This window comes from Crinia signifera, unplaced genomic scaffold, assembly GCF_055691185.1.
Source record: "Crinia signifera unplaced genomic scaffold, ASM5569118v1 HAP2_SCAFFOLD_74, whole genome shotgun sequence".
NCBI lineage: Eukaryota > Metazoa > Chordata > Amphibia > Anura > Myobatrachidae > Crinia > Crinia signifera.
Genome location: NW_028142643.1, coordinates 865,917 through 938,005, shown reverse-complemented (window position 1 = coordinate 938,005; position 72,089 = coordinate 865,917).

Below are 72,089 nucleotides of genomic sequence, written 5' to 3'. Positions count from 1 at the left end.
TAACCCATTGAAATAGCATGGGGGGTTTAAATTAGTTAGGCCCCACCCCTTTGGGTCCAGAAGCCCAGAATACCATTCATAGTATAGAACTGGACATGGCTGAGGGTTGAGATACTTTTGGCCACGCCCCTTTTTCCTAGAAGCCCCTAAACCCATTGAAATAGCATTGGTGGTTTAAATTCGTTAGGCCCCGCCCCTTTGGGTCCAGAAGCCCAGAATACAATTCATAGTATAGACCTCGACATGGCTGAGGGTTGAGATACTTTTGACCACGCCCCCTTTTGCCTAAAAGCCCCTAAACCCATTGAAATAGCATTGGTGGTTTAAATTCGTTAGGCCCCGCCCCTTTGGGTCCAGAAGCCCAGAATACCATTCATAGTATAGACCTCGACATGGCTGAGGGTTGAGATACTTTTGGCCACGCCCCTTTTGCCTAGAAGCCCCTAAACCCATTTAAATAGCATTGGGGGTTTAAATTCGTTAGGCCCCGCCCCTTTGGGTCCAGAAGCCCAGAATACCATTCATAGTATAGACCTCGACATGGCTGATGGTTGAGCTACTTTTGGCCACGCCCCTTTTGCCTAGATATCCCTAAACCTATTGAAATAGCATTGGGGGTTTAAATTCGTTAGGCCCCGCCCCTTTGGGTCCAGAAGCCCAGAATACCATTCATAGTATAGACCTCGACATGGCTGAGGGTTGACATACTTTTGGCCACGCCCCTTTTGCCAAGAAGCCCCTAAACCCATTGAAATAGCATTGGGGGTTTAAAATCGTTAGGCCCCACCCCTTTGGGTCCAGAAGCCCAGAATACCATTCATAGTATAGACCTCGACATGGCTGAGGGTTGACATACTTTTGACCACGCCCCTTTTGCCAAGAAGCCCCTAAACCCATTGAATTAGCATTGGAGGTTTAAGATCGTTAGGCCCCGCCCCTTTGGGTCCAGAAGCCCAGAATACCATTCATAGTATAGAACTCGATATGGCTGAGGGTTGAGATACTTTTGGCCACGCCCCTTTGTCCTAGAAGCCCCTAAACCCATTGAAATAGCATTGGTGGTTTAAATTCGTTAGGCCCCGCCCCTTTGGGTCCAGAAGCCCAGAATACCATTCATAGTATAGACCTCGACATGGCTGAGGGTTGAGATTTTTTTGGCCACGCCCCTTTTGCCTAAAAGCCCCTAAACCCATTGAAATAGCATTGGGGGTTTAAATTCGTTAGGCCCCGCCCCTTTGGGTCCAGAAGCCCAGAATTCCATTCATAGTATAGAGCTCGACATGGCTGAGGGTTGAGATTATTTTGGCCACGCCCCTTTTTGCATAAAAGCCCCTAAACCCATTGAAATAGCATTGGGGGTTTAAATTCGTTAGGCCCCGCCCCTTTGGGTCCAGAAGCCCAGAATACCATTCATAGTATAGAGCTCGACATGGCTGAGGGTTGACATACTTTTGGCCACGCCCCTTTTGCCTAAAAGCCCCTAAACCCATTGAAATAGCATTGGGGGTTTAAAATCGTTAGGCCCCGCCCCTTTGTTTCCAGAAGCCCAGAATACCATTCATAGTATAGACCTCGACATGGCTGAGGGTTGACCTACTTTTGGCCACGCCCCTTTTGCCTAGAAGCCCCTTAACCCATTGAAATAGCATTGGGGGTTTAAATTAGTTAGGCCCCGCCCCTTTGGGTCCAGAAGCCCAGAATACCATTCATAGTATAGAACTGGACATGGCTGAGGGTTGAGATACTTTTGGCCACGCCCCTTTTTCCTAGAAGCCCCTAAACCCATTGAAATAGCATTGGTGGTTTAAATTCGTTAGGCCCCGCCCCTTTGGGTCCAGAAGCCCAGAATACCATTCATAGTATAGACCTCGACATGGCTGAGGGTTGAGATACTTTTGGCCACGCCCCTTTTGCCTAGAAGCCCCTAAACCCATTGAAATAGCATTGGGGGTTTAAATTCGTTAGGCCCCGCCCCTTTGGGTCCAGAAGCCCAGAATACCATTCATAGTATAGACCTCGACATGGCTGACGGTTGAGCTACTTTTGGCCACGCCCCTTTTGCCTAGATATCCCTAAACCTATTGAAATAGCATTGGGGGTTTAAATTCGTTAGGCCCCGCCCCTTTGGGTCCAGAAGCCCAGAATACCATTCATAGTATAGACCTCGACATGGCTGAGGGTTGACATACTTTTGGCCACGCCCCTTTTGCCAAGAAGCCCCTAAACCCATTGAAATAGCATTGGGGGTTTAAAATCGTTAGGCCCCACCCCTTTGGGTCCAGAAGCCCAGAATACCATTCATAGTATAGACCTCGACATGGCTGAGGGTTGACATACTTTTGACCACGCCCCTTTTGCCAAGAAGCCCCTAAACCCATTGAATTAGCATTGGAGGTTTAAGATCGTTAGGCCCCGCCCCTTTGGGTCCAGAAGCCCAGAATACCATTCATAGTATAGAACTCGATATGGCTGAGGGTTGAGATACTTTTGGCCACGCCCCTTTGTCCTAGAAGCCCCTAAACCCATTGAAATAGCATTGGTGGTTTAAATTCGTTAGGCCCCGCCCCTTTGGGTCCAGAAGCCCAGAATACCATTCATAGTATAGACCTCGACATGGCTGAGGGTTGAGATTCTTTTGGCCACGCCCCTTTTGCCTAAAAGCCCCTAAACCCATTGAAATAGCATTGGGGGTTTAAATTCGTTAGGCCCCGCCCCTTTGGGTCCAGAAGCCCAGAATTCCATTCATAGTATAGAGCTCGACATGGCTGAGGGTTGAGATTATTTTGGTCACGCCCCTTTTTGCCTAAAAGCCCCTAAACCCATTGAAATAGCATTGGGGGTTTAAATTCGTTAGGCCCCGCCCCTTTGGGTCCAGAAGCCCAGAATACCATTCATAGTATAGAGCTCGACATGGCTGAGGGTTGACATACTTTTGGCCACGCCCCTTTTGCCTAAAAGCCCCTAAACCCATTGAAATAGCATTGGGGGTTTAAAATCGTTAGGCCCCGCCCCTTTGTTTCCAGAAGCCCAGAATACCATTCATAGTATAGACCTCGACATGGCTGAGGGTTGACCTACTTTTGGCCACGCCCCTTTTGCCTAGAAGCCCCATAACCCATTGAAATAGCATTGGGGGTTTAAATTAGTTAGGCCCCGCCCCTTTGGGTCCAGAAGCCCAGAATACCATTCATAGTATAGAACTGGACATGGCTGAGGGTTGAGATACTTTTGGCCACGCCCCTTTTTCCTAGAAGCCCCTAAACCCATTGAAATAGCATTGGTGGTTTAAATTCGTTAGGCCCCGCCCCTTTGGGTCCAGAAGCCCAGAATACCATTCATAGTATAGACCTCGACATGGCTGAGGGTTGAGATACTTTTGGCCACGCCCCTTTTGCCTAGAAGCCCCTAAACCCATTGAAATAGCATTGGGGGTTTAAATTCGTTAGGCCCCGCCCCTTTGGGTCCAGAAGCCCATAATATCATTCATAGTATAGACTTCGACATGGCTAAGGGTTGAACTACTTTTGGCCACGCCCCTTTTACCTAGAAGCCCCTAAACCTATTGAAATAGCATTGGGGGTTTAAATTCGTTAGGCCCCGCCCCTTTGGGTCCAGAAGCCCAGAATACCATTCATAGTATAGACCTCGACATGGCTGAGGGTTGAGCTACTTTTGGCCACGCCCCTTTTGCCTAGATATCCCTAAACCTATTGAAATAGCATTGGGGGTTTAAATTCGTTAGGCCCCGCCCCTTTGGGTCCAGAAGCCCAGAATACCATTCATAGTATAGAGCTCGACATGGCTGAGGTTTGACATACTTTTGGCCACGCCCCTTTTGCCAAGAAGCCCCTAAACCCATTGAAATAGCATTGGGGGTTTAAATTCGTTAGGCCCCACCCCTTTGGGTCCAGAAGCCCAGAATACCATTCATAGTATAGACCTCGACATGGCTGAGGGTTGACATACTTTTGGCCACGCCCCTTTTGCCTAAAAGCCCCTAAACCCATTGAAATAGCATTGGGGGTTTAAAATCGTTAGGCCCCACCCCTTTGGGTCCAGAAGCCCAGAATACCATTCATAGTATAGACCTCGACATGGCTGAGGGTTGACATACTTTTGACCACGCCCCTTTTGCCAAGAAGCCCCTAAACCCATTGAATTAGCATTGGAGGTTTAAGATCGTTAGGCCCCGCCCCTTTGGGTCCAGAAGCCCAGAATACCATTCATAGTATAGAACTCGATATGGCTGAGGGTTGAGATACTTTTGGCCACGCCCCTTTGTCCTAGAAGCCCCTAAACCCATTGAAATAGCATTGGTGGTTTAAATTCGTTAGGCCCCGCCCCTTTGGGTCCAGAAGCCCAGAATACCATTCATAGTATAGACCTCGACATGGCTGAGGGTTGAGATTCTTTTGGCCACGCCCCTTTTGCCTAAAAGCCCCTAAACCCATTGAAATAGCATTGGGGGTTTAAATTCGTTAGGCCCCGCCCCTTTGGGTCCAGAAGCCCAGAATTCCATTCATAGTATAGAGCTCGACATGGCTGAGGGTTGAGATTATTTTGGTCACGCCCCTTTTTGCCTAAAAGCCCCTAAACCCATTGAAATAGCATTGGGGGTTTAAATTCGTTAGGCCCCGCCCCTTTGGGTCCAGAAGCCCAGAATACCATTCATAGTATAGAGCTCGACATGGCTGAGGGTTGACATACTTTTGGCCACGCCCCTTTTGCCTAAAAGCCCCTAAACCCATTGAAATAGCATTGGGGGTTTAAAATCGTTAGGCCCCGCCCCTTTGTTTCCAGAAGCCCAGAATACCATTCATAGTATAGACCTCGACATGGCTGAGGGTTGACCTACTTTTGGCCACGCCCCTTTTGCCTAGAAGCCCCATAACCCATTGAAATAGCATTGGGGGTTTAAATTAGTTAGGCCCCGCCCCTTTGGGTCCAGAAGCCCAGAATACCATTCATAGTATAGAACTGGACATGGCTGAGGGTTGAGATACTTTTGGCCACGCCCCTTTTTCCTAGAAGCCCCTAAACCCATTGAAATAGCATTGGTGGTTTAAATTCGTTAGGCCCCGCCCCTTTGGGTCCAGAAGCCCAGAATACCATTCATAGTATAGACCTCGACATGGCTGAGGGTTGAGATACTTTTGGCCACGCCCCTTTTGCCTAGAAGCCCCTAAACCCATTGAAATAGCATTGGGGGTTTAAATTCGTTAGGCCCCGCCCCTTTGGGTCCAGAAGCCCATAATATCATTCATAGTATAGACTTCGACATGGCTAAGGGTTGAACTACTTTTGGCCACGCCCCTTTTACCTAGAAGCCCCTAAACCTATTGAAATAGCATTGGGGGTTTAAATTCGTTAGGCCCCGCCCCTTTGGGTCCAGAAGCCCAGAATACCATTCATAGTATAGACCTCGACATGGCTGAGGGTTGAGCTACTTTTGGCCACGCCCCTTTTGCCTAGATATCCCTAAACCTATTGAAATAGCATTGGGGGTTTAAATTCGTTAGGCCCCGCCCCTTTGGGTCCAGAAGCCCAGAATACCATTCATAGTATAGAGCTCGACATGGCTGAGGTTTGACATACTTTTGGCCACGCCCCTTTTGCCAAGAAGCCCCTAAACCCATTGAAATAGCATTGGGGGTTTAAATTCGTTAGGCCCCACCCCTTTGGGTCCAGAAGCCCAGAATACCATTCATAGTATAGACCTCGACATGGCTGAGGGTTGACATACTTTTGGCCACGCCCCTTTTGCCTAAAAGCCCCTAAACCCATTGAAATAGCATTGGTGGTTTAAATTTGTTGGGCCCCGCCCCTTTGTTTCCAGAAGCCCAGAATACCATTCATAGTATAGACCTTGACATGGCTGAGGGTTTAGCTACTTTTGGCCACGCCCCTTTTTCCTAGAAGCCCCTAAACCTATTGAAATAGCATTGGGGGTTTAAATTCGTTAGGCCCCGCTACTTTGGGTCCAGAAGCCCAGAATACCATTCATAGTATAGACCTCGACATGGCTGAGGGTTGAGATTCTTTTGGCCACGCCCCTTTTGCGTAAAAGCCCCTAAACCCATTGAAATAGCATTGGGGGTTTAAATTCGTTAGGCCCCGCCCCTTTGGGTCCAGAAGCCCAGAATACCATTCATAGTATAGACCTCGACATGGCTGAGGGTTAACCTACTTTTGGCCACGCCCCTTTTGCCTAGAAGCCCCTAAACCCATTGAAATAGCATTGGGGGTTTAAATTCGTTAGGCCCCGCCCCTTTGGGTCCAGAAGCCCAGAATACCATTCATAGTATAGAACTGGACATGGCTGAGGGTTTAGATACTTTTGGCCACGCCCCTTTTGCCTAAAAGCCCCTAAACCCATTGAAATAGCATTGGGGGTTTAAATTCGTTAGGCCCCGCCCCTTTGGGTCCAGAAGCCCAGAATACCATTCATAGTATAGACCTCGACATGGCTGAGGGTTGACCTACTTTTGGCCACGCCCCTTTTGCCTAGAAGCCCCTAAACCCATTGACATAGCATTGGGGGTTTAAATTTGTTAGGCCCCGCCCCTTTGGGTCCAGAAGCCCAGAATACCATTCATAGTATAGAACTGGACATGGCTGAGGGTTTAGATACTTTTGGCCACGCCCCTTTTGCCTAAAAGCCCCTAAACCCATTGAAATAGCATTGGGGGTTTAAATTCGTTAGGCCCCGCCCCTTTGGGTCCAGAAGCCCAGAATACCATTCATAGTATAGACCTCGACATGGCTGAGGGTTGACATACTTTTGGCCACGCCCCTTTTGCCTAAAAGCCCCTAAACCCATTGAAATAGCATTGGGGGTTTAATTCGTTAGGCCCCGCCCCTTTGTTTCCAGAAGCCCAGAATACCATTCATAGTATAGACCTCGACATGGCTGAGGGTTGACCTACTTTTGGCCACGCCCCTTTTGCCTAGAAGCCCCTAAACCCATTGAAATAGCATTGGGGGTTTAAATTCGTTAGGCCCCGCCCCTTTGGGTCCAGAAGCCCAGAATACCATTCATAGTATAGAACTGGACATGGCTGAGGGTTGAGATACTTTTGGCCACGCCCCTTTTTCCTAGAAGCCCCTAAACCCTTTGAAATAGCATTGGTGGTTTAAATTCGTTAGGCCCCGCCCCTTTGGGTCCAGAAGCCCAGAATACCATTCATAGTATAGACCTCGACATGGCTGAGGGGTGAGATACTTTTGACCACGCCCCTTTTTGCCTAAAAGCCCCTAAACCCATTGAAATAGCATTGGTGGTTTAAATTCGTTAGACCCCGCCCCTTTGGGTCCAGAAGCCCAGAATACCATTCATAGTATAGACCTCGACATGGCTGAGGGTTGACCTACTTTTGGCCACGCTCCTTTTGCCTAGAAGCCCCTAAACCCATTGAAATAGCATTGGGGGTTTAAATTCGTTAGGCCCCGCCCCTTTGGGTCCAGAAGCCCAGAATACCATTCATAGTATAGAACTGGACATGGCTGAGGGTTGAGATACTTTTGGCCACGCCCCTTTTTCCTAGAAGCCCCTAAACCCATTGAAATAGCATTGGTGGTTTAAATTCGTTAGGCCCCGCCCCTTTGGGTCCAGAAGCCCAGAATACCATTCATAGTATAGACCTCGACATGGCTGAGGGTTGACATACTTTTGGCCACGCCCCTTTTGCCTAGAAGCCCCTAAACCCATTGAAATAGCTTTGGGGGTTTAAAATCGTTAGGCCCCGCCCCTTTGGGTCCAGAAGCCCAGAATACCATTCATAGTATAGACCTCGACATGGCTGAGGGTTTAGCTACTTTTGGCCACGCCCCTTTTGCCTAGAAGCCCCTAAACCTATTGAAATAGCATTGGGGGTTTAATTTTGTTAGGCCCCGCCACTTTGGGTCCAGAAGCCCAGAATACCATTCATAGTATAGACCTCGACATGGCTGAGGGTTGAGATTCTTTTGGCCACGCCCCTTTTGCCTAAAAGCCCCTAAACCCATTGAAATAGCATTGGGGGTTTACATTCGTTAGACCCCGCCCCTTTGGGTCCAGAAGCCCAGAATACCATTCATAGTATAGACCTCGACATGGCTGAGGGTTGACCTACTTTTGGCCACGCCCCTTTTGCCTAGAAGCCCCTAAACCCATTGAAATAGCATTGGAGGTTTAAATTCGTTAGGCCCCGCCCCTTTGGGTCCAGAAGCCCAGAATACCATTCATAGTATAGACCTCGACATGGCTGAGGGTTGACCTACTTTTGGCCACGCCCCTTTTGCCTAGAAGCCCCTAAACCCATTGAAATAGCATTGGGGGTTTAAATTCGTTAGGCCCCGCCCCTTTGGGTCCAGAAGCCCAGAATACCATTCATAGTATAGAACTGGACATGGCTGAGGGTTGATATACTTTTGGCCACGCCCCTTTTTCCTAGAAGCCCCTAAACCCATTGAAATAGCATTGGTGGTTTAAATTCGTTAGGCCCCGCCCCTTTGGGTCCAGAAGCCCAGAATACCATTCATAGTATAGACCTCGACATGGCTGAGGGTTGAGATACTTTTGACCACGCCCCTTTTTGCCTAAAAGCCCCTAAACCCATTGAAATAGCATTGGTGGTTTAAATTCGTTAGGCCCCGCCCCTTTGGGTCCAGAAGCCCAGAATACCATTCATAGTATAGACCTCGACATGGCTGAGGGTTGAGATACTTTTGGCCACGCCCCTTTTGCCTAGAAGCCCCTAAACCCATTGAAATAGCATTGGGGGTTTAAATTCGTTAGGCCCCGCCCCTTTGGGTCCAGAAGCCCATAATACCATTCATAGTATAGACCTCGACATGGCTGAGGGTTGACATACTTTTGGCCACGCCCCTTTTGGCAAGAAGCCCCTAAACCCATTGAAATAGCATTGGGGGTTTAAATTCGTTAGGCCCCGCCCCTTTGGGTCCAGAAGCCCAGATTACCATTCATAGTATAGACCTCGACATGGCTGAGGGTTGACCTACTTTTGGCCACGCCCCTTTTGCCTAGAAGCCCCTTAACCCATTGAAATAGCATTGGGGGTTTAAATTCGTTAGGCCCCGCCCCTTTGGGTCCAGAAGCCCAGAATACCATTCATAGTATAGAACTGGACATGGCTGAGGGTTGAGATACTTTTGGCCACGCCCCTTTTTCCTAGAAGCCCCTAAACCCATTGAAATAGCATTGGTGGTTTAAATTCGTTAGGCCCCGCCTCTTTGGGTCCAGAAGCCCAGAATACCATTCATAGTATAGACCTCGACATGGCTGAGGGTTGAGATACTTTTGGCCACGCCCCTTTTGCCTAGATATCCCTAAACCTATTGAAATAGCATTGGGGGTTTAAATTCGTTAGGCCCCGCCCCTTTGGGTCCAGAAGCCCAGAATACCATTCATAGTATAGACCTCGACATGGCTGAGGGTTGAGATACTTTTGGCCACGCCCCTTTTGCCTAGAAGCCCCTAAACCCTTTGAAATAGCATTGGGGGTTTAAATTCGTTAGGCCCCGCCCCTTTGGGTCCAGAAGCCCAGAATACCATTCATCGTATAGACCTCGACATGGCTGAGGGTTGAGCTACTTTTGGCCACGCCCCTTTTGCCTAGATATCCCTAAACCTATTGAAATAGCATTGGGGGTTTAAATTCGTTAGGCCCCGCCCCTTTGGGTCCAGAAGCCCAGAATACCATTCATAGTATAGACCTCGACATGGCTGAGGGTTGACATACTTTTGGCCACGCCCCTTTTGCCAAGAAGCCCCTAAACCCATTGAAATAGCATTGGTGGTTTAAATTCGTTAGGCCCCGCCCCTTTGGGTCCAGAAGCCCAGAATACCATTCATAGTATAGAGCTCGACATGGCTGAGGGTTGAGATTCTTTTGGCCACGCCCCTTTTGCCTAAAAGCCCCTAAACCCATTGAAATAGCATTGGGGGTTTAAATTCGTTAACCCCGCCCCTTTGGGTCCAGAAGCCCATAATACCATTCATAGTATAGAGCTCGACATGGCTGAGGGTTGACCTACTTTTGGCCACGCCCCTTTTGCCTAGAAGCCCCTTAACCCATTGAAATAGCATGGGGGGTTTAAATTAGTTAGGCCCCACCCCTTTGGGTCCAGAAGCCCAGAATACCATTCATAGTATAGAACTGGACATGGCTGAGGGTTGAGATACTTTTGGCCACGCCCCTTTTTCCTAGAAGCCCCTAAACCCATTGAAATAGCATTGGTGGTTTAAATTCGTTAGGCCCCGCCCCTTTGGGTCCAGAAGCCCAGAATACAATTCATAGTATAGACCTCGACATGGCTGAGGGTTGAGATACTTTTGACCACGCCCCCTTTTGCCTAAAAGCCCCTAAACCCATTGAAATAGCATTGGTGGTTTAAATTCGTTAGGCCCCGCCCCTTTGGGTCCAGAAGCCCAGAATACCATTCATAGTATAGACCTCGACATGGCTGAGGGTTGAGATACTTTTGGCCACGCCCCTTTTGCCTAGAAGCCCCTAAACCCATTGAAATAGCATTGGGGGTTTAAATTCGTTAGGCCCCGCCCCTTTGGGTCCAGAAGCCCAGAATACCATTCATAGTATAGACCTCGACATGGCTGACGGTTGAGCTACTTTTGGCCACGCCCCTTTTGCCTAGATATCCCTAAACCTATTGAAATAGCATTGGGGGTTTAAATTCGTTAGGCCCCGCCCCTTTGGGTCCAGAAGCCCAGAATACCATTCATAGTATAGACCTCGACATGGCTGAGGGTTGACATACTTTTGGCCACGCCCCTTTTGCTAAGAAGCCCCTAAACCCATTGAAATAGCATTGGGGGTTTAAAATCGTTAGGCCCCACCCCTTTGGGTCCAGAAGCCCAGAATACCATTCATAGTATAGACCTCGACATGGCTGAGGGTTGACATACTTTTGACCACGCCCCTTTTGCCAAGAAGCCCCTAAACCCATTGAATTAGCATTGGAGGTTTAAGATCGTTAGGCCCCGCCCCTTTGGGTCCAGAAGCCCAGAATACCATTCATAGTATAGAACTCGATATGGCTGAGGGTTGAGATACTTTTGGCCACGCCCCTTTGTCCTAGAAGCCCCTAAACCCATTGAAATAGCATTGGTGGTTTAAATTCGTTAGGCCCCGCCCCTTTGGGTCCAGAAGCCCAGAATACCATTCATAGTATAGACCTCGACATGGCTGAGGGTTGAGATTCTTTTGGCCACGCCCCTTTTGCCTAAAAGCCCCTAAACCCATTGAAATAGCATTGGGGGTTTAAATTCGTTAGGCCCCGCCCCTTTGGGTCCAGAAGCCCAGAATTCCATTCATAGTATAGAGCTCGACATGGCTGAGGGTTGACATACTTTTGGCCACGCCCCTTTTGCCTAAAAGCCCCTAAACCCATTGAAATAGCATTGGGGGTTTAAATTCGTTAGGCCCCGCCCCTTTGGGTCCAGAAGCCCAGAATTCCATTCATAGTATAGAGCTCGACATGGCTGAGGGTTGACCTTCTTTTGGCCACGCCCCTTTTGCCTAGAAGCCCCTTAACCCATTGAAATAGCATTGGGGGTTTAAATTCGTTAGGCCCCGCCCCTTTGGGTCCAGAAGCCCAGAATACCATTCATAGTATAGAACTGGACATGGCTGAGGGTTGAGATACTTTTGGCCACGCCCCTTTTTCCTAGAAGCCCCTAAACCCATTGAAATAGCATTGGTGGTTTAAATTCGTTAGGCCCCGCCCCTTTGGGTCCAGAAGCCCAGAATACCATTCATAGTATAGACCTCGACATGGCTGAGGGTTGAGATACTTTTGACCACGCCCCTTTTTGCCTAAAAGCCCCTAAACCCATTGAAATAGCATTGGTGGTTTAAATTCGTTAGGCCCCGCCCCTTTGGGTCCAGAAGCCCAGAATACCATTCATAGTATAGAACTCGACATGGCTGAGGGTTGAGATACTTTTGGCCACGCCCCTTTTGGCAAGAAGCCCCTAAACCCATTGAAATAGCATTGGGGGTTTAAATTCGTTAGGCCCCGCCCCTTTGTTTCCAGGAGCCCAGAATACCATTCATAGTATAGATCTCGACATGGCTGAGGGTTGACATACTTTTGGCCACGCCCCTTTTGCCTAGAAGCCCTAAACCCATTGAAATAGCATTGGGGGTTTAAAATCGTTAGGCCCCGCCCCTTTGGGTCCAGAAGCCCAGAATACCATTCATAGTATAGATCTCGACATGGCTGAGGGTTGACATACTTTTGGCCACGCCCCTTTTGCCTAGAAGCCCCTAAACCCATTGAAATAGCATTGGTGGTTTAAATTCGTTAGGCCCCGCCCCTTTGGGTCCAGAAGCCCAGAATACCATTCATAGTATAGACCTCGACATGGCTGAGGGTTGAGATACTTTTGACCACGCCCCTTTTTGCCTAAAAGCCCCTAAACCCATTGAAATAGCATTGGTGGTTTAAATTCGTTAGGCCCCGCCCCTTTGGGTCCAGAAGCCCAGAATACCATTCATAGTATAGAACTCGACATGGCTGAGGGTTGAGATACTTTTGGCCACGCCCCTTTTGGCAAGAAGCCCCTAAACCCATTGAAATAGCATTGGGGGTTTAAATTCGTTAGGCCCCGCCCCTTTGTTTCCAGGAGCCCAGAATACCATTCATAGTATAGATCTCGACATGGCTGAGGGTTGACATACTTTTGGCCACGCCCCTTTTGCCTAGAAGCCCTAAACCCATTGAAATAGCATTGGGGGTTTAAAATCGTTAGGCCCCGCCCCTTTGGGTCCAGAAGCCCAGAATACCATTCATAGTATAGATCTCGACATGGCTGAGGGTTGACATACTTTTGGCCACGCCCCTTTTGCCTAGAAGCCCCTAAACCCATTGAAATAGCATTGGGGGTTTAAAATCGTTAGGCCCCGCCCCTTTGGGTCCAGAAGCCCAGAATACCATTCATAGTATAGAACTCGACATGGCTGAGGGTTGAGATACTTTTGGCCACGCCCCTTTTTCCTAGAAGCCCCTAAACCCATTGAAATAGCATTGGAGGTTTAAGATCGTTAGGCCCCGCCCCTTTGGGTCCAGAAGCCCAGAATACCATTCATAGTATAGAGCTCGACATGGCTGAGGGTTGACATACTTTTGGCCACGCCCCTTTTGCCTAAAAGCCCCTAAACCCATTGAAATAGCATTGGGGGTTTAAATTCGTTAGGCCCCGCCCCTTTGTTTCCAGAAGCCCAGAATACCATTCATAGTATAGACCTCGACATGGCTGAGGGTTGACCTTCTTTTGGCCACGCCCCTTTTGCCTAGAAGCCCCTTAACCCATTGAAATAGCATTGGGGGTTTAAATTCGTTAGGCCCCGCCCCTTTGGGTCCAGAAGCCCAGAATACCATTCATAGTATAGAACTCGACATGGCTGAGGGTTGAGATACTTTTGGCCACGCCCCTTTTTCCTAGAAGCCCCTAAACCCATTGAAATAGCATTGGTGGTTTAAATTCGTTAGGCCCCGCCCCTTTGGGTCCAGAAGCCCAGAATACCATTCATAGTATAGACCTCGACATGGCTGAGGGTTGAGATACTTTTGACCACGCCCCTTTTTGCCTAAAAGCCCCTAAACCCATTGAAATAGCATTGGTGGTTTAAATTCGTTAGGCCCCGCCCCTTTGGGTCCAGAAGCCCAGAATACCATTCATAGTATAGAACTCGACATGGCTGAGGGTTGAGATACTTTTGGCCACGCCCCTTTTGGCAAGAAGCCCCTAAACCCATTGAAATAGCATTGGGGGTTTAAATTCGTTAGGCCCCGCCCCTTTGTTTCCAGAAGCCCAGAATACCATTCATAGTATAGATCTCGACATGGCTGAGGGTTGACATACTTTTGGCCACGCCCCTTTTGCCTAGAAGCCCCTAAACCCATTGAAATAGCATTGGGGGTTTAAAATCGTTAGGCCCCGCCCCTTTGGGTCCAGAAGCCCAGAATACCATTCATAGTATAGATCTCGACATGGCTGAGGGTTGAGATACTTTTGACCACGCCCCTTTTTGCCTAAAAGCCCCTAAACCCATTGAAATAGCATTGGTGGTTTAAATTCGTTAGGACCCGCCCCTTTGGGTCCAGAAGCCCAGAATACCATTCATAGTATAGAACTCGACATGGCTGAGGGTTGAGATACGTTTGGCCATGCCCCTTTTTCCTAGAAGCCCCTAAACCCATTGAAATAGCATTGGTGGTTTAAATTCGTTAGGCCCCGCCCCTTTGGGTCCAGAAGCCCAGAATACCATTCATAGTATAGACCTCGACATGGCTGACGGTTGAGCTACTTTTGGCCACGCCCCTTTTGCCTAGATATCCCTAAACCTATTGAAATAGCATTGGGGGTTTAAATTCGTTAGGCCCCGCCCCTTTGGGTCCAGAAGCCCAGAATACCATTCATAGTATAGACCTCGACATGGCTGAGGGTTGACATACTTTTGGCCACGCCCCTTTTGCCAAGAAGCCCCTAAACCCATTGAAATAGCATTGGGGGTTTAAAATCGTTAGGCCCCACCCCTTTGGGTCCAGAAGCCCAGAATACCATTCATAGTATAGACCTCGACATGGCTGAGGGTTGACATACTTTTGACCACGCCCCTTTTGCCAAGAAGCCCCTAAACCCATTGAATTAGCATTGGAGGTTTAAGATCGTTAGGCCCCGCCCCTTTGGGTCCAGAAGCCCAGAATACCATTCATAGTATAGAACTCTATATGGCTGAGGGTTGAGATACTTTTGGCCACGCCCCTTTGTCCTAGAAGCCCCTAAACCCATTGAAATAGCATTGGTGGTTTAAATTCGTTAGGCCCCGCCCCTTTGGGTCCAGAAGCCCAGAATACCATTCATAGTATAGACCTCGACATGGCTGAGGGTTGAGATTCTTTTGGCCACGCCCCTTTTGCCTAAAAGCCCCTAAACCCATTGAAATAGCATTGGGGGTTTAAATTCGTTAGGCCCCGCCCCTTTGGGTCCAGAAGCCCAGAATTCCATTCATAGTATAGAGCTCGACATGGCTGAGGGTTGAGATTATTTTGGCCACGCCCCTTTTTGCCTAAAAGCCCCTAAACCCATTGAAATAGCATTGGGGGTTTAAATTCGTTAGGCCCCGCCCCTTTGGGTCCAGAAGCCCAGAATACCATTCATAGTATAGAGCTCGACATGGCTGAGGGTTGACATACTTTTGGCCACGCCCCTTTTGCCTAAAAGCCCCTAAACCCATTGAAATAGCATTGGGGGTTTAAAATCGTTAGGCCCCGCCCCTTTGTTTCCAGAAGCCCAGAATACCATTCATAGTATAGACCTCGACATGGCTGAGGGTTGACCTACTTTTGGCCACGCCCCTTTTGCCTAGAAGCCCCTTAACCCATTGAAATAGCATTGGGGGTTTAAATTAGTTAGGCCCCGCCCCTTTGGGTCCAGAAGCCCAGAATACCATTCATAGTATAGAACTGGACATGGCTGAGGGTTGAGATACTTTTGGCCACGCCCCTTTTTTCCTAGAAGCCCCTAAACCCATTGAAATAGCATTGGTGGTTTAAATTCGTTAGGCCCCGCCCCTTTGGGTCCAGAAGCCCAGAATACCATTCATAGTATAGACCTCGACATGGCTGAGGGTTGAGATACTTTTGGCCACGCCCCTTTTGCCTAGAAGCCCCTAAACCCATTGAAATAGCATTGGGGGTTTAAATTCGTTAGGCCCCGCCCCTTTGGGTCCAGAAGCCAATAATATCATTCATAGTATAGACTTCGACATGGCTAAGGGTTGAACTACTTTTGACCACGCCCCTTTTGCCTAGAAGCCCCTAAACCTATTGAAATAGCATTGGGGGTTTAAATTCGTTAGGCCCCGCCCCTTTGGGTCCAGAAGCCCAGAATACCATTCATAGTATAGACCTCGACATGGCTGAGGGTTGAGCTACTTTTGGCCACGCCCCTTTTGCCTAGATATCCCTAAACCTATTGAAATAGCATTGGGGGTTTAAATTCGTTAGGCCCCGCCCCTTTGGGTCCAGAAGCCCAGAATACCATTCATAGTATAGACCTCGACATGGCTGAGGTTTGACATACTTTTGGCCACGCCCCTTTTGCCAAGAAGCCCCTAAACCCATTGAAATAGCATTGGGGGTTTAAATTCGTTAGGCCCCACCCCTTTGGGTCCAGAAGCCCAGAATACCATTCATAGTATAGACCTCGACATGGCTGAGGGTTGACATACTTTTGGCCACGCCCCTTTTGCCTAAAAGCCCCTAAACCCATTGAAATAGCATTGGAGGTTTAAGATCGTTAGGCCCCGCCCCTTTGGGTCCAGAAGCCCAGAATACCATTCATAGTATAGAGCTCGACATGGCTGAGGGTTGACATACTTTTGGCCACGCCCCTTTTGCCTAAAAGCCCCTAAACCCATTAAAATAGCATTGGGGGTTTAAATTCGTTAGGCCCCGCCCCTTTGGGTCCAGAAGCACAAAATACCATTCATAGTTTAGATCTCGACATGGCTGAGGGTTGACCTACTTTTGGCCACGCCCCTTTTGCCTAGAAGCCCCTAAACCCATTGAAATAGCATTGGGGGTTTAAATTCGTTAGGCCCCGCCCCTTTGGGTCCAGAAGCCCAGGATACCATTCATAGTATAGAACTCGACATGGCTGAGGGTTGAGATACTTTTGGCCACGCCCCTTTTTCCTAGAAGCCCCTAAACCCATTGAAATAGCATTGGTGGTTTAAATTCGTTAGGCCCCGCCCCTTTGGGTCCGGAAGCCCAGAATACCATTCATAGTATAGACCTCGACATGGCTGAGGGTTGAGATACTTTTGACCACGCCCCTTTTTGCCTAAAAGCCCCTAAACCCATTGAAATAGCATTGGTGGTTTAAATTCGTTAGGCCCCGCCCCTTTGGGTCCAGAAGCCCAGAATACCATTCATAGTATAGAACTCGACATGGCTGAGGGTTGAGATACTTTTGGCCACGCCCCTTTTGGCAAGAAGCCCCTAAACCCATTGAAATAGCATTGGGGGTTTAAATTCGTTAGGCCCCGCCCCTTTGTTTCCAGGAGCCCAGAATACCATTCATAGTATAGATCTCGACATGGCTGAGGGTTGACATACTTTTGGCCACGCCCCTTTTGCCTAGAAGCCCCTAAACCCATTGAAATAGCATTGGGGGTTTAAAATCGTTAGGCCCCGCCCCTTTGGGTCCAGAAGCCCAGAATACCATTCATAGTATAGAACTCGACATGGCTGAGGGTTGAGATACTTTTGGCCACGCCCCTTTTTCCTAGAAGCCCCTAAACCCATTGAAATAGCATTGGAGGTTTAAGATCGTTAGGCCCCGCCCCTTTGGGTCCAGAAGCCCAGAATACCATTCATAGTATAGAGCTCGACATGGCTGAGGGTTGACATACTTTTGGCCACGCCCCTTTTGCCTAAAAGCCCCTAAACCCATTGAAATAGCATTGGGGGTTTAAATTCGTTAGGCCCCGCCCCTTTGTTTCCAGAAGCCCAGAATACCATTCATAGTATAGACCTCGACATGGCTGAGGGTTGACCTTCTTTTGGCCACGCCCCTTTTGCCTAGAAGCCCCTTAACCCATTGAAATAGCATTGGGGGTTTAAATTCGTTAGGCCCCGCCCCTTTGGGTCCAGAAGCCCAGAATACCATTCATAGTATAGAACTGGACATGGCTGAGGGTTGAGATACTTTTGGCCACGCCCCTTTTTCCTAGAAGCCCCTAAACCCATTGAAATAGCATTGGTGGTTTAAATTCGTTAGGCCCCGCCCCTTTGGGTCCAGAAGCCCAGAATACCATTCATAGTATAGACCTCGACATGGCTGAGGGTTGAGATACTTTTGACCACGCCCCTTTTTGCCTAAAAGCCCCTAAACCCATTGAAATAGCATTGGTGGTTTAAATTCGTTAGGCCCCGCCCCTTTGGGTCCAGAAGCCCAGAATACCATTCATAGTATAGAACTCGACATGGCTGAGGGTTGAGATACTTTTGGCCACGCCCCTTTTGGCAAGAAGCCCCTAAACCCATTGAAATAGCATTGGGGGTTTAAATTCGTTAGGCCCCGCCCCTTTGTTTCCAGAAGCCCAGAATACCATTCATAGTATAGATCTCGACATGGCTGAGGGTTGACATACTTTTGGCCACGCCCCTTTTGCCTAGAAGCCCCTAAACCCATTGAAATAGCATTGGGGGTTTAAAATCGTTAGGCCCCGCCCCTTTGGGTCCAGAAGCCCAGAATACCATTCATAGTATAGATCTCGACATGGCTGAGGGTTGAGATACTTTTGACCACGCCCCTTTTTGCCTAAAAGCCCCTAAACCCATTGAAATAGCATTGGTGGTTTAAATTCGTTAGGACCCGCCCCTTTGGGTCCAGAAGCCCAGAATACCATTCATAGTATAGAACTCGACATGGCTGAGGGTTGAGATACGTTTGGCCATGCCCCTTTTTCCTAGAAGCCCCTAAACCCATTGAAATAGCATTGGTGGTTTAAATTCGTTAGGCCCCGCCCCTTTGGGTCCAGAAGCCCAGAATACCATTCATAGTATAGACCTCGACATGGCTGAGGGTTGAGATACTTTTGACCACGCCCCTTTTTGCCTAAAAGCCCCTAAACCCATTGAAATAGCATTGGTGGTTTAAATTCGTTAGGCCCCGCCCCTTTTGGTCCAGAAGCCCATAATACCATTCATAGTATAGACCTCGACATGGCTGAGGGTTGAGCTACTTTTGGCCACGCCCCTTTTGCCTAGAAGCCCCTAAACCCATTGAAATAGCATTGGGGGTTTAAATTCGTTAGGCCCCGCCCCTTTGGGTCCAGAAGCCCAGAATACCATTCATAGTATAGACCTCGACATGGCTGAGGGTTGAGCTACTTTTGGTTACGCCCCTTTTGCCTAGATATCCCTAAACCTATTGAAATAGCATTGGGGGTTTACATTCGTTAGGCCCCACCCCTTTGGGTCCAGAAGCCCAGAATACCATTCATAGTATAGACCTTGACATGGCTGAGGGTTGACATACTTTTTGCCACGCCCCTTTTGCCTAGAAGCCCCTAAACCCATTGAAATAGCTTTGGGGGTTTAAAATCGTTAGGCACCGCCCCTTTGGGTCCAGAAGCCCAGAATACCATTCATAGTATAGACCTCGACATGGCTGAGGGTTGAGCTACTTTTGGCCACGCCCCTTTTGCCTAGAAGCCCCTAAACCCATTGAAATAGCATTGGGGGTTTAAATTCGTTAGGCCCCGCCCCTTTGGGTCCAGAAGCCCAGAATACCATTCATAGTATAGACCTCGACATGGCTGAGGGTTGAGATTCTTTTGGCCACGCCCCTTTTGCCTAAAAGCCCCTAAACCCATTGAAATAGCATTGGGGGTTTAAATTCGTTAGGCCCGCCCCTTTGGGTCCAGAAGCCCAGAATACCATTCATAGTATAGAACTCGACATGGCTGAGGGTTGACATACTTTTGGCCACGCCCCTTTTGCCTAGAAGCCCCTAAACCCATTGAAATAGCATTTGGGGTTTACATTCGTTAGGCCCCGCCTCTTTGTTTCCAGAAGCCCAGAATACCATTCATAGTATAGACCTCGACATGGCTGAGGGTTGACCTACTTTTGACCACGCCCCTTTTGCCTAGAAGCCCCTAAACCCATTGAAATAGCATTGGGGGTTTAAATTCATTAGGCCCCGCCCCTTTGGGTCCAGAAGCCCATAATACCATTCATAGTATAGACCTCGACATGGCTGAGGGTTGAGCTACTTTTGGCCACGCCCCTTTTGCCCAGAAGCCCCTAAACCTATTGAAATAGCATTGGGGGTTTAAATTCGTTAAGCCCTCTCCTTTGGGTCCAGAAGCCCAGAATACCATTCATAGTATAGATCTCGACATGGCTGAGGGTTGACATACTTTTGGCCACGCCCCTTTTGCCTAGAAGCCCCTAAACCCATTGAAATAACATTGGGGGTTTAAAATCGTTAGGCCCCGCCCCTTTGGGTCCAGAAGCCCAGAATACCATTTATAGTATAGAACTCGACATGGCTGAGGGTTGAGATACTTTTGGCCACGCCCCTTTTGCCTAGAAGCCCCTAAACCCATTGAAATAGCATTGGGGGTTTAAATTCGTTAGGCCCCGCCCCTTTGGGTCCAGAAGCCCAGAATACCATTCATAGTATAGAACTCGACATGGCTGAGGGTTGACATACTTTTGGCCACGCCCCTTTTGCCTAGAAGCCCCTAAACCCATTGAAATAGCATTGGGGGTTTAAAATCGTTAGGCCCCGCCCCTTTGGGTCCAGAAGCCCAGAATACCATTCATAGTATAGACCTCGACATGGCTGAAGGTTGAGCTACTTTTGGCCACGCCCCTTTTGCCTAGAAGCCCCTAAACCCATTGAAATAGCATTGGGGGTTTAAAATCGTTAGGCCCCGCCCCTTTGGGTCCAGAAGCCCAGAATACCATTCATAGTATAGACCTCGACATGGCTGAGGGTTGAGCTACTTTTGGCCACGCCCCTTTTGCCTAGAAGCCCCTAAACCTATTGAAATAGCATTGGGGGTTTAAATTCGTTAGGCCCCGCCCCTTTGGGTCCAGAAGCCCAGAATACCATTCATAGTATAGACCTCGACATGGCTGAGGGTTGAGATACTTTTGGCCACGCCCCTTTTGCCTAAAAGCCCCTAAACCCATTAAAATAGCATTGGGGGTTTAAATTCGTTAGGCCCCGCCCCTTTGGGTCCAGAAGCACAAAATACCATTCATAGTTTAGATCTCGACATGGCTGAGGGTTGACCTACTTTTGGCCACGCCCCTTTTGCCTAGAAGCCCCTAAACCCATTGAAATAGCATTGGGGGTTTAAATTCGTTAGGCCCCGCCCCTTTGGGTCCAGAAGCCCAGGATACCATTCATAGTATAGAACTCGACATGGCTGAGGGTTGAGATACTTTTGGCCACGCCCCTTTTTCCTAGAAGCCCCTAAACCCATGGAAATAGCATTGGTGGTTTAAATTCGTTAGGCCCCTCCCTTTGGGTCCAGAAGCCCAGAATACCATTCATAGTATAGACCTCGACATGGCTGAGGGTTGAGATACTTTTGGCCACGCCCCTTTTGCCTAAAAGCCCCTAAACCCATTGAAATAGCATTGGGGGTTTAAATTCGTTAGGCCCCGCCCCTTTGGGTCCAGAAGCCCAGAATACCATTCATAGTATAGACCTCGACATGGCTGAGGGTTGAGATACTTTTGGCCACGCCCCTTTTGCCTAAAAGCCCCTAAACCCATTGAAATAGCATTGGGGGTTTTAATTCGTTAGGCCCCGCCCCTTTGGGTCCAGAAGCCCAGAATACCATTCATAGTATAGACCTAGACATGGCTGAGGGTTGACATACTTTTTGCCACGCCCCTTTTGCCTAGAAGCCCCTAAACCCATTGAAATAGCTTTGGGGGTTTAAAATCGTTAGGCACCGCCCCTTTGGGTCCAGAAGCCCAGAATACCGTTCATAGTATAGACCTCGACATGGCTGAGGGTTGAGCTACTTTTGGCCACGCCCCTTTTGCCTAGAAGCCCCTAAACCCATTGAAATAGCATTGGGGGTTTAAATTCGTTAGGCCCCGCCCCTTTGGGTCCAGAAGCCCAGAATACCATTCATAGTATAGAACTCGACATGGCTGAGGGTTGAGATTCTTTTGGCCACGCACCTTTTGCCTAAAAGCCCCTAAACCCATTGAAATAGCATTGGGGGTTTAAATTCGTTAGGCCCCGCCCCTTTGGGTCCAGAAGCCCAGAATACCATTCATAGTATAGACTTCGACATGGCTGAGGGTTGACATACTTTTGGCCACGCCCCTTTTGCCTAGAAGCCCCTAAACCCATTGAAATAGCATTTGGGGTTTACATTCGTTAGGCCCCGCCTCTTTGTTTCCAGAAGCCCAGAATACCATTCATAGTATAGACCTCGACATGGCTGAGGGTTGAGATACTTTTGGCCACGCCCCTTTTGCCTAAAAGCCCCTAAACCCATTAAAATAGCATTGGGGGTTTAAATTCGTTAGGCCCCGCCCCTTTGGGTCCAGAAGCACAAAATACCATTCATAGTTTAGATCTCGACATGGCTGAGGGTTGACCTACTTTTGGCCACGCCCCTTTTGCCTAGAAGCCCCTAAACCCATTGAAATAGCATTGGGGGTTTAAATTCGTTAGGCCCCGCCCCTTTGGGTCCAGAAGCCCAGGATACCATTCATAGTATAGAACTCGACATGGCTGAGGGTTGAGATACTTTTGGCCACGCCCCTTTTTCCTAGAAGCCCCTAAACCCATGGAAATAGCATTGGTGGTTTAAATTCGTTAGGCCCCTCCCTTTGGGTCCAGAAGCCCAGAATACCATTCATAGTATAGACCTCGACATGGCTGAGGGTTGAGATACTTTTGGCCACGCCCCTTTTGCCTAAAAGCCCCTAAACCCATTGAAATAGCATTGGGGGTTTAAATTCGTTAGGCCCCGCCCCTTTGGGTCCAGAAGCCCAGAATACCATTCATAGTATAGACCTCGACATGGCTGAGGGTTGAGATACTTTTGGCCACGCCCCTTTTGCCTAGAAGCCCCTAAACCCATTGAAATAGCATTGGGGGTTTAAAATCGTTAGGCCCCGCCCCTTTGGGTCCAGAAGCCCAGAATACCATTCATAGTATAGACCTCGACATGGCTGAGGGTTGAGCTACTTTTGGCCACGCCCCTTTTGCCTAGAAGCCCCTAAACCTATTGAAATAGCATTGGGGGTTTAAATTCGTTAGGCCCCGCCCCTTTGGGTCCAGAAGCCCAGAATACCATTCATAGTATAGACCTCGACATGGCTGAGGGTTGAGCTACTTTTGGCCACGCCCCTTTTGCCTAGAAGCCCCTAAACCTATTGAAATAGCATTGGGGGTTTAAATTCGTTAGGCCCCGCCCCTTTGGGTCCAGAAGCCCAGAATACCATTCATAGTATAGACCTCGACATGGCTGAGGGTTGACATACTTTTGGCCACGCCCCTTTTGCCTAGAAGCCCCTAAACCCATTGAAATAGCATTGGGGGTTTAAAATCGTTAGGCCCCGCCCCTTTGGGTCCAGAAGCCCAGAATACCATTCATAGTATAGACCTCGACATGGCTGAAGGTTGAGCTACTTTTGGCCACGCCCCTTTTGCCTAGAAGCCCCTAAACCCATTGAAATAGCATTGGGGGTTTAAAATCGTTAGGCCCCGCCCCTTTGGGTCCAGAAGCCCAGAATACCATTCATAGTATAGACCTCGACATGGCTGAGGGTTGAGCTACTTTTGGCCACGCCCCTTTTGCCTAGAAGCCCCTAAACCTATTGAAATAGCATTGGGGGTTTAAATTCGTTAGGCCCCGCCCCTTTGGGTCCAGAAGCCCAGAATACCATTCATAGTATAGACCTCGACATGGCTGAGGGTTGAGATACTTTTGGCCACGCCCCTTTTGCCTAGAAGCCCCTAAACCCATTGAAATAGCATTGGGGGTTTAAAATCGTTAGGCCCCGCCCCTTTGGGTCCAGAAGCCCAGAATACCATTCATAGTATAGACCTCGACATGGCTGAGGGTTGAGCTACTTTTGGCCACGCCCCTTTTGCCTAGAAGCCCCTAAACCTATTGAAATAGCATTGGGGGTTTAAATTCGTTAGGCCCCGCCCCTTTGGGTCCAGAAGCCCAGAATACCATTCATAGTATAGACCTCGACATGGCTGAGGGTTGAGCTACTTTTGGCCACGCCCCTTTTGCCTAGAAGCCCCTAAACCTATTGAAATAGCATTGGGGGTTTAAATTCGTTAGGCCCCGCCCCTTTGGGTCCAGAAGCCCAGAATACCATTCATAGTATAGACCTCGACATGGCTGAGGGTTGAGATACTTTTGGCCACGCCCCTTTTGCCTAAAAGCCCCTAAACCCATTAAAATAGCATTGGGGGTTTAAATTCGTTAGGCCCCGCCCCTTTGGGTCCAGAAGCACAAAATACCATTCATAGTTTAGATCTCGACATGGCTGAGGGTTGACCTACTTTTGGCCACGCCCCTTTTGCCTAGAAGCCCCTAAACCCATTGAAATAGCATTGGGGGTTTAAATTCGTTAGGCCCCGCCCCTTTGGGTCCAGAAGCCCAGGATACCATTCATAGTATAGAACTCGACATGGCTGAGGGTTGAGATACTTTTGGCCACGCCCCTTTTTCCTAGAAGCCCCTAAACCCATGGAAATAGCATTGGTGGTTTAAATTCGTTAGGCCCCTCCCTTTGGGTCCAGAAGCCCAGAATACCATTCATAGTATAGACCTCGACATGGCTGAGGGTTGAGATACTTTTGGCCACGCCCCTTTTGCCTAAAAGCCCCTAAACCCATTGAAATAGCATTGGGGGTTTAAATTCGTTAGGCCCCGCCCCTTTGGGTCCAGAAGCCCAGAATACCATTCATAGTATAGACCTCGACATGGCTGAGGGTTGAGATACTTTTGGCCACGCCCCTTTTGCCTAAAAGCCCCTAAACCCATTGAAATAGCATTGGGGGTTTTAATTCGTTAGGCCCCGCCCCTTTGGGTCCAGAAGCCCAGAATACCATTCATAGTATAGACCTAGACATGGCTGAGGGTTGACATACTTTTTGCCACGCCCCTTTTGCCTAGAAGCCCCTAAACCCATTGAAATAGCTTTGGGGGTTTAAAATCGTTAGGCACCGCCCCTTTGGGTCCAGAAGCCCAGAATACCATTCATAGTATAGAACTCGACATGGCTGAGGGTTGAGATTCTTTTGGCCACGCACCTTTTGCCTAAAAGCCCCTAAACCCATTGAAATAGCATTGGGGGTTTAAATTCGTTAGGCCCCGCCCCTTTGGGTCCAGAAGCCCAGAATACCATTCATAGTATAGACTTCGACATGGCTGAGGGTTGACATACTTTTGGCCACGCCCCTTTTGCCTAGAAGCCCCTAAACCCATTGAAATAGCATTTGGGGTTTACATTCGTTAGGCCCCGCCTCTTTGTTTCCAGAAGCCCAGAATACCATTCATAGTATAGACCTCGACATGGCTGAGGGTTGACCTACTTTTGACCACGCCCCTTTTGCCTAGAAGCCCCTAAACCCATTGAAATAGCATTGGGGGTTTAAAATCGTTAGGCCCCGCCCCTTTGGGTCCAGAAGCCCAGAATACCATTCATAGTATAGACCTCGACATGGCTGAAGGTTGAGCTACTTTTGGCCACGCCCCTTTTGCCTAGAAGCCCCTAAACCCATTGAAATAGCATTGGGGGTTTAAAATCGTTAGGCCCCGCCCCTTTGGGTCCAGAAGCCCAGAATACCATTCATAGTATAGACCTCGACATGGCTGAGGGTTGAGCTACTTTTGGCCACGCCCCTTTTGCCTAGAAGCCCCTAAACCTATTGAAATAGCATTGGGGGTTTAAATTCGTTAGGCCCCGCCCCTTTGGGTCCAGAAGCCCAGAATACCATTCATAGTATAGACCTCGACATGGCTGAGGGTTGAGCTACTTTTGGCCACGCCCCTTTTGCCTAGAAGCCCCTAAACCTATTGAAATAGCATTGGGGGTTTAAATTCGTTAGGCCCCGCCCCTTTGGGTCCAGAAGCCCATAATACCATTCATAGTATAGACCTCGACATGGCTGAGGGTTGAGCTACTTTTGGCCACGCCCCTTTTGCCTAGAAGCCCCTAAACCTATTGAAATAGCATTGGGGGTTTAAATTCGTTAAGCCCTCTCCTTTGGGTCCAGAAGCCCAGAATACCATTCATAGTATAGATCTCGACATGGCTGAGGGTTGACATACTTTTGGCCACGCCCCTTTTGCCTAGAAGCCCCTAAACCCATTGAAATAACATTGGGGGTTTAAAATCGTTAGGCCCCGCCCCTTTGGGTCCAGAAGCCCAGAATACCATTTATAGTATAGAACTCGACATGGCTGAGGGTTGAGATACTTTTGGCCACGCCCCTTTTGCCTAGAAGCCCCTAAACCCATTGAAATAGCATTGGGGGTTTAAATTCGTTAGGCCCCGCCCCTTTGGGTCCAGAAGCCCAGAATACCATTCATAGTATAGACCTCGACATGGCTGAGGGTTGACATACTTTTGGCCACGCCCCTTTTGCCTAGAAGCCCCTAAACCCATTGAAATAGCATTGGGGGTTTAAAATCGTTAGGCCCCGCCCCTTTGGGTCCAGAAGCCCAGAATACCATTCATAGTATAGACCTCGACATGGCTGAGGGTTGAGCTACTTTTGGCCACGCCCCTTTTGCCTAGAAGCCCCTAAACCTATTGAAATAGCATTGGGGGTTTAAATTCGTTAGGCCCCGCCCCTTTGGGTCCAGAAGCCCAGAATACCATTCATAGTATAGACCTCGACATGGCTGAGGGTTGAGATACTTTTGGCCACGCCCCTTTTGCCTAGAAGCCCCTAAACCCATTGAAATAGCATTGGGGGTTTAAAATCGTTAGGCCCCGCCCCTTTGGGTCCAGAAGCCCAGAATACCATTCATAGTATAGACCTCGACATGGCTGAGGGTTGAGCTACTTTTGGCCACGCCCCTTTTGCCTAGAAGCCCCTAAACCTATTGAAATAGCATTGGGGGTTTAAATTCGTTAGGCCCCGCCCCTTTGGGTCCAGAAGCCCAGAATACCATTCATAGTATAGACCTCGACATGGCTGAGGGTTGAGCTACTTTTGGCCACGCCCCTTTTGCCTAGAAGCCCCTAAACCTATTGAAATAGCATTGGGGGTTTAAATTCGTTAGGCCCCGCCCCTTTGGGTCCAGAAGCCCAGAATACCATTCATAGTATAGACCTCGACATGGCTGAGGGTTGAGATACTTTTGGCCACGCCCCTTTTGCCTAAAAGCCCCTAAACCCATTAAAATAGCATTGGGGGTTTAAATTCGTTAGGCCCCGCCCCTTTGGGTCCAGAAGCACAAAATACCATTCATAGTTTAGATCTCGACATGGCTGAGGGTTGACCTACTTTTGGCCACGCCCCTTTTGCCTAGAAGCCCCTAAACCCATTGAAATAGCATTGGGGGTTTAAATTCGTTAGGCCCCGCCCCTTTGGGTCCAGAAGCCCAGGATACCATTCATAGTATAGAACTCGACATGGCTGAGGGTTGAGATACTTTTGGCCACGCCCCTTTTTCCTAGAAGCCCCTAAACCCATGGAAATAGCATTGGTGGTTTAAATTCGTTAGGCCCCTCCCTTTGGGTCCAGAAGCCCAGAATACCATTCATAGTATAGACCTCGACATGGCTGAGGGTTGAGATACTTTTGGCCACGCCCCTTTTGCCTAAAAGCCCCTAAACCCATTGAAATAGCATTGGGGGTTTAAATTCGTTAGGCCCCGCCCCTTTGGGTCCAGAAGCCCAGAATACCATTCATAGTATAGACCTCGACATGGCTGAGGGTTGAGATACTTTTGGCCACGCCCCTTTTGCCTAGAAGCCCCTAAACCCATTGAAATAGCATTGGGGGTTTAAAATCGTTAGGCCCCGCCCCTTTGGGTCCAGAAGCCCAGAATACCATTCATAGTATAGAGCTCGACATGGCTGAGGGTTGAGCTACTTTTGGCCACGCCCCTTTTGCCTAGAAGCCCCTAAACCTTTTGAAATAGCATTGGGGGTTTAAATTCGTTAGGCCCCGCCCCTTTGGGTCCAGAAGCCCAGAATACCATTCATAGTATAGACCTCGACATGGCTGAGGGTTGAGCTACTTTTGGCCACGCCCCTTTTGCCTAGAAGCCCCTAAACCTATTGAAATAGCATTGGGGGTTTAAATTCGTTAGGCCCCGCCCCTTTGGGTCCAGAAGCCCAGAATACCATTCATAGTATAGACCTCGACATGGCTGAGGGTTGACATACTTTTGGCCACGCCCCTTTTGCCTAGAAGCCCCTAAACCCATTGAAATAGCATTGGGGGTTTAAAATCGTTAGGCCCCGCCCCTTTGGGTCCAGAAGCCCAGAATACCATTCATAGTATAGACCTCGACATGGCTGAAGGTTGAGCTACTTTTGGCCACGCCCCTTTTGCCTAGAAGCCCCTAAACCCATTGAAATAGCATTGGGGGTTTAAAATCGTTAGGCCCCGCCCCTTTGGGTCCAGAAGCCCAGAATACCATTCATAGTATAGACCTCGACATGGCTGAGGGTTGAGCTACTTTTGGCCACGCCCCTTTTGCCTAGAAGCCCCTAAACCTATTGAAATAGCATTGGGGGTTTAAATTCGTTAGGCCCCGCCCCTTTGGGTCCAGAAGCCCAGAATACCATTCATAGTATAGACCTCGACATGGCTGAGGGTTGAGATACTTTTGGCCACGCCCCTTTTGCCTAAAAGCCCCTAAACCCATTAAAATAGCATTGGGGGTTTAAATTCGATAGGCCCCGCCCCTTTGGGTCCAGAAGCACAAAATACCATTCATAGTTTAGATCTCGACATGGCTGAGGGTTGACCTACTTTTGGCCACGCCCCTTTTGCCTAGAAGCCCCTAAACCCATTGAAATAGCATTGGGGGTTTAAATTCGTTAGGCCCCGCCCCTTTGGGTCCAGAAGCCCAGGATACCATTCATAGTATAGAACTCGACATGGCTGAGGGTTGAGATACTTTTGGCCACGCCCCTTTTTCCTAGAAGCCCCTAAACCCATGGAAATAGCATTGGTGGTTTAAATTCGTTAGGCCCCTCCCTTTGGGTCCAGAAGCCCAGAATACCATTCATAGTATAGACCTCGACATGGCTGAGGGTTGAGATACTTTTGGCCACGCCCCTTTTGCCTAAAAGCCCCTAAACCCATTGAAATAGCATTGGGGGTTTAAAATCGTTAGGCACCGCCCCTTTGGGTCCAGAAGCCCAGAATACCATTCATAGTATAGACCTCGACATGGCTGAGGGTTGAGCTACTTTTGGCCACGCCCCTTTTGCCTAGAAGCCCCTAAACCCATTGAAATAGCATTGGGGGTTTAAATTCGTTAGGCCCCGCCCCTTTGGGTCCAGAAGCCCAGAATACCATTCATAGTATAGAACTCGACATGGCTGAGGGTTGAGATTCTTTTGGCCACGCACCTTTTGCCTAAAAGCCCCTAAACCCATTGAAATAGCATTGGGGGTTTAAATTCGTTAGGCCCCGCCCCTTTGGGTCCAGAAGCCCAGAATACCATTCATAGTATAGACTTCGACATGGCTGAGGGTTGACATACTTTTGGCCACGCCCCTTTTGCCTAGAAGCCCCTAAACCCATTGAAATAGCATTTGGGGTTTACATTCGTTAGGCCCCGCCTCTTTGTTTCCAGAAGCCCAGAATACCATTCATAGTATAGACCTCGACATGGCTGAGGGTTGACCTACTTTTGACCACGCCCCTTTTGCCTAGAAGCCCCTAAACCCATTGAAATAGCATTGGGGGTTTAAATTCATTAGGCCCCGTCCCTTTGGGTCCAGAAGCCCATAATACCATTCATAGTATAGACCTCGACATGGCTGAGGGTTGAGCTACTTTTGGCCACGCCCCTTTTGCCTAGAAGCCCCTAAACCTATTGAAATAGCATTGGGGGTTTAAATTCGTTAAGCCCTCTCCTTTGGGTCCAGAAGCCCAGAATACCATTCATAGTATAGATCTCGACATGGCTGAGGGTTGACATACTTTTGGCCACGCCCCTTTTGCCTAGAAGCCCCTAAACCCATTGAAATAACATTGGGGGTTTAAAATCGTTAGGCCCCGCCCCTTTGGGTCCAGAAGCCCAGAATACCATTTATAGTATAGAACTCGACATGGCTGAGGGTTGAGATACTTTTGACCACGCCCCTTTTGCCTAGAAGCCCCTAAACCCATTGAAATAGCATTGGGGGTTTAAATTCGTTAGGCCCCGCCCCTTTGGGTCCAGAAGCCCAGAATACCATTCATAGTATAGACCTCGACATGGCTGAGGGTTGACATACTTTTGGCCACGCCCCTTTTGCCTAGAAGCCCCTAAACCCATTGAAATAGCATTGGGGGTTTAAAATCGTTAGGCCCCGCCCCTTTGGGTCCAGAAGCCCAGAATACCATTCATAGTATAGACCTCGACATGGCTGAAGGTTGAGCTACTTTTGGCCACGCCCCTTTTGCCTAGAAGCCCCTAAACCCATTGAAATAGCATTGGGGGTTTAAAATCGTTGGGCCCCGCCCCTTTGGGTCCAGAAGCCCAGAATACCATTCATAGTATAGACCTCGACATGGCTGAGGGTTGAGCTACTTTTGGCCACGCCCCTTTTGCCTAGAAGCCCCTAAACCTATTGAAATAGCATTGGGGGTTTAAATTCGTTAGGCCCCGCCCCTTTGGGTCCAGAAGCCCAGAATACCATTCATAGTATAGACCTCGACATGGCTGAGGGTTGAGCTACTTTTGGCCACGCCCCTTTTGCCTAGAAGCCCCTAAACCTATTGAAATAGCATTGGGGGTTTAAATTCGTTAGGCCCCGCCCCTTTGGGTCCAGAAGCCCATAATACCATTCATAGTATAGACCTCGACATGGCTGAGGGTTGAGCTACTTTTGGCCACGCCCCTTTTGCCTAGAAGCCCCTAAACCTATTGAAATAGCATTGGGGGTTTAAATTCGTTAAGCCCTCTCCTTTGGGTCCAGAAGCCCAGAATACCATTCATAGTATAGATCTCGACATGGCTGAGGGTTGACATACTTTTGGCCACGCCCCTTTTGCCTAGAAGCCCCTAAACCCATTGAAATAACATTGGGGGTTTAAAATCGTTAGGCCCCGCCCCTTTGGGTCCAGAAGCCCAGAATACCATTTATAGTATAGAACTCGACATGGCTGAGGGTTGAGATACTTTTGGCCACGCCCCTTTTGCCTAGAAGCCCCTAAACCCATTGAAATAGCATTGGGGGTTTAAATTCGTTAGGCCCCGCCCCTTTGGGTCCAGAAGCCCAGAATACCATTCATAGTATAGACCTCGACATGGCTGAGGGTTGACATACTTTTGGCCACGCCCCTTTTGCCTAGAAGCCCCTAAACCCATTGAAATAGCATTGGGGGTTTAAAATCGTTAGGCCCCGCCCCTTTGGGTCCAGAAGCCCAGAATACCATTCATAGTATAGACCTCGACATGGCTGAAGGTTGAGCTACTTTTGGCCACGCCCCTTTTGCCTAGAAGCCCCTAAACCCATTGAAATAGCATTGGGGGTTTAAAATCGTTAGGCCCCGCCCCTTTGGGTCCAGAAGCCCAGAATACCATTCATAGTATAGACCTCGACATGGCTGAGGGTTGAGCTACTTTTGGCCACGCCCCTTTTGCCTAGAAGCCCCTAAACCTATTGAAATAGCATTGGGGGTTTAAATTCGTTAGGCCCCGCCCCTTTGGGTCCAGAAGCCCAGAATACCATTCATAGTATAGACCTCGACATGGCTGAGGGTTGAGCTACTTTTGGCCACGCCCCTTTTGCCTAGAAGCCCCTAAACCTATTGAAATAGCATTGGGGGTTTAAATTCGTTAGGCCCCGCCCCTTTGGGTCCAGAAGCCCAGAATACCATTCATAGTATAGACCTCGACATGGCTGAGGGTTGAGATACTTTTGGCCACGCCCCTTTTGCCTAAAAGCCCCTAAACCCATTAAAATAGCATTGGGGGTTTAAATTCGTTAGGCCCCGCCCCTTTGGGTCCAGAAGCCCAGAATACCATTCATAGTATAGACCTCGACATGGCTGAGGGTTGAGATTCTTTTGGCCACGCCCCTTTTGCCTAAAAGCCCCTAAACCCATTGAAATAGCATTGGGGGTTTAAATTCGTTAGGCCCGCCCCTTTGGGTCCAGAAGCCCAGAATACCATTCATAGTATAGAACTCGACATGGCTGAGGGTTGACATACTTTTGGCCACGCCCCTTTTGCCTAGAAGCCCCTAAACCCATTGAAATAGCATTTGGGGTTTACATTCGTTAGGCCCCGCCTCTTTGTTTCCAGAAGCCCAGAATACCATTCATAGTATAGACCTCGACATGGCTGAGGGTTGACCTACTTTTGACCACGCCCCTTTTGCCTAGAAGCCCCTAAACCCATTGAAATAGCATTGGGGGTTTAAATTCATTAGGCCCCGCCCCTTTGGGTCCAGAAGCCCATAATACCATTCATAGTATAGACCTCGACATGGCTGAGGGTTGAGCTACTTTTGGCCACGCCCCTTTTGCCCAGAAGCCCCTAAACCTATTGAAATAGCATTGGGGGTTTAAATTCGTTAAGCCCTCTCCTTTGGGTCCAGAAGCCCAGAATACCATTCATAGTATAGATCTCGACATGGCTGAGGGTTGACATACTTTTGGCCACGCCCCTTTTGCCTAGAAGCCCCTAAACCCATTGAAATAACATTGGGGGTTTAAAATCGTTAGGCCCCGCCCCTTTGGGTCCAGAAGCCCAGAATACCATTTATAGTATAGAACTCGACATGGCTGAGGGTTGAGATACTTTTGGCCACGCCCCTTTTGCCTAGAAGCCCCTAAACCCATTGAAATAGCATTGGGGGTTTAAATTCGTTAGGCCCCGCCCCTTTGGGTCCAGAAGCCCAGAATACCATTCATAGTATAGAACTCGACATGGCTGAGGGTTGACATACTTTTGGCCACGCCCCTTTTGCCTAGAAGCCCCTAAACCCATTGAAATAGCATTGGGGGTTTAAAATCGTTAGGCCCCGCCCCTTTGGGTCCAGAAGCCCAGAATACCATTCATAGTATAGACCTCGACATGGCTGAAGGTTGAGCTACTTTTGGCCACGCCCCTTTTGCCTAGAAGCCCCTAAACCCATTGAAATAGCATTGGGGGTTTAAAATCGTTAGGCCCCGCCCCTTTGGGTCCAGAAGCCCAGAATACCATTCATAGTATAGACCTCGACATGGCTGAGGGTTGAGCTACTTTTGGCCACGCCCCTTTTGCCTAGAAGCCCCTAAACCTATTGAAATAGCATTGGGGGTTTAAATTCGTTAGGCCCCGCCCCTTTGGGTCCAGAAGCCCAGAATACCATTCATAGTATAGACCTCGACATGGCTGAGGGTTGAGCTACTTTTGGCCACGCCCCTTTTGCCTAGAAGCCCCTAAACCTATTGAAATAGCATTGGGGGTTTAAATTCGTTAGGCCCCGCCCCTTTGGGTCCAGAAGCCCAGAATACCATTCATAGTATAGACCTCGACATGGCTGAGGGTTGAGCTACTTTTGGCCACGCCCCTTTTGCCTAGAAGCCCCTAAACCTATTGAAATAGCATTGGGGGTTTAAATTCGTTAGGCCCCGCCCCTTTGGGTCCAGAAGCCCAGAATACCATTCATAGTATAGACCTCGACATGGCTGAGGGTTGAGATACTTTTGGCCACGCCCCTTTTGCCTAAAAGCCCCTAAACCCATTAAAATAGCATTGGGGGTTTAAATTCGTTAGGCCCCGCCCCTTTGGGTCCAGAAGCCCAGAATACCATTCATAGTATAGACCTCGACATGGCTGAGGGTTGAGATTCTTTTGGCCACGCCCCTTTTGCCTAAAAGCCCCTAAACCCATTGAAATAGCATTGGGGGTTTAAATTCGTTAGGCCCGCCCCTTTGGGTCCAGAAGCCCAGAATACCATTCATAGTATAGAACTCGACATGGCTGAGGGTTGACATACTTTTGGCCACGCCCCTTTTGCCTAGAAGCCCCTAAACCCATTGAAATAGCATTTGGGGTTTACATTCGTTAGGCCCCGCCTCTTTGTTTCCAGAAGCCCAGAATACCATTCATAGTATAGACCTCGACATGGCTGAGGGTTGAGATACTTTTGGCCACGCCCCTTTTGCCTAAAAGCCCCTAAACCCATTAAAATAGCATTGGGGGTTTAAATTCGTTAGGCCCCGCCCCTTTGGGTCCAGAAGCACAAAATACCATTCATAGTTTAGATCTCGACATGGCTGAGGGTTGACCTACTTTTGGCCACGCCCCTTTTGCCTAGAAGCCCCTAAACCCATTGAAATAGCATTGGGGGTTTAAATTCGTTAGGCCCCGCCCCTTTGGGTCCAGAAGCCCAGGATACCATTCATAGTATAGAACTCGACATGGCTGAGGGTTGAGATACTTTTGGCCACGCCCCTTTTTCCTAGAAGCCCCTAAACCCATGGAAATAGCATTGGTGGTTTAAATTCGTTAGGCCCCTCCCTTTGGGTCCAGAAGCCCAGAATACCATTCATAGTATAGACCTCGACATGGCTGAGGGTTGAGATACTTTTGGCCACGCCCCTTTTGCCTAAAAGCCCCTAAACCCATTGAAATAGCATTGGGGGTTTAAATTCGTTAGGCCCCGCCCCTTTGGGTCCAGAAGCCCAGAATACCATTCATAGTATAGACCTCGACATGGCTGAGGGTTGAGATACTTTTGGCCACGCCCCTTTTGCCTAGAAGCCCCTAAACCCATTGAAATAGCATTGGGGGTTTAAAATCGTTAGGCCCCGCCCCTTTGGGTCCAGAAGCCCAGAATACCATTCATAGTATAGACCTCGACATGGCTGAGGGTTGAGCTACTTTTGGCCACGCCCCTTTTGCCTAGAAGCCCCTAAACCTATTGAAATAGCATTGGGGGTTTAAATTCGTTAGGCCCCGCCCCTTTGGGTCCAGAAGCCCAGAATACCATTCATAGTATAGACCTCGACATGGCTGAGGGTTGAGCTACTTTTGGCCACGCCCCTTTTGCCTAGAAGCCCCTAAACCTATTGAAATAGCATTGGGGGTTTAAATTCGTTAGGCCCCGCCCCTTTGGGTCCAGAAGCCCAGAATACCATTCATAGTATAGACCTCGACATGGCTGAGGGTTGACATACTTTTGGCCACGCCCCTTTTGCCTAGAAGCCCCTAAACCCATTGAAATAGCATTGGGGGTTTAAAATCGTTAGGCCCCGCCCCTTTGGGTCCAGAAGCCCAGAATACCATTCATAGTATAGACCTCGACATGGCTGAAGGTTGAGCTACTTTTGGCCACGCCCCTTTTGCCTAGAAGCCCCTAAACCCATTGAAATAGCATTGGGGGTTTAAAATCGTTAGGCCCCGCCCCTTTGGGTCCAGAAGCCCAGAATACCATTCATAGTATAGACCTCGACATGGCTGAGGGTTGAGCTACTTTTGGCCACGCCCCTTTTGCCTAGAAGCCCCTAAACCTATTGAAATAGCATTGGGGGTTTAAATTCGTTAGGCCCCGCCCCTTTGGGTCCAGAAGCCCAGAATACCATTCATAGTATAGACCTCGACATGGCTGAGGGTTGAGATACTTTTGGCCACGCCCCTTTTGCCTAGAAGCCCCTAAACCCATTGAAATAGCATTGGGGGTTTAAAATCGTTAGGCCCCGCCCCTTTGGGTCCAGAAGCCCAGAATACCATTCATAGTATAGACCTCGACATGGCTGAGGGTTGAGCTACTTTTGGCCACGCCCCTTTTGCCTAGAAGCCCCTAAACCTATTGAAATAGCATTGGGGGTTTAAATTCGTTAGGCCCCGCCCCTTTGGGTCCAGAAGCCCAGAATACCATTCATAGTATAGACCTCGACATGGCTGAGGGTTGAGCTACTTTTGGCCACGCCCCTTTTGCCTAGAAGCCCCTAAACCTATTGAAATAGCATTGGGGGTTTAAATTCGTTAGGCCCCGCCCCTTTGGGTCCAGAAGCCCAGAATACCATTCATAGTATAGACCTCGACATGGCTGAGGGTTGAGATACTTTTGGCCACGCCCCTTTTGCCTAAAAGCCCCTAAACCCATTAAAATAGCATTGGGGGTTTAAATTCGTTAGGCCCCGCCCCTTTGGGTCCAGAAGCACAAAATACCATTCATAGTTTAGATCTCGACATGGCTGAGGGTTGACCTACTTTTGGCCACGCCCCTTTTGCCTAGAAGCCCCTAAACCCATTGAAATAGCATTGGGGGTTTAAATTCGTTAGGCCCCGCCCCTTTGGGTCCAGAAGCCCAGGATACCATTCATAGTATAGAACTCGACATGGCTGAGGGTTGAGATACTTTTGGCCACGCCCCTTTTTCCTAGAAGCCCCTAAACCCATGGAAATAGCATTGGTGGTTTAAATTCGTTAGGCCCCTCCCTTTGGGTCCAGAAGCCCAGAATACCATTCATAGTATAGACCTCGACATGGCTGAGGGTTGAGATACTTTTGGCCACGCCCCTTTTGCCTAAAAGCCCCTAAACCCATTGAAATAGCATTGGGGGTTTAAATTCGTTAGGCCCCGCCCCTTTGGGTCCAGAAGCCCAGAATACCATTCATAGTATAGACCTCGACATGGCTGAGGGTTGAGATACTTTTGGCCACGCCCCTTTTGCCTAAAAGCCCCTAAACCCATTGAAATAGCATTGGGGGTTTTAATTCGTTAGGCCCCGCCCCTTTGGGTCCAGAAGCCCAGAATACCATTCATAGTATAGACCTAGACATGGCTGAGGGTTGACATACTTTTTGCCACGCCCCTTTTGCCTAGAAGCCCCTAAACCCATTGAAATAGCTTTGGGGGTTTAAAATCGTTAGGCACCGCCCCTTTGGGTCCAGAAGCCCAGAATACCATTCATAGTATAGACCTCGACATGGCTGAGGGTTGAGCTACTTTTGGCCACGCCCCTTTTGCCTAGAAGCCCCTAAACCCATTGAAATAGCATTGGGGGTTTAAATTCGTTAGGCCCCGCCCCTTTGGGTCCAGAAGCCCAGAATACCATTCATAGTATAGAACTCGACATGGCTGAGGGTTGAGATTCTTTTGGCCACGCACCTTTTGCCTAAAAGCCCCTAAACCCATTGAAATAGCATTGGGGGTTTAAATTCGTTAGGCCCCGCCCCTTTGGGTCCAGAAGCCCAGAATACCATTCATAGTATAGACTTCGACATGGCTGAGGGTTGACATACTTTTGGCCACGCCCCTTTTGCCTAGAAGCCCCTAAACCCATTGAAATAGCATTTGGGGTTTACATTCGTTAGGCCCCGCCTCTTTGTTTCCAGAAGCCCAGAATACCATTCATAGTATAGACCTCGACATGGCTGAGGGTTGACCTACTTTTGACCACGCCCCTTTTGCCTAGAAGCCCCTAAACCCATTGAAATAGCATTGGGGGTTTAAAATCGTTAGGCCCCGCCCCTTTGGGTCCAGAAGCCCAGAATACCATTCATAGTATAGACCTCGACATGGCTGAAGGTTGAGCTACTTTTGGCCACGCCCCTTTTGCCTAGAAGCCCCTAAACCCATTGAAATAGCATTGGGGGTTTAAAATCGTTAGGCCCCGCCCCTTTGGGTCCAGAAGCCCAGAATACCATTCATAGTATAGACCTCGACATGGCTGAGGGTTGAGCTACTTTTGGCCACGCCCCTTTTGCCTAGAAGCCCCTAAACCTATTGAAATAGCATTGGGGGTTTAAATTCGTTAGGCCCCGCCCCTTTGGGTCCAGAAGCCCAGAATACCATTCATAGTATAGACCTCGACATGGCTGAGGGTTGAGCTACTTTTGGCCACGCCCCTTTTGCCTAGAAGCCCCTAAACCTATTGAAATAGCATTGGGGGTTTAAATTCGTTAGGCCCCGCCCCTTTGGGTCCAGAAGCCCATAATACCATTCATAGTATAGACCTCGACATGGCTGAGGGTTGAGCTACTTTTGGCCACGCCCCTTTTGCCTAGAAGCCCCTAAACCTATTGAAATAGCATTGGGGGTTTAAATTCGTTAAGCCCTCTCCTTTGGGTCCAGAAGCCCAGAATACCATTCATAGTATAGATCTCGACATGGCTGAGGGTTGACATACTTTTGGCCACGCCCCTTTTGCCTAGAAGCCCCTAAACCCATTGAAATAACATTGGGGGTTTAAAATCGTTAGGCCCCGCCCCTTTGGGTCCAGAAGCCCAGAATACCATTTATAGTATAGAACTCGACATGGCTGAGGGTTGAGATACTTTTGGCCACGCCCCTTTTGCCTAGAAGCCCCTAAACCCATTGAAATAGCATTGGGGGTTTAAATTCGTTAGGCCCCGCCCCTTTGGGTCCAGAAGCCCAGAATACCATTCATAGTATAGACCTCGACATGGCTGAGGGTTGACATACTTTTGGCCACGCCCCTTTTGCCTAGAAGCCCCTAAACCCATTGAAATAGCATTGGGGGTTTAAAATCGTTAGGCCCCGCCCCTTTGGGTCCAGAAGCCCAGAATACCATTCATAGTATAGACCTCGACATGGCTGAGGGTTGAGCTACTTTTGGCCACGCCCCTTTTGCCTAGAAGCCCCTAAACCTATTGAAATAGCATTGGGGGTTTAAATTCGTTAGGCCCCGCCCCTTTGGGTCCAGAAGCCCAGAATACCATTCATAGTATAGACCTCGACATGGCTGAGGGTTGAGATACTTTTGGCCACGCCCCTTTTGCCTAGAAGCCCCTAAACCCATTGAAATAGCATTGGGGGTTTAAAATCGTTAGGCCCCGCCCCTTTGGGTCCAGAAGCCCAGAATACCATTCATAGTATAGACCTCGACATGGCTGAGGGTTGAGCTACTTTTGGCCACGCCCCTTTTGCCTAGAAGCCCCTAAACCTATTGAAATAGCATTGGGGGTTTAAATTCGTTAGGCCCCGCCCCTTTGGGTCCAGAAGCCCAGAATACCATTCATAGTATAGACCTCGACATGGCTGAGGGTTGAGCTACTTTTGGCCACGCCCCTTTTGCCTAGAAGCCCCTAAACCTATTGAAATAGCATTGGGGGTTTAAATTCGTTAGGCCCCGCCCCTTTGGGTCCAGAAGCCCAGAATACCATTCATAGTATAGACCTCGACATGGCTGAGGGTTGAGATACTTTTGGCCACGCCCCTTTTGCCTAAAAGCCCCTAAACCCATTAAAATAGCATTGGGGGTTTAAATTCGTTAGGCCCCGCCCCTTTGGGTCCAGAAGCACAAAATACCATTCATAGTTTAGATCTCGACATGGCTGAGGGTTGACCTACTTTTGGCCACGCCCCTTTTGCCTAGAAGCCCCTAAACCCATTGAAATAGCATTGGGGGTTTAAATTCGTTAGGCCCCGCCCCTTTGGGTCCAGAAGCCCAGGATACCATTCATAGTATAGAACTCGACATGGCTGAGGGTTGAGATACTTTTGGCCACGCCCCTTTTTCCTAGAAGCCCCTAAACCCATGGAAATAGCATTGGTGGTTTAAATTCGTTAGGCCCCTCCCTTTGGGTCCAGAAGCCCAGAATACCATTCATAGTATAGACCTCGACATGGCTGAGGGTTGAGATACTTTTGGCCACGCCCCTTTTGCCTAAAAGCCCCTAAACCCATTGAAATAGCATTGGGGGTTTAAATTCGTTAGGCCCCGCCCCTTTGGGTCCAGAAGCCCAGAATACCATTCATAGTATAGACCTCGACATGGCTGAGGGTTGAGATACTTTTGGCCACGCCCCTTTTGCCTAGAAGCCCCTAAACCCATTGAAATAGCATTGGGGGTTTAAAATCGTTAGGCCCCGCCCCTTTGGGTCCAGAAGCCCAGAATACCATTCATAGTATAGAGCTCGACATGGCTGAGGGTTGAGCTACTTTTGGCCACGCCCCTTTTGCCTAGAAGCCCCTAAACCTTTTGAAATAGCATTGGGGGTTTAAATTCGTTAGGCCCCGCCCCTTTGGGTCCAGAAGCCCAGAATACCATTCATAGTATAGACCTCGACATGGCTGAGGGTTGAGCTACTTTTGGCCACGCCCCTTTTGCCTAGAAGCCCCTAAACCTATTGAAATAGCATTGGGGGTTTAAATTCGTTAGGCCCCGCCCCTTTGGGTCCAGAAGCCCAGAATACCATTCATAGTATAGACCTCGACATGGCTGAGGGTTGACATACTTTTGGCCACGCCCCTTTTGCCTAGAAGCCCCTAAACCCATTGAAATAGCATTGGGGGTTTAAAATCGTTAGGCCCCGCCCCTTTGGGTCCAGAAGCCCAGAATACCATTCATAGTATAGACCTCGACATGGCTGAAGGTTGAGCTACTTTTGGCCACGCCCCTTTTGCCTAGAAGCCCCTAAACCCATTGAAATAGCATTGGGGGTTTAAAATCGTTAGGCCCCGCCCCTTTGGGTCCAGAAGCCCAGAATACCATTCATAGTATAGACCTCGACATGGCTGAGGGTTGAGCTACTTTTGGCCACGCCCCTTTTGCCTAGAAGCCCCTAAACCTATTGAAATAGCATTGGGGGTTTAAATTCGTTAGGCCCCGCCCCTTTGGGTCCAGAAGCCCAGAATACCATTCATAGTATAGACCTCGACATGGCTGAGGGTTGAGATACTTTTGGCCACGCCCCTTTTGCCTAAAAGCCCCTAAACCCATTAAAATAGCATTGGGGGTTTAAATTCGATAGGCCCCGCCCCTTTGGGTCCAGAAGCACAAAATACCATTCATAGTTTAGATCTCGACATGGCTGAGGGTTGACCTACTTTTGGCCACGCCCCTTTTGCCTAGAAGCCCCTAAACCCATTGAAATAGCATTGGGGGTTTAAATTCGTTAGGCCCCGCCCCTTTGGGTCCAGAAGCCCAGGATACCATTCATAGTATAGAACTCGACATGGCTGAGGGTTGAGATACTTTTGGCCACGCCCCTTTTTCCTAGAAGCCCCTAAACCCATGGAAATAGCATTGGTGGTTTAAATTCGTTAGGCCCCTCCCTTTGGGTCCAGAAGCCCAGAATACCATTCATAGTATAGACCTCGACATGGCTGAGGGTTGAGATACTTTTGGCCACGCCCCTTTTGCCTAAAAGCCCCTAAACCCATTGAAATAGCATTGGGGGTTTAAATTCGTTAGGCCCCGCCCCTTTGGGTCCAGAAGCCCAGAATACCATTCATAGTATAGACCTCGACATGGCTGAGGGTTGAGATACTTTTGGCCACGCCCCTTTTGCCTAAAAGCCCCTAAACCCATTGAAATAGCATTGGGGGTTTTAATTCGTTAGGCCCCGCCCCTTTGGGTCCAGAAGCCCAGAATACCATTCATAGTATAGACCTAGACATGGCTGAGGGTTGACATACTTTTTGCCACGCCCCTTTTGCCTAGAAGCCCCTAAACCCATTGAAATAGCTTTGGGGGTTTAAAATCGTTAGGCACCGCCCCTTTGGGTCCAGAAGCCCAGAATACCATTCATAGTATAGACCTCGACATGGCTGAGGGTTGAGCTACTTTTGGCCACGCCCCTTTTGCCTAGAAGCCCCTAAACCCATTGAAATAGCATTGGGGGTTTAAATTCGTTAGGCCCCGCCCCTTTGGGTCCAGAAGCCCAGAATACCATTCATAGTATAGAACTCGACATGGCTGAGGGTTGAGATTCTTTTGGCCACGCACCTTTTGCCTAAAAGCCCCTAAACCCATTGAAATAGCATTGGGGGTTTAAATTCGTTAGGCCCCGCCCCTTTGGGTCCAGAAGCCCAGAATACCATTCATAGTATAGACTTCGACATGGCTGAGGGTTGACATACTTTTGGCCACGCCCCTTTTGCCTAGAAGCCCCTAAACCCATTGAAATAGCATTTGGGGTTTACATTCGTTAGGCCCCGCCTCTTTGTTTCCAGAAGCCCAGAATACCATTCATAGTATAGACCTCGACATGGCTGAGGGTTGACCTACTTTTGACCACGCCCCTTTTGCCTAGAAGCCCCTAAACCCATTGAAATAGCATTGGGGGTTTAAATTCATTAGGCCCCGTCCCTTTGGGTCCAGAAGCCCATAATACCATTCATAGTATAGACCTCGACATGGCTGAGGGTTGAGCTACTTTTGGCCACGCCCCTTTTGCCTAGAAGCCCCTAAACCTATTGAAATAGCATTGGGGGTTTAAATTCGTTAAGCCCTCTCCTTTGGGTCCAGAAGCCCAGAATACCATTCATAGTATAGATCTCGACATGGCTGAGGGTTGACATACTTTTGGCCACGCCCCTTTTGCCTAGAAGCCCCTAAACCCATTGAAATAACATTGGGGGTTTAAAATCGTTAGGCCCCGCCCCTTTGGGTCCAGAAGCCCAGAATACCATTTATAGTATAGAACTCGACATGGCTGAGGGTTGAGATACTTTTGACCACGCCCCTTTTGCCTAGAAGCCCCTAAACCCATTGAAATAGCATTGGGGGTTTAAATTCGTTAGGCCCCGCCCCTTTGGGTCCAGAAGCCCAGAATACCATTCATAGTATAGACCTCGACATGGCTGAGGGTTGACATACTTTTGGCCACGCCCCTTTTGCCTAGAAGCCCCTAAACCCATTGAAATAGCATTGGGGGTTTAAAATCGTTAGGCCCCGCCCCTTTGGGTCCAGAAGCCCAGAATACCATTCATAGTATAGACCTCGACATGGCTGAAGGTTGAGCTACTTTTGGCCACGCCCCTTTTGCCTAGAAGCCCCTAAACCCATTGAAATAGCATTGGGGGTTTAAAATCGTTGGGCCCCGCCCCTTTGGGTCCAGAAGCCCAGAATACCATTCATAGTATAGACCTCGACATGGCTGAGGGTTGAGCTACTTTTGGCCACGCCCCTTTTGCCTAGAAGCCCCTAAACCTATTGAAATAGCATTGGGGGTTTAAATTCGTTAGGCCCCGCCCCTTTGGGTCCAGAAGCCCAGAATACCATTCATAGTATAGACCTCGACATGGCTGAGGGTTGAGCTACTTTTGGCCACGCCCCTTTTGCCTAGAAGCCCCTAAACCTATTGAAATAGCATTGGGGGTTTAAATTCGTTAGGCCCCGCCCCTTTGGGTCCAGAAGCCCATAATACCATTCATAGTATAGACCTCGACATGGCTGAGGGTTGAGCTACTTTTGGCCACGCCCCTTTTGCCTAGAAGCCCCTAAACCTATTGAAATAGCATTGGGGGTTTAAATTCGTTAAGCCCTCTCCTTTGGGTCCAGAAGCCCAGAATACCATTCATAGTATAGATCTCGACATGGCTGAGGGTTGACATACTTTTGGCCACGCCCCTTTTGCCTAGAAGCCCCTAAACCCATTGAAATAACATTGGGGGTTTAAAATCGTTAGGCCCCGCCCCTTTGGGTCCAGAAGCCCAGAATACCATTTATAGTATAGAACTCGACATGGCTGAGGGTTGAGATACTTTTGGCCACGCCCCTTTTGCCTAGAAGCCCCTAAACCCATTGAAATAGCATTGGGGGTTTAAATTCGTTAGGCCCCGCCCCTTTGGGTCCAGAAGCCCAGAATACCATTCATAGTATAGACCTCGACATGGCTGAGGGTTGACATACTTTTGGCCACGCCCCTTTTGCCTAGAAGCCCCTAAACCCATTGAAATAGCATTGGGGGTTTAAAATCGTTAGGCCCCGCCCCTTTGGGTCCAGAAGCCCAGAATACCATTCATAGTATAGACCTCGACATGGCTGAAGGTTGAGCTACTTTTGGCCACGCCCCTTTTGCCTAGAAGCCCCTAAACCCATTGAAATAGCATTGGGGGTTTAAAATCGTTAGGCCCCGCCCCTTTGGGTCCAGAAGCCCAGAATACCATTCATAGTATAGACCTCGACATGGCTGAGGGTTGAGCTACTTTTGGCCACGCCCCCTTTGCCTAGAAGCCCCTAAACCTATTGAAATAGCATTGGGGGTTTAAATTCGTTAGGCCCCGCCCCTTTGGGTCCAGAAGCCCAGAATACCATTCATAGTATAGACCTCGACATGGCTGAGGGTTGAGCTACTTTTGGCCACGCCCCTTTTGCCTAGAAGCCCCTAAACCTATTGAAATAGCATTGGGGGTTTAAATTCGTTAGGCCCCGCCCCTTTGGGTCCAGAAGCCCAGAATACCATTCATAGTATAGACCTCGACATGGCTGAGGGTTGAGATACTTTTGGCCACGCCCCTTTTGCCTAAAAGCCCCTAAACCCATTAAAATAGCATTGGGGGTTTAAATTCGTTAGGCCCCGCCCCTTTGGGTCCAGAAGCACAAAATACCATTCATAGTTTAGATCTCGACATGGCTGAGGGTTGACCTACTTTTGGCCACGCCCCTTTTGCCTAGAAGCCCCTAAACCCATTGAAATAGCATTGGGGGTTTAAATTCGTTAGGCCCCGCCCCTTTGGGTCCAGAAGCCCAGGATACCATTCATAGTATAGAACTCGACATGGCTGAGGGTTGAGATACTTTTGGCCACGCCCCTTTTTCCTAGAAGCCCCTAAACCCATGGAAATAGCATTGGTGGTTTAAATTCGTTAGGCCCCTCCCTTTGGGTCCAGAAGCCCAGAATACCATTCATAGTATAGACCTCGACATGGCTGAGGGTTGAGATACTTTTGGCCACGCCCCTTTTGCCTAAAAGCCCCTAAACCCATTGAAATAGCATTGGGGGTTTAAATTCGTTAGGCCCCGCCCCTTTGGGTCCAGAAGCCCAGAATACCATTCATAGTATAGACCTCGACATGGCTGAGGGTTGAGATACTTTTGGCCACGCCCCTTTTGCCTAAAAGCCCCTAAACCCATTGAAATAGCATTGGGGGTTTTAATTCGTTAGGCCCCGCCCCTTTGGGTCCAGAAGCCCAGAATACCATTCATAGTATAGACCTAGACATGGCTGAGGGTTGACATACTTTTTGCCACGCCCCTTTTGCCTAGAAGCCCCTAAACCCATTGAAATAGCTTTGGGGGTTTAAAATCGTTAGGCACCGCCCCTTTGGGTCCAGAAGCCCAGAATACCATTCATAGTATAGACCTCGACATGGCTGAGGGTTGAGCTACTTTTGGCCACGCCCCTTTTGCCTAGAAGCCCCTAAACCCATTGAAATAGCATTGGGGGTTTAAATTCGTTAGGCCCCGCCCCTTTGGGTCCAGAAGCCCAGAATACCATTCATAGTATAGAACTCGACATGGCTGAGGGTTGAGATTCTTTTGGCCACGCACCTTTTGCCTAAAAGCCCCTAAACCCATTGAAATAGCATTGGGGGTTTAAATTCGTTAGGCCCCGCCCCTTTGGGTCCAGAAGCCCAGAATACCATTCATAGTATAGACTTCGACATGGCTGAGGGTTGACATACTTTTGGCCACGCCCCTTTTGCCTAGAAGCCCCTAAACCCATTGAAATAGCATTTGGGGTTTACATTCGTTAGGCCCCGCCTCTTTGTTTCCAGAAGCCCAGAATACCATTCATAGTATAGACCTCGACATGGCTGAGGGTTGACCTACTTTTGACCACGCCCCTTTTGCCTAGAAGCCCCTAAACCCATTGAAATAGCATTGGGGGTTTAAATTCATTAGGCCCCGCCCCTTTGGGTCCAGAAGCCCATAATACCATTCATAGTATAGACCTCGACATGGCTGAGGGTTGAGCTACTTTTGGCCACGCCCCTTTTGCCTAGAAGCCCCTAAACCTATTGAAATAGCATTGGGGGTTTAAATTCGTTAAGCCCTCTCCTTTGGGTCCAGAAGCCCAGAATACCATTCATAGTATAGATCTCGACATGGCTGAGGGTTGACATACTTTTGGCCACGCCCCTTTTGCCTAGAAGCCCCTAAACCCATTGAAATAACATTGGGGGTTTAAAATCGTTAGGCCCCGCCCCTTTGGGTCCAGAAGCCCAGAATACCATTTATAGTATAGAACTCGACATGGCTGAGGGTTGAGATACTTTTGGCCACGCCCCTTTTGCCTAGAAGCCCCTAAACCCATTGAAATAGCATTGGGGGTTTAAATTCGTTAGGCCCCGCCCCTTTGGGTCCAGAAGCCCAGAATACCATTCATAGTATAGACCTCGACATGGCTGAGGGTTGACATACTTTTGGCCACGCCCCTTTTGTCTAGAAGCCCCTAAACCCATTGAAATAGCATTGGGGGTTTAAAATCGTTAGGCCCCGCCCCTTTGGGTCCAGAAGCCCAGAATACCATTCATAGTATAGACCTCGACATGGCTGAAGGTTGAGCTACTTTTGGCCACGCCCCTTTTGCCTAGAAGCCCCTAAACCCATTGAAATAGCATTGGGGGTTTAAAATCGTTAGGCCCCGCCCCTTTGGGTCCAGAAGCCCAGAATACCATTCATAGTATAGACCTCGACATGGCTGAGGGTTGAGCTACTTTTGGCCACGCCCCTTTTGCCTAGAAGCCCCTAAACCTATTGAAATAGCATTGGGGGTTTAAATTCGTTAGGCCCCGCCCCTTTGGGTCCAGAAGCCCAGAATACCATTCATAGTATAGACCTCGACATGGCTGAGGGTTGAGCTACTTTTGGCCACGCCCCTTTTGCCTAGAAGCCCCTAAACCTATTGAAATAGCATTGGGGGTTTAAATTCGTTAGGCCCCGCCCCTTTGGGTCCAGAAGCCCATAATACCATTCATAGTATAGACCTCGACATGGCTGAGGGTTGAGCTACTTTTGGCCACGCCCCTTTTGCCTAGAAGCCCCTAAACCTATTGAAATAGCATTGGGGGTTTAAATTCGTTAAGCCCTCTCCTTTGGGTCCAGAAGCCCAGAATACCATTCATAGTATAGATCTCGACATGGCTGAGGGTTGACATACTTTTGGCCACGCCCCTTTTGCCTAGAAGCCCCTAAACCCATTGAAATAACATTGGGGGTTTAAAATCGTTAGGCCCCGCCCCTTTGGGTCCAGAAGCCCAGAATACCATTTATAGTATAGAACTCGACATGGCTGAGGGTTGAGATACTTTTGGCCACGCCCCTTTTGCCTAGAAGCCCCTAAACCCATTGAAATAGCATTGGGGGTTTAAATTCGTTAGGTCCCGCCCCTTTGGGTCCAGAAGCCCAGAATACCATTCATAGTATAGACCTCGACATGGCTGAGGGTTGACATACTTTTGGCCACGCCCCTTTTGCCTAGAAGCCCCTAAACCCATTGAAATAGCATTGGGGGTTTAAAATCGTTAGGCCCCGCCCCTTTGGGTCCAGAAGCCCAGAATACCATTCATAGTATAGACCTCGACATGGCTGAGGGTTGAGCTACTTTTGGCCACGCCCCTTTTGCCTAGAAGCCCCTAAACCTATTGAAATAGCATTGGGGGTTTAAATTCGTTAGGCCCCGCCCCTTTGGGTCCAGAAGCCCAGAATACCATTCATAGTATAGACCTCGACATGGCTGAGGGTTGAGATACTTTTGGCCACGCCCCTTTTGCCTAGAAGCCCCTAAACCCATTGAAATAGCATTGGGGGTTTAAAATCGTTAGGCCCCGCCCCTTTGGGTCCAGAAGCCCAGAATACCATTCATAGTATAGACCTCGACATGGCTGAGGGTTGAGCTACTTTTGGCCACGCCCCTTTTGCCTAGAAGCCCCTAAACCTATTAAAATAGCATTGGGGGTTTAAATTCGTTAGGCCCCGCCCCTTTGGGTCCAGAAGCCCAGAATACCATTCATAGTATAGACCTCGACATGGCTGAGGGTTGAGCTACTTTTGGCCACGCCCCTTTTGCCTAGAAGCCCCTAAACCTATTGAAATAGCATTGGGGGTTTAAATTCGTTAGGCCCCGCCCCTTTGGGTCCAGAAGCCCAGAATACCATTCATAGTATAGACCTCGACATGGCTGAGGGTTGAGATACTTTTGGCCACGCCCCTTTTGCCTAAAAGCCCCTAAACCCATTAAAATAGCATTGGGGGTTTAAATTCGTTAGGCCCCGCCCCTTTGGGTCCAGAAGCACAAAATACCATTCATAGTTTAGATCTCGACATGGCTGAGGGTTGACCTACTTTTGGCCACGCCCCTTTTGCCTAGAAGCCCCTAAACCCATTGAAATAGCATTGGGGGTTTAAATTCGTTAGGCCCCGCCCCTTTGGGTCCAGAAGCCCAGGATACCATTCATAGTATAGAACTCGACATGGCTGAGGGTTGAGATACTTTTGGCCACGCCCCTTTTTCCTAGAAGCCCCTAAACCCATGGAAATAGCATTGGTGGTTTAAATTCGTTAGGCCCCTCCCTTTGGGTCCAGAAGCCCAGAATACCATTCATAGTATAGACCTCGACATGGCTGAGGGTTGAGATACTTTTGGCCACGCCCCTTTTGCCTAAAAGCCCCTAAACCCATTGAAATAGCATTGGGGGTTTAAATTCGTTAGGCCCCGCCCCTTTGGGTCCAGAAGCCCAGAATACCATTCATAGTATAGACCTCGACATGGCTGAGGGTTGAGATACTTTTGGCCACGCCCCTTTTGCCTAGAAGCCCCTAAACCCATTGAAATAGCATTGGGGGTTTAAAATCGTTAGGCCCCGCCCCTTTGGGTCCAGAAGCCCAGAATACCATTCATAGTATAGACCTCGACATGGCTGAGGGTTGAGCTACTTTTGGCCACGCCCCTTTTGCCTAGAAGCCCCTAAACCTATTGAAATAGCATTGGGGGTTTAAATTCGTTAGGCCCCGCCCCTTTGGGTCCAGAAGCCCAGAATACCATTCATAGTATAGACCTCGACATGGCTGAGGGTTGAGCTACTTTTGGCCACGCCCCTTTTGCCTAGAAGCCCCTAAACCTATTGAAATAGCATTGGGGGTTTAAATTCGTTAGGCCCCGCCCCTTTGGGTCCAGAAGCCCAGAATACCATTCATAGTATAGACCTCGACATGGCTGAGGGTTGACATACTTTTGGCCACGCCCCTTTTGCCTAGAAGCCCCTAAACCCATTGAAATAGCATTGGGGGTTTAAAATCGTTAGGCCCCGCCCCTTTGGGTCCAGAAGCCCAGAATACCATTCATAGTATAGACCTCGACATGGCTGAAGGTTGAGCTACTTTTGGCCACGCCCCTTTTGCCTAGAAGCCCCTAAACCCATTGAAATAGCATTGGGGGTTTAAAATCGTTAGGCCCCGCCCCTTTGGGTCCAGAAGCCCAGAATACCATTCATAGTATAGACCTCGACATGGCTGAGGGTTGAGCTACTTTTGGCCACGCCCCTTTTGCCTAGAAGCCCCTAAACCTATTGAAATAGCATTGGGGGTTTAAATTCGTTAGGCCCCGCCCCTTTGGGTCCAGAAGCCCAGAATACCATTCATAGTATAGACCTCGACATGGCTGAGGGTTGAGATACTTTTGGCCACGCCCCTTTTGCCTAGAAGCCCCTAAACCCATTGAAATAGCATTGGGGGTTTAAAATCGTTAGGCCCCGCCCCTTTGGGTCCAGAAGCCCAGAATACCATTCATAGTATAGACCTCGACATGGCTGAGGGTTGAGCTACTTTTGGCCACGCCCCTTTTGCCTAGAAGCCCCTAAACCTATTGAAATAGCATTGGGGGTTTAAATTCGTTAGGCCCCGCCCCTTTGGGTCCAGAAGCCCAGAATACCATTCATAGTATAGACCTCGACATGGCTGAGGGTTGAGCTACTTTTGGCCACGCCCCTTTTGCCTAGAAGCCCCTAAACCTATTGAAATAGCATTGGGGGTTTAAATTCGTTAGGCCCCGCCCCTTTGGGTCCAGAAGCCCAGAATACCATTCATAGTATAGACCTCGACATGGCTGAGGGTTGAGATACTTTTGGCCACGCCCCTTTTGCCTAAAAGCCCCTAAACCCATTAAAATAGCATTGGGGGTTTAAATTCGTTAGGCCCCGCCCCTTTGGGTCCAGAAGCACAAAATACCATTCATAGTTTAGATCTCGACATGGCTGAGGGTTGACCTACTTTTGGCCACGCCCCTTTTGCCTAGAAGCCCCTAAACCCATTGAAATAGCATTGGGGGTTTAAATTCGTTAGGCCCCGCCCCTTTGGGTCCAGAAGCCCAGGATACCATTCATAGTATAGAACTCGACATGGCTGAGGGTTGAGATACTTTTGGCCACGCCCCTTTTTCCTAGAAGCCCCTAAACCCATGGAAATAGCATTGGTGGTTTAAATTCGTTAGGCCCCTCCCTTTGGGTCCAGAAGCCCAGAATACCATTCATAGTATAGACCTCGACATGGCTGAGGGTTGAGATACTTTTGGCCACGCCCCTTTTGCCTAAAAGCCCCTAAACCCATTGAAATAGCATTGGGGGTTTAAATTCGTTAGGCCCCGCCCCTTTGGGTCCAGAAGCCCAGAATACCATTCATAGTATAGACCTCGACATGGCTGAGGGTTGAGATACTTTTGGCCACGCCCCTTTTGCCTAAAAGCCCCTAAACCCATTGAAATAGCATTGGGGGTTTTAATTCGTTAGGCCCCGCCCCTTTGGGTCCAGAAGCCCAGAATACCATTCATAGTATAGACCTAGACATGGCTGAGGGTTGACATACTTTTTGCCACGCCCCTTTTGCCTAGAAGCCCCTAAACCCATTGAAATAGCTTTGGGGGTTTAAAATCGTTAGGCACCGCCCCTTTGGGTCCAGAAGCCCAGAATACCATTCATAGTATAGACCTCGACATGGCTGAGGGTTGAGCTACTTTTGGCCACGCCCCTTTTGCCTAGAAGCCCCTAAACCCATTGAAATAGCATTGGGGGTTTAAATTCGTTAGGCCCCGCCCCTTTGGGTCCAGAAGCCCAGAATACCATTCATAGTATAGAACTCGACATGGCTGAGGGTTGAGATTCTTTTGGCCACGCACCTTTTGCCTAAAAGCCCCTAAACCCATTGAAATAGCATTGGGGGTTTAAATTCGTTAGGCCCCGCCCCTTTGGGTCCAGAAGCCCAGAATACCATTCATAGTATAGACTTCGACATGGCTGAGGGTTGACATACTTTTGGCCACGCCCCTTTTGCCTAGAAGCCCCTAAACCCATTGAAATAGCATTTGGGGTTTACATTCGTTAGGCCCCGCCTCTTTGTTTCCAGAAGCCCAGAATACCATTCATAGTATAGACCTCGACATGGCTGAGGGTTGACCTACTTTTGACCACGCCCCTTTTGCCTAGAAGCCCCTAAACCCATTGAAATAGCATTGGGGGTTTAAAATCGTTAGGCCCCGCCCCTTTGGGTCCAGAAGCCCAGAATACCATTCATAGTATAGACCTCGACATGGCTGAAGGTTGAGCTACTTTTGGCCACGCCCCTTTTGCCTAGAAGCCCCTAAACCCATTGAAATAGCATTGGGGGTTTAAAATCGTTAGGCCCCGCCCCTTTGGGTCCAGAAGCCCAGAATACCATTCATAGTATAGACCTCGACATGGCTGAGGGTTGAGCTACTTTTGGCCACGCCCCTTTTGCCTAGAAGCCCCTAAACCTATTGAAATAGCATTGGGGGTTTAAATTCGTTAGGCCCCGCCCCTTTGGGTCCAGAAGCCCAGAATACCATTCATAGTATAGACCTCGACATGGCTGAGGGTTGAGCTACTTTTGGCCACGCCCCTTTTGCCTAGAAGCCCCTAAACCTATTGAAATAGCATTGGGGGTTTAAATTCGTTAGGCCCCGCCCCTTTGGGTCCAGAAGCCCATAATACCATTCATAGTATAGACCTCGACATGGCTGAGGGTTGAGCTACTTTTGGCCACGCCCCTTTTGCCTAGAAGCCCCTAAACCTATTGAAATAGCATTGGGGGTTTAAATTCGTTAAGCCCTCTCCTTTGGGTCCAGAAGCCCAGAATACCATTCATAGTATAGATCTCGACATGGCTGAGGGTTGACATACTTTTGGCCACGCCCCTTTTGCCTAGAAGCCCCTAAACCCATTGAAATAACATTGGGGGTTTAAAATCGTTAGGCCCCGCCCCTTTGGGTCCAGAAGCCCAGAATACCATTTATAGTATAGAACTCGACATGGCTGAGGGTTGAGATACTTTTGGCCACGCCCCTTTTGCCTAGAAGCCCCTAAACCCATTGAAATAGCATTGGGGGTTTAAATTCGTTAGGCCCCGCCCCTTTGGGTCCAGAAGCCCAGAATACCATTCATAGTATAGACCTCGACATGGCTGAGGGTTGACATACTTTTGGCCACGCCCCTTTTGCCTAGAAGCCCCTAAACCCATTGAAATAGCATTGGGGGTTTAAAATCGTTAGGCCCCGCCCCTTTGGGTCCAGAAGCCCAGAATACCATTCATAGTATAGACCTCGACATGGCTGAAGGTTGAGCTACTTTTGGCCACGCCCCTTTTGCCTAGAAGCCCCTAAACCCATTGAAATAGCATTGGGGGTTTAAAATCGTTAGGCCCCGCCCCTTTGGGTCCAGAAGCCCAGAATACCATTCATAGTATAGACCTCGACATGGCTGAGGGTTGAGCTACTTTTGGCCACGCCCCTTTTGCCTAGAAGCCCCTAAACCTATTGAAATAGCATTGGGGGTTTAAATTCGTTAGGCCCCGCCCCTTTGGGTCCAGAAGCCCAGAATACCATTCATAGTATAGACCTCGACATGGCTGAGGGTTGAGATACTTTTGGCCACGCCCCTTTTGCCTAGAAGCCCCTAAACCCATTGAAATAGCATTGGGGGTTTAAAATCGTTAGGCCCCGCCCCTTTGGGTCCAGAAGCCCAGAATACCATTCATAGTATAGACCTCGACATGGCTGAGGGTTGAGCTACTTTTGGCCACGCCCCTTTTGCCTAGAAGCCCCTAAACCTATTGAAATAGCATTGGGGGTTTAAATTCGTTAGGCCCCGCCCCTTTGGGTCCAGAAGCCCAGAATACCATTCATAGTATAGACCTCGACATGGCTGAGGGTTGAGCTACTTTTGGCCACGCCCCTTTTGCCTAGAAGCCCCTAAACCTATTGAAATAGCATTGGGGGTTTAAATTCGTTAGGCCCCGCCCCTTTGGGTCCAGAAGCCCAGAATACCATTCATAGTATAGACCTCGACATGGCTGAGGGTTGAGATACTTTTGGCCACGCCCCTTTTGCCTAAAAGCCCCTAAACCCATTAAAATAGCATTGGGGGTTTAAATTCGTTAGGCCCCGCCCCTTTGGGTCCAGAAGCACAAAATACCATTCATAGTTTAGATCTCGACATGGCTGAGGGTTGACCTACTTTTGGCCACGCCCCTTTTGCCTAGAAGCCCCTAAACCCATTGAAATAGCATTGGGGGTTTAAATTCGTTAGGCCCCGCCCCTTTGGGTCCAGAAGCCCAGGATACCATTCATAGTATAGAACTCGACATGGCTGAGGGTTGAGATACTTTTGGCCACGCCCCTTTTTCCTAGAAGCCCCTAAACCCATGGAAATAGCATTGGTGGTTTAAATTCGTTAGGCCCCTCCCTTTGGGTCCAGAAGCCCAGAATACCATTCATAGTATAGACCTCGACATGGCTGAGGGTTGAGATACTTTTGGCCACGCCCCTTTTGCCTAAAAGCCCCTAAACCCATTGAAATAGCATTGGGGGTTTAAATTCGTTAGGCCCCGCCCCTTTGGGTCCAGAAGCCCAGAATACCATTCATAGTATAGACCTCGACATGGCTGAGGGTTGAGCTACTTTTGGCCACGCCCCTTTTGCCTAGAAGCCCCTAAACCCATTGAAATAGCATTGGGGGTTTAAATTCGTTAGGCCCCGCCCCTTTGGGTCCAGAAGCCCAGAATACCATTCATAGTATAGACCTAGACATGGCTGAGGGTTGACATACTTTTTGCCACGCCCCTTTTGCCTAGAAGCCCCTAAACCCATTGAAATAGCTTTGGGGGTTTAAAATCGTTAGGCACCGCCCCTTTGGGTCCAGAAGCCCAGAATACCATTCATAGTATAGACCTCGACATGGCTGAGGGTTGAGCTACTTTTGGCCACGCCCCTTTTGCCTAGAAGCCCCTAAACCCATTGAAATAGCATTGGGGGTTTAAATTCGTTAGGCCCCGCCCCTTTGGGTCCAGAAGCCCAGAATACCATTCATAGTATAGAACTCGACATGGCTGAGGGTTGAGATTCTTTTGGCCACGCCCCTTTTGCCTAGAAGCCCCTAAACCCATTGAAATAGCATTGGGGGTTTAAATTCGTTAGGCCCCGCCCCTTTGGGTCCAGAAGCCCAGAATACCATTCATAGTATAGACTTCGACATGGCTGAGGGTTGACATACTTTTGGCCACGCCCCTTTTGCCTAGAAGCCCCTAAACCCATTGAAATAGCATTTGGGGTTTACATTCGTTAGGCCCCGCCTCTTTGTTTCCAGAAGCCCAGAATACCATTCATAGTATAGACCTCGACATGGCTGAGGGTTGACCTACTTTTGACCACGCCCCTTTTGCCTAGAAGCCCCTAAACCCATTGAAATAGCATTGGGGGTTTAAATTCATTAGGCCCCGCCCCTTTGGGTCCAGAAGCCCATAATACCATTCATAGTATAGACCTCGACATGGCTGAGGGTTGAGCTACTTTTGGCCACGCCCCTTTTGCCTAGAAGCCCCTAAACCTATTGAAATAGCATTGGGGGTTTAAATTCGTTAAGCCCTCTCCTTTGGGTCCAGAAGCCCAGAATACCATTCATAGTATAGATCTCGACATGGCTGAGGGTTGACATACTTTTGGCCACGCCCCTTTTGCCTAGAAGCCCCTAAACCCATTGAAATAACATTGGGGGTTTAAAATCGTTAGGCCCCGCCCCTTTGGGTCCAGAAGCCCAGAATACCATTTATAGTATAGAACTCGACATGGCTGAGGGTTGAGATACTTTTGGCCACGCCCCTTTTGCCTAGAAGCCCCTAAACCCATTGAAATAGCATTGGGGGTTTAAATTCGTTAGGCCCCGCCCCTTTGGGTCCAGAAGCCCAGAATACCATTCATAGTATAGACCTCGACATGGCTGAGGGTTGACATACTTTTGGCCACGCCCCTTTTGCCTAGAAGCCCCTAAACCCATTGAAATAGCATTGGGGGTTTAAAATCGTTAGGCCCCGCCCCTTTGGGTCCAGAAGCCCAGAATACCATTCATAGTATAGACCTCGACATGGCTGAAGGTTGAGCTACTTTTGGCCACGCCCCTTTTGCCTAGAAGCCCCTAAACCCATTGAAATAGCATTGGGGGTTTAAAATCGTTAGGCCCCGCCCCTTTGGGTCCAGAAGCCCAGAATACCATTCATAGTATAGACCTCGACATGGCTGAGGGTTGAGCTACTTTTGGCCACGCCCCTTTTGCCTAGAAGCCCCTAAACCTATTGAAATAGCATTGGGGGTTTAAATTCGTTAGGCCCCGCCCCTTTGGGTCCAGAAGCCCAGAATACCATTCATAGTATAGACCTCGACATGGCTGAGGGTTGAGCTACTTTTGGCCACGCCCCTTTTGCCTAGAAGCCCCTAAACCTATTGAAATAGCATTGGGGGTTTAAATTCGTTAGGCCCCGCCCCTTTGGGTCCAGAAGCCCATAATACCATTCATAGTATAGACCTCGACATGGCTGAGGGTTGAGCTACTTTTGGCCACGCCCCTTTTGCCTAGAAGCCCCTAAACCTATTGAAATAGCATTGGGGGTTTAAATTCGTTAAGCCCTCTCCTTTGGGTCCAGAAGCCCAGAATACCATTCATAGTATAGATCTCGACATGGCTGAGGGTTGACATACTTTTGGCCACGCCCCTTTTGCCTAGAAGCCCCTAAACCCATTGAAATAACATTGGGGGTTTAAAATCGTTAGGCCCCGCCCCTTTGGGTCCAGAAGCCCAGAATACCATTTATAGTATAGAACTCGACATGGCTGAGGGTTGAGATACTTTTGGCCACGCCCCTTTTGCCTAGAAGCCCCTAAACCCATTGAAATAGCATTGGGGGTTTAAATTCGTTAGGCCCCGCCCCTTTGGGTCCAGAAGCCCAGAATACCATTCATAGTATAGACCTCGACATGGCTGAGGGTTGACATACTTTTGGCCACGCCCCTTTTGCCTAGAAGCCCCTAAACCCATTGAAATAGCATTGGGGGTTTAAAATCGTTAGGCCCCGCCCCTTTGGGTCCAGAAGCCCAGAATACCATTCATAGTATAGACCTCGACATGGCTGAAGGTTGAGCTACTTTTGGCCACGCCCCTTTTGCCTAGAAGCCCCTAAACCCATTGAAATAGCATTGGGGGTTTAAAATCGTTAGGCCCCGCCCCTTTGGGTCCAGAAGCCCAGAATACCATTCATAGTATAGACCTCGACATGGCTGAGGGTTGAGCTACTTTTGGCCACGCCCCTTTTGCCTAGAAGCCCCTAAACCTATTGAAATAGCATTGGGGGTTTAAATTCGTTAGGCCCCGCCCCTTTGGGTCCAGAAGCCCAGAATACCATTCATAGTATAGACCTCGGCATGGCTGAGGGTTGAGATACTTTTGGCCACGCACCTTTTGCCTAAAAGCCCCTAAACCCATTGAAATAGCATTGGGGGTTTAAATTCGTTAGGCCCCGCCCCTTTGGGTCCAGAAGCCCAGAATACCATTCATAGTATAGACCTCGACATGGCTGAGGGTTGACCTACTTTTGGCCATGCCCCTTTTGCCTAGAAGCCCCTAAACCCATTTAAATAGCATTGGGGTTTAAATTCGTTAGGCCCCGCCCCTTTGGGTCCAGAAGCCCAGAATACCATTCATAGTATAGAACTCGACATGGCTGAGGGTTGACCTACTTTTGGCCATGCCCCTTTTGCCTAGAAGCCCCTAAACCCATTGAAATAGCATTGGGGGTTTAAATTTGTTAGGACCCGCCCCTTTGGGTCCAGAAGCCCAGAATACCATTCATAGTATAGAACTCGACATGGCTGAGGGTTGAGATACGTTTGGCCACGCCCCTTTTTCCTAGAAGCCCCTAAACCCATTGAAATAGCATTGGTGGTTTAAATTCGTTAGGCCCCGCCCCTTTGGGTCCAGAAGCCCAGAATACCATTCATAGTATAGACCTCGACATGGCTGAGGGTTGAGATACTTTTGACCACGCCCCTTTTTGCCTAAAAGCCCCTAAACCCATTGAAATAGCATTGGTGGTTTAAATTCGTTAGGCCCCGCCCCTTTGGGTCCAGAAGCCCATAATACCATTCATAGTATAGACCTCGACATGGCTGAGGGTTGAGCTACTTTTGGCCACGCCCCTTTTGCCTAGAAGCCCCTAAACCCATTGAAATAGCATTGGGGGTTTAAATTCGTTAGGCCCCGCCCCTTCTGGTCCAGAAGCCCAGAATACCATTCATAGTATAGACCTCGACATGGCTGAGTGTTGAGCTACTTTTGGTTACGCCCCTTTTGCCTAGATATCCCTAAACCTATTGAAATAGCATTGGGGGTTTACATTCGTTAGGCCCCACCCCTTTGGGTCCAGAAGCCCAGAATACCATTCATAGTATAGACCTTGACATGGCTGAGGGTTGACATACTTTTTGCCACGCCCCTTTTGCCTAGAAGCCCCTAAACCCATTGAAATAGCTTTGGGGGTTTAAAATCGTCAGGCACCGCCCCTTTGGGTCCAGAAGCTCAGAATACCATTCATAGTATAGACCTCGACATGGCTGAGGGTTGAGATTCTTTTGGCCACGCCCCTTTTGCCTAAAAGCCCCTAAACCCATTGAAATAGCATTGGGGGTTTAAATTCGTTAGGCCCGCCCCTTTGGGTCCAGAAGCCCAGAATACCATTCATAGTATAGAACTCGACATGGCTGAGGGTTGACATACTTTTGGCCACGCCCCTTTTGCCTAGAAGCCCCTAAACCCATTGAAATAGCATTTGGGGTTTACATTCGTTAGGCCCCGCCTCTTTGTTTCCAGAAGCCCAGAATACCATTCATAGTATAGACCTCGACATGGCTGAGGGTTGACCTACTTTTGACCACGCCCCTTTTGCCTAGAAGGCCCTAAACCCATTGAAATAACATTGGGGGTTTAAAATCGTTAGGCCCCGCCCCTTTGGGTCCAGAAGCCCAGAATACCATTTATAGTATAGAACTCGACATGGCTGAGGGTTGAGATACTTTTGGCCACGCCCCTTTTGCCTAGAAGCCCCTAAACCCATTGAAATAGCATTGGGGGTTTAAAATCGTTAGGCCCCGCCCCTTTGGGTCCAGAAGCCCAGAATACCATTCATAGTATAGACCTCGACATGGCTGAAGGTTGAGCTACTTTTGGCCACGCCCCTTTTGCCTAGAAGCCCCTAAACCCATTGAAATAGCATTGGGGGTTTAAAATCGTTAGGCCCCGCCCCTTTGGGTCCAGAAGCCCAGAATACCATTCATAGTATAGACCTCGACATGGCTGAGGGTTGAGCTACTTTTGGCCACGCCCCTTTTGCCTAGAAGCCCCTAAACCTATTGAAATAGCATTGGGGGTTTAAATTCGTTAGGCCCCGCCCCTTTGGGTCCAGAAGCCCAGAATACCATTCATAGTATAGACCTCGACATGGCTGAGGGTTGAGATACTTTTGGCCACGCCCCTTTTGCAAAAAGCCCCTAAACCCATTAAAATAGCATTGGGGGTTTAAATTCGTTAGGCCCCGCCCCTTTGGGTCCAGAAGCACAAAATACCATTCATAGTATAGACCTCGACATGGCTGAGGGTTGACCTACTTTTGGCCACGCCCCTTTTGCCTAGAAGCCCCTAAACCCATTGAAATAGCATTGGGGGTTTAAATTCGTTAGGCCCCGCCCCTTTGGGTCCAGAAGCCCAGGATACCATTCATAGTATAGAACTCGACATGGCTGAGGGTTGAGATACTTTTGGCCACGCCCCTTTTTCCTAGAAGCCCCTAAACCCATTGAAATAGCATTGGTGGTTTAAATTCGTTAGGCACCGCCCCTTTGGGTCCAGAAGCCCAGAATACCATTCATAGTATAGACCTCGACATGGCTGAGGGTTGAGCTACTTTTGGCCACGCCCCTTTTGCCTAGAAGCCCCTAAACCCATTGAAATAGCATTGGGGGTTTAAATTCGTTAGGCCCCGCCCCTTTGGGTCCAGAAGCCCAGAATACCATTCATAGTATAGACCTCGACGTGGCTGAGGGTTGAGCTACTTTTGGCCACGCCCCTTTTGCCTAAAAGCCCCTAAACCCATTGAAATAGCATTGGGGGTTTAAATTCGTTAGGCCCCGCCCCTTTGGGTCCAGAAGCCCAGAATACCATTCATAGTATAGACCTCGACATGGCTGAGGGTTGAGATACTTTTGGCCACGCCCCTTTTGCCTAAAAGCCCCTAAACCCATTAAAATAGCATTGGGGGTTTAAATTCGTTAGGCCCCGCCCCTTTGGGTCCAGAAGCACAAAATACCATTCATAGTTTAGATCTCGACATGGCTGAGGGTTGACCTACTTTTGGCCACGCCCCTTTTGCCTAGAAGCCCCTAAACCCATTGAAATAGCATTGGGGGTTTAAATTCGTTAGGCCCCGCCCCTTTGGGTCCAGAAGCCCAGAATACCATTCATAGTATAGACCTAGACATGGCTGAGGGTTGACATACTTTTTGCCACGCCCCTTTTGCCTAGAAGCCCCTAAACCCATTGAAATAGCTTTGGGGGTTTAAAATCGTTAGGCACCGCCCCTTTGGGTCCAGAAGCCCAGAATACCATTCATAGTATAGACCTCGACATGGCTGAGGGTTGAGCTACTTTTGGCCACGCCCCTTTTGCCTAGAAGCCCCTAAACCCATTGAAATAGCATTGGGGGTTTAAATTCGTTAGGCCCCGCCCCTTTGGGTCCAGAAGCCCAGAATACCATTCATAGTATAGAACTCGACATGGCTGAGGGTTGAGATTCTTTTGGCCACGCACCTTTTGCCTAAAAGCCCCTAAACCCATTGAAATAGCATTGGGGGTTTAAATTCGTTAGGCCCCGCCCCTTTGGGTCCAGAAGCCCAGAATACCATTCATAGTATAGACTTCGACATGGCTGAGGGTTGACATACTTTTGGCCACGCCCCTTTTGCCTAGAAGCCCCTAAACCCATTGAAATAGCATTTGGGGTTTACATTCGTTAGGCCCCGCCTCTTTTTTTTCCAGAAGCCCAGAATACCATTCATAGTATAGACCTCGACATGGCTGAGGGTTGACCTACTTTTGACCACGCCCCTTTTGCCTAGAAGCCCCTAAACCCATTGAAATAGCATTGGGGGTTTAAATTCGTTAGGCCCCGCCCCTTTGGGTCCAGAAGCCCATAATACCATTCATAGTATAGACCTCGACATGGCTGAGGGTTGAGCTACTTTTGGCCACGCCCCTTTTGCCTAGAAGCCCCTAAAACTATTGAAATAGCATTGGGGGTTTAAATTCGTTAAGCCCTCTCCTTTGGGTCCAGAAGCCCAGAATACCATTCATAGTATAGATCTCGACATGGCTGAGGGTTGACATACTTTTGGCCACGCCCCTTTTGCCTAGAAGCCCCTAAACCCATTGAAATAACATTGGGGGTTTAAAATCGTTAGGCCCCGCCCCTTTGGGTCCAGAAGCCCAGAATACCATTCATAGTATAGAACTCGACATGGCTGAGGGTTGAGATACTTTTGGCCACGCCCCTTTTGCCTAGAAGCCCCTAAACCCATTGAAATAGCATTGGGGGTTTAAATTCGTTAGGCCCCGCCCCTTTGGGTCCAGAAGCCCAGAATACCATTCATAGTATAGACCTCGACATGGCTGAGGGTTGACATACTTTTGGCCACGCCCCTTTTGCCTAGAAGCCCCTAAACCCATTGAAATAGCATTGGGGGTTTAAAATCGTTAGGCCCCGCCCCTTTGGGTCCAGAAGCCCAGAATACCATTCATAGTATAGACCTCGACATGGCTGAAGGTTGAGCTACTTTTGGCCTCGCCCCTTTTGCCTAGAAGCCCCTAAACCCATTGAAATAGCATTGGGGGTTTAAAATCGTTAGGCCCCGCCCCTTTGGGTCCAGAAGCCCAGAATACCATTCATAGTATAGACCTCGACATGGCTGAGGGTTGAGCTACTTTTGGCCACGCCCCTTTTGCCTAGAAGCCCCTAAACCTATTGAAATAGCATTGGGGGTTTAAATTCGTTAGGCCCCGCCCCTTTGGGTCCAGAAGCCCAGAATACCATTCATAGTATAGACCTCGACATGGCTGAGGGTTAAGATACTTTTGGCCACGCCCCTTTTGCCTAAAAGCCCCTAAACCCATTAAAATAGCATTGGGGGTTTAAATTCGTTAGGCCCCGCCCCTTTGGGTCCAGAAGCCCAGAATACCATTCATAGTATAGAACTCGACATGGCTGAGGGTTGAGATACTTTTGGCCACGCCCCTTTTTCCTAGAAGCCCCTAAACCCATTGAAATAGCATTGGGGGTTTAAATTCGTTAGGCCCCGCCCCTTTGGTTCCAGAAGCCCAGAATACCATTCATAGTATAGACCTCGACATGGCTGAGGGTTGACATACTTTTGGCCACGCCCCTTTTGCCTAGAAGCCCCTAAACCCATTGAAATAGCATTGAGGGTTTTAATTTGTTAGGCCCCGCCCCTTTGGGTCCAGAAGCCCAGAATACCATTCATAGTATAGACCTCGACATGGCTCAGGGTTGACATACTTTTGGCCACGCCCCTTTTTGCCTAGAAGCCCCTAAACCCATTGAAATAGCATTGGGGGTTTAAAATCGTTAGGCCCCGCCCCTTTGGGTCCAGAAGCCTAGAATACCATTCATAGTATAGACCTCGACATGGCTGAGGGTTGAGCTACTTTTGGCCACGCCCCTTTTGCCTTGAAGCCCCTAAACCTATTGAAATAGCATTGGGGGTTTAAATTCGTTAGGCCCCGCCCCTTTGGGTCCAGAAGCCCAGAATACCATTCATAGTATAGACCTCGGCATGGCTGAGGGTTGAGATACTTTTGGCCACGCCCCTTTTGCCTAAAAGCCCCTAAACCCATTGAAATAGCATTGGGGGTTTAAATTCGTTAGGCCCCGCCCCTTTGGGTCCAGAAGCCCAGAATACCATTCATAGTATAGACCTCGACATGGCTGAGGGTTGACCTACTTTTGGCCATGCCCCTTTTGCCTAGAAGCCCCTAAACCCATTTAAATAGCATTGGGGTTTAAATTCGTTAGGCCCCGCCCCTTTGGGTCCAGAAGCCCAGAATACCATTCATAGTATAGAACTCGACATGGCTGAGGGTTGACCTACTTTTGGCCATGCCCCTTTTGCCTAGAAGCCCCTAAACCCATTGAAATAGCATTGGGGGTTTAAATTTGTTAGGACCCGCCCCTTTGGGTCCAGAAGCCCAGAATACCATTCATAGTATAGAACTCGACATGGCTGAGGGTTGAGATACGTTTGGCCACGCCCCTTTTTCCTAGAAGCCCCTAAACCCATTGAAATAGCATTGGTGGTTTAAATTCGTTAGGCCCCGCCCCTTTGGGTCCAGAAGCCCAGAATACCATTCATAGTATAGACCTCGACATGGCTGAGGGTTGAGATACTTTTGACCACGCCCCTTTTTGCCTAAAAGCCCCTAAACCCATTGAAATAGCATTGGTGGTTTAAATTCGTTAGGCCCCGCCCCTTTGGGTCCAGAAGCCCATAATACCATTCATAGTATAGACCTCGACATGGCTGAGGGTTGAGCTACTTTTGGCCACGCCCCTTTTGCCTAGATATCCCTAAACCTATTGAAATAGCATTGGGGGTTTACATTCGTTAGGCCCCACCCCTTTAGGTCCAGAAGCCCAGAATACCATTCATAGTATAGACCTTGACATGGCTGAGGGTTGACATACTTTTTGCCACGCCCCTTTTGCCTAGAAGCCCCTAAACCCATTGAAATAGCTTTGGGGGTTTAAAATCGTCAGGCACCGCCCCTTTGGGTCCAGAAGCCCAGAATACCATTCATAGTATAGACCTCGACATGGCTGAGGGTTGAGCTACTTTTGGCCACGCCCCTTTTGCCTAGATATCCCTAAACCTATTGAAATAGCATTGGGGGTTTACATTCGTTAGGCCCCACCCCTTTAGGTCCAGAAGCCCAGAATACCATTCATAGTATAGACCTTGACATGGCTGAGGGTTGACATACTTTTTGCCACGCCCCTTTTGCCTAGAAGCCCCTAAACCCATTGAAATAGCTTTGGGGGTTTAAAATCGTCAGGCACCGCCCCTTTGGGTCCAGAAGCCCAGAATACCATTCATAGTATAGACCTCGACATGGCTGAGTGTTGAGCTACTTTTGGTTACGCCCCTTTTGCCTAGATATCCCTAAACCTATTGAAATAGCATTGGGGGTTTACATTCGTTAGGCCCCACCCCTTTAGGTCCAGAAGCCCAGAATACCATTCATAGTATAGACCTTGACATGGCTGAGGGTTGACATACTTTTTGCCACGCCCCTTTTGCCTAGAAGCCCCTAAACCCATTGAAATAGCTTTGGGGGTTTAAAATCGTCAGGCACCGCCCCTTTGGGTCCAGAAGCCCAGAATACCATTCATAGTATAGACCTCGACATGGCTGAGGGTTGAGCTACTTTTGGCCACGCCCCTTTTGCCTAGAAGCCCCTAAACCCATTGAAATAGCATTGGGGGTTTAAATTCGTTAGGCCCCGCCCCTTTGGGTCCAGAAGCCCAGAATACCATTCATAGTATAGACCTCGACATGGCTGAGGGTTGAGATTCTTTTGGCCACGCCCCTTTTGCCTAAAAGCCCCTAAACCCATTGAAATAGCATTGGGGGTTTAAATTCGTTAGGCCCGCCCCTTTGGGTCCAGAAGCCCAGAATACCATTCATAGTATAGAACTCGACATGGCTGAGGGTTGACATACTTTTGGCCACGCCCCTTTTGCCTAGAAGCCCCTAAACCCATTGAAATAGCATTTGGGGTTTACATTCGTTAGGCCCCGCCTCTTTGTTTCCAGAAGCCCAGAATACCATTCATAGTATAGACCTCGACATGGCTGAGGGTTGACCTACTTTTGACCACGCCCCTTTTGCCTAGAAGGCCCTAAACCCATTGAAATAACATTGGGGGTTTAAAATCGTTAGGCCCCGCCCCTTTGGGTCCAGAAGCCCAGAATACCATTTATAGTATAGAACTCGACATGGCTGAGGGTTGAGATACTTTTGGCCACGCCCCTTTTGCCTAGAAGCCCCTAAACCCATTGAAATAGCATTGGGGGTTTAAATTCGTTAGGCCCCGCCCCTTTGGGTCCAGAAGCCCAGAATACCATTCATAGTATAGACCTCGACATGGCTGAGGGTTGACATACTTTTGGCCACGCCCCTTTTGCCTAGAAGCCCCTAAACCCATTGAAATAGCATTGGGGGTTTAAAATCGTTAGGCCCCGCCCCTTTGGGTCCAGAAGCCCAGAATACCATTCATAGTATAGACCTCGACATGGCTGAAGGTTGAGCTACTTTTGGCCACGCCCCTTTTGCCTAGAAGCCCCTAAACCCATTGAAATAGCATTGGGGGTTTAAAATCGTTAGGCCCCGCCCCTTTGGGTCCAGAAGCCCAGAATACCATTCATAGTATAGACCTCGACATGGCTGAGGGTTGAGCTACTTTTGGCCACGCCCCTTTTGCCTAGAAGCCCCTAAACCTATTGAAATAGCATTGGGGGTTTAAATTCGTTAGGCCCCGCCCCTTTGGGTCCAGAAGCCCAGAATACCATTCATAGTATAGACCTCGACATGGCTGAGGGTTGAGATACTTTTGGCCACGCCCCTTTTGCCTAAAAGCCCCTAAACCCATTAAAATAGCATTGGGGGTTTAAATTCGTTAGGCCCCGCCCCTTTGGGTCCAGAAGCACAAAATACCATTCATAGTATAGACCTCGACATGGCTGAGGGTTGACCTACTTTTGGCCACGCCCCTTTTGCCTAGAAGCCCCTAAACCCATTGAAATAGCATTGGGGGTTTAAATTCGTTAGGCCCCGCCCCTTTGGGTCCAGAAGCCCAGGATACCATTCATAGTATAGAACTCGACATGGCTGAGGGTTGAGATACTTTTGGCCACGCCCCTTTTTCCTAGAAGCCCCTAAACCCATTGAAATAGCATTGGTGGTTTAAATTCGTTAGGCCCCTCCCTTAGGGTCCAGAAGCCCAGAATACCATTCATAGTATAGACCTCGACATGGCTGAGGGTTGAGATACTTTTGGCCACGCCCCTTTTGCCTAAAAGCCCCTAAACCCATTGAAATAGCATTGGGGGTTTAAATTCGTTAGGCCCCGCCCCTTTGGGTCCAGAAGCCCAGAATACCATTCATAGTATAGACCTCGACATGGCTGAGGGTTGAGATACTTTTGACCACGCCCCTTTTTGCCTAAAAGCCCCTAAACCCATTGAAATAGCATTGGTGGTTTAAATTCGTTAGGCCCCGCCCCTTTGGGTCCAGAAGCCCAGAATACCATTCATAGTATAGACCTCGACATGGCTGAGGGTTGAGATTCTTTTGGCCACGCCCCTTTTGCCTAAAAGCCCCTAAACCCATTGAAATAGCATTGGGGGTTTAAATTCGTTAGGCCCCGCCCCTTTGGGTCCAGAAGCCCAGAATTCCATTCATAGTATAGAGCTCGACATGGCTGAGGGTTGAGATTATTTTGGCCACGCCCCTTTTTGCCTAAAAGCCCCTAAACCCATTGAAATAGCATTGGGGGTTTAAATTCGTTAGGCCCCGCCCCTTTGGGTCCAGAAGCCCAGAATACCATTCATAGTATAGAGCTCGACATGGCTGAGGGTTGACATACTTTTGGCCACGCCCCTTTTGCCTAAAAGCCCCTAAACCCATTGAAATAGCATTGGGGGTTTAAAATCGTTAGGCCCCGCCCCTTTGTTTCCAGAAGCCCAGAATACCATTCATAGTATAGACCTCGACATGGCTGAGGGTTGACCTACTTTTGGCCACGCCCCTTTTGCCTAGAAGCCCCTTAACCCATTGAAATAGCATTGGGGGTTTAAATTAGTTAGGCCCCGCCCCTTTGGGTCCAGAAGCCCAGAATACCATTCATAGTATAGAACTGGACATGGCTGAGGGTTGAGATACTTTTGGCCACGCCCCTTTTTCCTAGAAGCCCCTAAACCCATTGAAATAGCATTGGTGGTTTAAATTCGTTAGGCCCCGCCCCTTTGGGTCCAGAAGCCCAGAATACCATTCATAGTATAGACCTCGACATGGCTGAGGGTTGAGATACTTTTGGCCACGCCCCTTTTGCCTAGAAGCCCCTAAACCCATTGAAATAGCATTGGGGGTTTAAATTCGTTAGGCCCCGCCCCTTTGGGTCCAGAAGCCCATAATATCATTCATAGTATAGACTTCGACATGGCTAAGGGTTGAACTACTTTTGGCCACGCCCCTTTTGCCTAGAAGCCCCTAAACCTATTGAAATAGCATTGGGGGTTTAAATTCGTTAGGCCCCGCCCCTTTGGGTCCAGAAGCCCAGAATACCATTCATAGTATAGACCTCGACATGGCTGAGGGTTGAGCTACTTTTGGCCACGCCCCTTTTGCCTAGATATCCCTAAACCTATTGAAATAGCATTGGGGGTTTAAATTCGTTAGGCCCCGCCCCTTTGGGTCCAGAAGCCCAGAATACCATTCATAGTATAGACCTCGACATGGCTGAGGTTTGACATACTTTTGGCCACGCCCCTTTTGCCAAGAAGCCCCTAAACCCATTGAAATAGCATTGGGGGTTTAAATTCGTTAGGCCCCACCCCTTTGGGTCCAGAAGCCCAGAATACCATTCATAGTATAGACCTCGACATGGCTGAGGGTTGACATACTTTTGGCCACGCCCCTTTTGCCTAAAAGCCCCTAAACCCATTGAAATAGCATTGGAGGTTTAAGATCGTTAGGCCCCGCCCCTTTGGGTCCAGAAGCCCAGAATACCATTCATAGTATAGAGCTCGACATGGCTGAGGGTTGACATACTTTTGGCCACGCCCCTTTTGCCTAAAAGCCCCTAAACCCATTGAAATAGCATTGGGGGTTTAAATTCGTTAGGCCCCGCCCCTTTGTTTCCAGAAGCCCAGAATACCATTCATAGTATAGACCTCGACATGGCTGAGGGTTGACCTTCTTTTGGCCACGCCCCTTTTGCCTAGAAGCCCCTTAACCCATTGAAATAGCATTGGGGGTTTAAATTCGTTAGGCCCCGCCCCTTTGGGTCCAGAAGCCCAGAATACCATTCATAGTATAGAACTGGACATGGCTGAGGGTTGAGATACTTTTGGCCACGCCCCTTTTTCCTAGAAGCCCCTAAACCCATTGAAATAGCATTGGTGGTTTAAATTCGTTAGGCCCCGCCCCTTTGGGTCCAGAAGCCCAGAATACCATTCATAGTATAGACCTCGACATGGCTGAGGGTTGAGATACTTTTGACCACGCCCCTTTTTGCCTAAAAGCCCCTAAACCCATTGAAATAGCATTGGTGGTTTAAATTCGTTAGGCCCCGCCCCTTTGGGTCCAGAAGCCCAGAATACCATTCATAGTATAGAACTCGACATGGCTGAGGGTTGAGATACTTTTGGCCACGCCCCTTTTGGCAAGAAGCCCCTAAACCCATTGAAATAGCATTGGGGGTTTAAATTCGTTAGGCCCCGCCCCTTTGTTTCCAGGAGCCCAGAATACCATTCATAGTATAGATCTCGACATGGCTGAGGGTTGACATACTTTTGGCCACGCCCCTTTTGCCTAGAAGCCCTAAACCCATTGAAATAGCATTGGGGGTTTAAAATCGTTAGGCCCCGCCCCTTTGGGTCCAGAAGCCCAGAATACCATTCATAGTATAGATCTCGACATGGCTGAGGGTTGACATACTTTTGGCCACGCCCCTTTTGCCTAGAAGCCCCTAAACCCATTGAAATAGCATTGGGGGTTTAAAATCGTTAGGCCCCGCCCCTTTGGGTCCAGAAGCCCAGAATACCATTCATAGTATAGAACTCGACATGGCTGAGGGTTGAGATACTTTTGGCCACGCCCCTTTTTCCTAGAAGCCCCTAAACCCATTGAAATAGCATTGGAGGTTTAAGATCGTTAGGCCCCGCCCCTTTGGGTCCAGAAGCCCAGAATACCATTCATAGTATAGAGCTCGACATGGCTGAGGGTTGACATACTTTTGGCCACGCCCCTTTTGCCTAAAAGCCCCTAAACCCATTGAAATAGCATTGGGGGTTTAAATTCGTTAGGCCCCGCCCCTTTGTTTCCAGAAGCCCAGAATACCATTCATAGTATAGACCTCGACATGGCTGAGGGTTGACCTTCTTTTGGCCACGCCCCTTTTGCCTAGAAGCCCCTTAACCCATTGAAATAGCATTGGGGGTTTAAATTCGTTAGGCCCCGCCCCTTTGGGTCCAGAAGCCCAGAATACCATTCATAGTATAGAACTGGACATGGCTGAGGGTTGAGATACTTTTGGCCACGCCCCTTTTTCCTAGAAGCCCCTAAACCCATTGAAATAGCATTGGTGGTTTAAATTCGTTAGGCCCCGCCCCTTTGGGTCCAGAAGCCCAGAATACCATTCATAGTATAGACCTCGACATGGCTGAGGGTTGAGATACTTTTGACCACGCCCCTTTTTGCCTAAAAGCCCCTAAACCCATTGAAATAGCATTGGTGGTTTAAATTCGTTAGGCCCCGCCCCTTTGGGTCCAGAAGCCCAGAATACCATTCATAGTATAGAACTCGACATGGCTGAGGGTTGAGATACTTTTGGCCACGCCCCTTTTGGCAAGAAGCCCCTAAACCCATTGAAATAGCATTGGGGGTTTAAATTCGTTAGGCCCCGCCCCTTTGTTTCCAGAAGCCCAGAATACCATTCATAGTATAGATCTCGACATGGCTGAGGGTTGACATACTTTTGGCCACGCCCCTTTTGCCTAGAAGCCCCTAAACCCATTGAAATAGCATTGGGGGTTTAAAATCGTTAGGCCCCGCCCCTTTGGGTCCAGAAGCCCAGAATACCATTCATAGTATAGATCTCGACATGGCTGAGGGTTGAGATACTTTTGACCACGCCCCTTTTTGCCTAAAAGCCCCTAAACCCATTGAAATAGCATTGGTGGTTTAAATTCGTTAGGACCCGCCCCTTTGGGTCCAGAAGCCCAGAATACCATTCATAGTATAGAACTGGACATGGCTGAGGGTTGAGATACGTTTGGCCATGCCCCTTTTTCCTAGAAGCCCCTAAACCCATTGAAATAGCATTGGTGGTTTAAATTCGTTAGGCCCCGCCCCTTTGGGTCCAGAAGCCCAGAATACCATTCAAAGTATAGACCTCGACATGGCTGAGGGTTGAGATTCTTTTGGCCACGCCCCTTTTGCCTAAAAGCCCCTAAACCCATTGAAATAGCATTGGGGGTTTAAATTCGTTAGGCCCGCCCCTTTGGGTCCAGAAGCCCAGAATACCATTCATAGTATAGAACTCGACATGGCTGAGGGTTGACATACTTTTGGCCACGCCCCTTTTGCCTAGAAGCCCCTAAACCCATTGAAATAGCATTTGGGGTTTACATTCGTTAGGCCCCGCCCCTTTGGGTCCAGAAGCCCAGAATACCATTCATAGTATAGACCTCGACATGGCTGAGGGTTGACATACTTTTTGCCACGCCCCTTTTGCCTAGAAGCCCCTAAACCCATTGAAATAGCTTTGGGGGTTTAAAATCGTTAGGCACCGCCCCTTTGGGTCCAGAAGCCCAGAATACCATTCATAGTATAGACCTCGACATGGCTGAGGGTTGAGCTATTTTTGGCCACGCCCCTTTTGCCTAGAAGCCCCTAAACCCATTGAAATAGCATTGGGGGTTTAAATTCGTTAGGCCCCGCCCCTTTGGGTCCAGAAGCCCAGAATACCATTCATAGTATAGACCTCGACATGGCTGAGGGTTGAGATTCTTTTGGCCACGCCCCTTTTGCCTAAAAGCCCCTAAACCCATTGAAATAGCATTGGGGGTTTAAATTCGTTAGGCCCGCCCCTTTGGGTCCAGAAGCCCAGAATACCATTCATAGTATAGAACTCGACATGGCTGAGGGTTGACATACTTTTGGCCACGCCCCTTTTGCCTAGAAGCCCCTAAACCCATTGAAATAGCATTTGGGGTTTACATTCGTTAGGCCCCGCCTCTTTGTTTCCAGAAGCCCAGAATACCATTCATAGTATAGACCTCGACATGGCTGAGGGTTGACCTACTTTTGACCACGCCCCTTTTGCCTAGAAGCCCCTAAACCCATTGAAATAGCATTGGGGGTTTAAATTCATTAGGCCCCGCCCCTTTGGGTCCAGAAGCCCATAATACCATTCATAGTATAGACCTCGACATGGCTGAGGGTTGAGCTACTTTTGGCCACGCCCCTTTTGCCTAGAAGCCCCTAAACCTATTGAAATAGCATTGGGGGTTTAAATTCGTTAAGCCCTCTCCTTTGGGTCCAGAAGCCCAGAATACCATTCATAGTATAGATCTCGACATGGCTGAGGGTTGACATACTTTTGGCCACGCCCCTTTTGCCTAGCAGCCCCTAAACCCATTGAAATAACATTGGGGGTTTAAAATCGTTAGGCCCCGCCCCTTTGGGTCCAGAAGCCCAGAATACCATTTATAGTATAGAACTCGACATGGCTGAGGGTTGAGATACTTTTGGCCACGCCCCTTTTGCCTAGAAGCCCCTAAACCCATTGAAATAGCATTGGGGGTTTAAATTCGTTAGGCCCCGCCCCTTTGGGTCCAGAAGCCCAGAATACCATTCATAGTATAGACCTCGACATGGCTGAGGGTTGACATACTTTTGGCCACGCCCCTTTTGCCTAGAAGCCCCTAAACCCATTGAAATAGCATTGGGGGTTTAAAATCGTTAGGCCCCGCCCCTTTGGGTCCAGAAGCCCAGAATACCATTCATAGTATAGACCTCGACATGGCTGAAGGTTGAGCTACTTTTGGCCACGCCCCTTTTGCCTAGAAGCCCCTAAACCCATTGAAATAGCATTGGGGGTTTAAAATCGTTAGGCCCCGCCCCTTTGGGTCCAGAAGCCCAGAATACCATTCATAGTATAGACCTCGACATGGCTGAGGGTTGAGCTACTTTTGGCCACGCCCCTTTTGCCTAGAAGCCCCTAAACCTATTGAAATAGCATTGGGGGTTTAAATTCGTTAGGCCCCGCCCCTTTGGGTCCAGAAGCCCAGAATACCATTCATAGTATAGACCTCGACATGGCTGAGGGTTGAGATACTTTTGGCCACGCCCCTTTTGCCTAAAAGCCCCTAAACCCATTAAAATAGCATTGGGGGTTTAAATTCGTTAGGCCCCGCCCCTTTGGGTCCAGAAGCACAAAATACCATTCATAGTATAGACCTCGACATGGCTGAGGGTTGACCTACTTTTGGCCACGCCCCTTTTGCCTAGAAGCCCCTAAACCCATTGAAATAGCATTGGGGGTTTAAATTCGTTAGGCCCCGCCCCTTTGGGTCCAGAAGCCCAGGATACCATTCATAGTATAGAACTCGACATGGCTGAGGGTTGAGATACTTTTGGCCACGCCCCTTTTTCCTAGAAGCCCCTAAACCCATTGAAATAGCATTGGTGGTTTAAATTCGTTAGGCCCCTCCCTTAGGGTCCAGAAGCCCAGAATACCATTCATAGTATAGACCTCGACATGGCTGAGGGTTGAGATACTTTTGGCCACGCCCCTTTTGCCTAAAAGCCCCTAAACCCATTGAAATAGCATTGGGGGTTTAAATTCGTTAGGCCCCGCCCCTTTGGGTCCAGAAGCCCAGAATACCATTCATAGTATAGACCTCGACATGGCTGAGGGTTGAGATACTTTTGACCACGCCCCTTTTTGCCTAAAAGCCCCTAAACCCATTGAAATAGCATTGGTGGTTTAAATTCGTTAGGCCCCGCCCCTTTGGGTCCAGAAGCCCAGAATACCATTCATAGTATAGACCTCGACATGGCTGAGGGTTGAGATTCTTTTGGCCACGCCCCTTTTGCCTAAAAGCCCCTAAACCCATTGAAATAGCATTGGGGGTTTAAATTCGTTAGGCCCCGCCCCTTTGGGTCCAGAAGCCCAGATTTCCATTCATAGTATAGAGCTCGACATGGCTGAGGGTTGAGATTATTTTGGCCACGCCCCTTTTTGCCTAAAAGCCCCTAAACCCATTGAAATAGCATTGGGGGTTTAAATTCGTTAGGCCCCGCCCCTTTGGGTCCAGAAGCCCAGAATACCATTCATAGTATAGAGCTCGACATGGCTGAGGGTTGACATACTTTTGGCCACGCCCCTTTTGCCTAAAAGCCCCTAAACCCATTGAAATAGCATTGGGGGTTTAA